The 72,089-nt window shown below is 42.9% G+C and overlaps 1 protein-coding gene across 2 annotated transcripts; it reads left to right on the top strand.

Annotated features, from left to right (window-relative positions):
- Positions 1-25,370: 25,370 nt before the first annotated feature.
- Positions 25,371-64,975, top strand: s100b (S100 calcium binding protein, beta (neural)). Of its 2 annotated transcripts, none has more exons than XM_072261475.1 (4): positions 25,371-25,537; positions 34,417-34,569; positions 48,310-48,479; positions 64,661-64,975. In XM_072261475.1, the coding sequence occupies exons 2-3, from the start codon at positions 34,432-34,434 to the stop codon at positions 48,454-48,456; spliced, it is 285 nt and encodes a 94-aa protein (XP_072117576.1). In that variant the 5' UTR covers positions 25,371-25,537; positions 34,417-34,431; the 3' UTR covers positions 48,457-48,479; positions 64,661-64,975. The 2 variants fall into 2 exon arrangements, with proteins under 2 accessions (XP_072117576.1, XP_072117577.1); XM_072261476.1 differs by having other exon boundaries at positions 34,414-34,569.
- The last annotated feature ends 7,114 nt before the right edge of the window (positions 64,976-72,089 follow it).

Below are 72,089 nucleotides of genomic sequence, written 5' to 3'. Positions count from 1 at the left end.
TGAAGGCAGTGTGGGCAGGGCCAACGAATTTAACCTGTTCTTTAACAGATTTGACATTGTGACCCCTGCCCATCCCCCACATGAGCCACCTGTTGTCGGCCCCCAACCAACACATATTCCACTCTCCCCTCCTACCCCTCCCCACTGTCCCCCACCCTGCTCTCATGACTATACCCTTCCCACTCATGAAACCACCACGGTGGGCTTCACAGCTGAACAGGTGAGAAGACAGCTGAAACGTCTCAACCCAAGCAAGGCTGCAGGACCGGATGGTGTCAGTACCAGGGTGCTCAAAGCCTGTGCCCCTCAGCTATGTGGAGTACTTCGCCATGTATTCAACATGAGCCTGAGGCTCCGGAGGGTTCCTGTACTGTGGAAGACTTCCTGCCTCGTCCCTGTGCCGAAGACGCCGCGCTCCAGCGGCCTCAATGACTATAGACCGGTGGCATTGACCTCCCACATCTTGAAGACCCTGAAGAGACTTGTTCTGGAGCTGCTCCGGCCTATGGTCAGGCCACACTTAGATCCCCTTCAGTTCGCCTACCAGCCCCGACTAGGAGTTGAGGATGCCATTGTCTACCTGCTGAACCGTGTCTACGCCCACCTGGACAAGCCAGCGAGCACTGTGAGGGTCATGTTTTTTGACTTCTCCAGTGCGTTCAACAATATCCGCCCTGCTCTGCTGGGGGAGAAGCTGACAGCGATGCAGGTGGATGCTTCCTTGGTATCATGGATTCTTGATTACCTGAATAGCAGACCACAGTATGTGTGCTTGCAACACTGTGTGTCCGACAGAGTGATCAGCAGCACTGGGGCTCCACAGGGGACTGTCTTGTCTCCCTTTCTCTTCACCATTACACCTCGAACTTCAACTACTGCCGAGAGTCTTGCCACCTTCAGAAGTTTTCGGATGACTCTGCCATAGTTGGATGCATCAGCAAGGGAGATGATGCTGGGTACAGGGCTACGGTAGGAAACTTTGTCACATGGTGTGAGCAGAATTATCTGTAGCTTAATGTGAAAAAGTCAAAGGAGCTGGGGGTAGACCTGAGGAGAGCTAAGGTACCGGTGACCTGTTTCCATCCAGGGGGTCAGTGTGGACATGGTGGAGGATTACAAATACCCGGGGATATGAATTGACAATAAACTGGACTGGTCAAAGAACACTGAGGCTGTCTACAAGAAGGGTCAGAGCCGTCTCTATTTCCTGAGGAGACTGAGGTCCTTTAACATCTGCCGGAGGATGCTGAGGATGTTCTACGAGTCTGTGGTGGCCAGTGCTATCATGTTTGCTGTTGTGTGCTGGGGTAGCAGGCTGAGGGTAGCAGACACCAACAGAATCAACAAACTCATTCGTAAGGCCAGTGATGTTGTGGGGATGGAACTGGATTCTCTGACGGTGGTGTCTGAAAAGAGGATGCTGTCCAAGTTGCATGCCATCTTGGACAATGTCTCCCATCCACTACATAATGTACTGGGTGGGCACAGGAGTACATTCAGCCAGAGACTCATTCCTCCGAGATGCAACACAGAGCGTCATAGGAAGTCATTCCTGCCTGTGGCCGTCAAAGTTTACAACTCCTCCCTTGGAGAGTCAGACACTCTGAGCCGATAGGCTGGTCCTGGACTTATTTCATAATTTACTAGCATAATTTACATAATACTATTTAATTATTTATTACTATTTTTCTATTACTATTCTATTACTATGTATTATTTCCATGACTATTACTATTTACTATTTACTAATAGTAATATTACTGTTACTATTTCTATTACTATTTATTATTTATGGTGCAACTGTAATGAAAACCAATTTCCCCCGGGATCAATAAAGTATGACTATGACTAAATGAAATAGAATGTTGGAAAGTGTATGGTCATGCACTTTGGTGGAAGAAACAAATGGGTAGACTATTACTTAGATGGGGATAGAATTCAAAATGCAGAGATGCAAATGGACTTGGGAGTCCTTGTGCAGGATACCTCCAGGTTGAGTCAGTGGTGAAGAAGCCAAATGCAATGTTGGCATTCATTTCTAGAGGTATATAAGAGCAGGGATGTGATGTTGAGGCTCGATAAGGAACTTGTGAGACCACACTTTCGTGGAGTATTGTGTCCAGTTTTGAGCTCCTTATTTTAGAAAGGATATACTGACATTGAAGAAGGTTCAGAGAAGATTCACGAATATGATTGCAGGAATGAAAGGGTTACCGTATAAGGCACATCTGGCAACTCTTGGGCTGTATTCCCTGGAGTTCAGGAGAATGAGGGGGATCTCATAGAAACATTCTGAATGTTAAAAGGCCTGGACAGATTAGATATGGCAAAGTTATTTCCCATGGTAGGGGAGTCTAGGACACGAGGGCACAACTTCAGGACTGAAGGACATCCATTTAGAACAGAGATGCATAGAAATTACTTTAGTCGGAGGGTGGAAAATCTGTGGAATTCGTTGCCACGAGTGGCTGTGGAGGCCAAGTCATTGGGTGTACTTAAGGCAGAGATAGACAGGTTCTTGATTAGCCAGGGCATTCAAAGGGTATGGGGAGAAAGCAGTGGAGTGGGGATGTCCGGAAGAATTGGATCAGCCCATGACTGAATGGCGGAGCAGACTCGATGGGCCAAATGGCCTACTTCTGCTCCTATATCTTATGGTCTTATGAATAAAGAGTCGATATTTTAGGGCGTGACCCTTCATCAGGACAGCCCGATATTGGCCCGAAATGTTAACTCATTATTCGTCTTCATAGACGTTGCCTGACTTGCTGAGTCTGTCAATCTTCCTCAATGCCTTAATCAGCAATTAATGGATTCTTTCAATGGTGAAATTGAGTCGAACATCAGCTCGTGCCCCATCTCGAATTTTTAGGGTGTCGAGGCTGCCCGAGTACACACTCGCATCCTGGTATCTTCTCGGAGACAGCAAAGCGCTGGATCACTCAAACGATCTCCAAACCATAAATCGCAAGCACGAACAGTCCCAGAAACATATTTGAGGTGAAAAACAGATGTAAAAGAAGTAAAAAAGCTATTTTTGTGAGCTATCGGGAAGATGTCGACCAAGGGAGCATTGTATGATGGCGCTATCTTAACCGGAAGGTAAATGTTACCATATACATTCATTTTCTTGCAGGCATTAACAGGAAAATAAATACAATATAGAATTTATGAAAAACTATACATAACCAGGTAAAAAAATCAGCACAGGAGAAAGTCATTCAGCTCATTGAATCAATTCTACCATCAAATTGAACCATAACTGATCCTTTTCTCAATGTTATTTCCCCATTCTCTCCACCTCTCTGTTTCTTGCATATTAAATTTTCTCCGACCTTGTTTCTTGACATTCCTCATCTTACTCAGTGCCAAACTGTGCTTATTCACTTTCTTCAAAGATGGCTGGGGATCTTTTCCTGTGTCAAGGGTGCTATGTACCGTAAGTGCGAGGAATTTTCTTTACACATTTCTTACCTGATGGTCTATAACTGTTCCTGGTTTGAATACTTTGAATCGTGAAGCATTAACATAGTTTACCACATTGCCATGAGCAACATTGCTTTATTTTTTCTCGTATTAATGTTTTCATACACATATCAGAAGACCATTTGGCCCATTGAATCCATGCCTGCTTCCAGGGCAAACCCATCAATCCCACTTCTCCACATATTTCCCTGGAACTTATGGGCATTCTCTCTCAAATGCCCATCATCTGTTTATCCAAATTGTTGCCCCATTACCTGTCCATGTCTTTGTTTCTGCACTGATGTGGAAGCCCAGCAGAGTGACGGGCAGTGTTGAGGCAGAGAGATTTACAAATGTTTCTCCACTGCCCTCCTGTGGCAGGCATTGGGAACTACAGCCATACTGCTGGCACAGACTCCAGACTTCCTCACCTCATTTCTAGTCATGATAGAGAAAGGGGAAATTTAACAGAGGCTAGATTTTTTTTTTCCGGAGGGAAGAAGGGTATAACAATTAGAGCCGAGATGCTGTGGATCATTATAGCCGTAGAACATTTCACCATCACAATCTGTCATCTCATGGCTGGACATGTGTGAGTGAGAGTGTGATTATCTATGTGTGCATGAAAACTTGTGTATGTCTTTGTGTATTTTTGTGTGCGTATCTGAATGTGTGAGAATATACAGTAGGTGTGTTTTTGTGTGAGTGTGTGTATGAGATTGTATATGTTTGTTGTGTGTGTTTCAATACTAAATCTCATAGAACACGGAGGAGTACAGCACAGGAACAGGCCATTCAGCCCATCAAGTCTGAGCTGACTATGATACCAGTCAAACTGATCTTATCTGTCTGCACATGATCCATGTCTCCCCGTTATGTGCCTGACTAAATGCCTCTTTAATAGTTCAGTAGTTCCATTTAATATCAGAGATTGTATAAAATATACAGCCTGAAATTCTTGCTCTTCGCAGACATCCTCAAAAACAGGGTACCCCAAAGAATGAGTGACAGTGAAAACATTAGAACCCCAAAGCCCCCCACTCCCCCCCCCATGCACAAGCAGCAGCAAAGTACCATCCCTCCCCCTCCCCCACTTACTACAGCAGAAACATCAAGGCCCACCACTCGCCAAGCAAGCACCAGCAAAGACCGCAAGAGAGACCCTGTTCTGCAGTACAACAAAAACTATTTGTTCACCTGACAGTTCGACATGCCACAGGCCCTCTCTCAATCCCTAATAAAGGGGCAGAAAAGTGTCACACAGCAAAAGGGGAGACTAACAAAACAAAAAAAAACTCATCGATTGGAACATTAAAGTCTGCTTTTCTCCCCCAAGTTCTCTGGCTCGAGAATCGACAGCAAACTCCCCCACCATCGAGAGAAAGAGAGAGAGCGCGATCCAGATACATAGACCACTGACAGCCGATCCACTCTTCATGATATTCCATTTTCTCCCGTGACGCTTCAGTCAGTGACACTGGCATAGAATCGGCTTGTCCACAGGGCCACAAAGCCTCAGTACCCCGAAGGCGCTCATCGTCTAGGCCGCGACTTTGGGATATCGAGAAACACCTGGTCGGTGAGCCCCAGGAGAGGGAACCGTCACCCTAAAGAACAGCAGTTTGAGTGCAGCTGCAGGGCAAGGGTACAGACAGATCCCCATCCACCTTGAAAAGGGAAAAAGAGACATTAAAGGTAGAAATTAAGTTGTTTATTAGAAATCAAAGGGTATCTGCTTCTACGAGCTTCCCTGGACATCTACCATTCTCTGTGTAAAATACTTGCCTCCTTTTAACTTTCCCTGGCTCACCTTAAATCTAGGCTTTCTAGTATTTGACAATTCCACCCTCAATAAAAGCCTTCATCAACCGTACCTATAAGTTTTGATAAACTTCCATTGGGTCATCTCTTAGCCTTGGACACTACAGGAAAACAATCCAAATTTGTCCAACTTCTCCTTATCACTAATACCCTCTAAGCCAGGCAACATCTGATGAACCTCTTCTGCAACCTCTCCAAAGCCTCAAGATCCTTCCCATAATGTGGCAACTAGAAGTGCATGAACTATTCAAAATGCAGCCTAATTAACAATCAATATGTAACCCTCTCACTGGGCTCATATACAAATTTGGCTTGTTGCCGACTCTGCTAACAGCCACATGTGACTCAGCGGTGAGAAGGCCACCTTTCATAAACAATATACGTCTAGGGTCAGTTTTATCTGTGGCACAACCAAACGGGAAATTTGGAAAGATCCGATTAACGAACATTAATTGTAGTGAATGCTGTGTAAATATTGCTCACACACAGTTGTCGGTTGCCAAAAAATGACAGATCATACACCAGCATAAAACTGTAAGAGAGTATATTTACCAATTTTTCAACTTTATCAAACAGTTAACAGGAAAAGAAAAGAAAAATAAAAAGGCCCATTACAGTTAAACTGGTCCAATGTGCACATAAACGTTGGAGCTCGTTTCTAAAGTAGTTGGGTGTATTGCTTTACTCACACGCTGAATCCACATTCTGCATAAAAAACATCAGCCACAGTTCGAACTTCCCATGAAGACCATCTCGAATGAACTGGCTAACTCAGGAGTATTGGCAATTCCTCCTTGGAACCATTCATCTGCACAAAGCATTTCTTACAACGGGGTCTCACCTTTGAATAGCATCTTCCCTTGTTCACCGCTCTGCAGCTCCTGCCAAAAGGCCTCAAACCAGTCTACTGCCCTTCCGAAATCTCATTCCACCCAGCCCCCTAGGATATTCCATGGCATCCCACTGGGCTGAAAGCTACAATGTGTACCAAGACAATCCTGATTGGTTGACACAACATTCCTAAGTTGGGCAACATGGCTCATCATCTTTAGCCAAAGCCAAAACATTCTTACTAGCAGGACACACCGCTTTCACAGAAAACTGCTAAAATAAAAATACCTCACAGCACAGCAGTAGAAATCTTATCCAGGGCATTACATATAGGACTGCAGCATGACTTACCGACCTTTATAGTCAGTGCTCCAGCTAATAAAGGTTATTGTGCCATACACCTTCTTTACTGCCCTGTCCACCTGTGTTGCCACTTTCAGGGAGCAATGGACCTGCAGCCCAACCCTCCTCCTGGACCTCCTTGCCAGTGAGCCAAGACTTCATGCTCTCAGAGTGCCGGTGGGCAGCAAAACTGCACATTAAAAAAAAATCACACACAGGAATCTTATTCCTGGTAACTGGAGGGTAGCTCATTATCCTGGACTCCAAACTACTGCCAGTCACCTGACAGATTGTACTCCTCCCCCACCACTCACCTGCTTATTCTGGATTCTGCCCCCTTCCTTTCCAGCCCCGATGAAGGGTCTCAGCTCCAAACAGCAATTGTTTATTCTCCTGCATAGATGCTGCCGGACTCCAGGTTCAGATTCGGATTTATTTATCACGTGTACATCAAAACAAACAGTGAAATGTGTCGCTTGTGTTAATAACCAACACACACACACACACACACACACACACACACACACACACAAGGATGTGCTGGGGGCAGCCCTCAAGTGTGGCCACACCAACATAGCGTGCCCACTATGGTCAGCAGAACAACCCTGAGCACAACAAACAAAGCCACAAAGCAACAACAGCAAAATAAAGCCTGTTCCTCCTCCTCACCCACCCACCCACACAATCCTCTAAGCCCAGGACAGGCCACCTTTGGCTTCCAGCAACCTCATGGATTTTAAAACGCAAACTAGGTCCTGACGAAGGGTCTCAGCCTGAAACGTCGACTGTACCTCTTCCTAGAGATGCTGCCTGGCCTGCTGCATTCACCAGCAACTTTGATGTGTGTTACCTCATGGATTTATAGACTTTGGGCCTTTGACTTCCCCGGCGCACCTGCAGAGATTCGCAGACTCGGAGCTCTGAGTTCCTCCAGCACTTTGGTGTGTGTTGCCTGAGAAGGGAGCGTATCATTTAGGCACGGACGGTCCAACCACCCCCTCTGTTGCAGCTGACACAATGTCACCTTCCAGTAGCAAATATCTCAGTAGAATTTCTCTGCCAGATTCTCCCACCATGTGTTTCAAAGCAGATCCTTTGCCCCAGACAGGTTATGTTGTATTATTTCTGTTTGGCCGTTCACGGTTCAACAACAGAAAGTCTTAAGAGATAAGCTATGGAATGAATTGTGATACTCAAAGCTCTGCTTGATTGGACTGTGACCCTTCGGTTAAAAAATCTGGGTGGCAGACGGAGCCCAGACAGAATGGATGAAAGTCCCTTCTTTCGACTGACAATAAAAGACGATTTATAGAAATGAATCAGTCAGTGGAAACAATATTAAACATTGAAGTAAAAGGAAGCAGGGAAGGAGAGAGGCAGGATTTAAGCATCAATTGTGCTTTGACGACATCTACAAATCGTGAATGGTTCCAGTTTTCTCTCAGTTCTCATTAGTCATAGATCAGTCTGCATACCAGCTCTGCGCCAGATGAGCGAGCTGGCAGTGCAGGCAATTGGCAAGGTTAGAGCCTCTCTTCGTCAGTCCGACACCTACTGCCTGGTAACCCAGCTGGACAGTACCTGCCCACACAGGAACCACAGAGAGTATTCCAGTACCCATCCAAGGAGACACAGTGAAAGCACAGGCAGAGGGTCAGGTGGCAGACATTAATCTTCCCGGATGAAGTTATTGAAGTTTAACATCAAGGTGGAGTTTGTCACATGCACAGGTGCAATGAAAAGCTTACCTGTAGCAGCATCAAAGGAACATAGCATCACGTAAGCAGCATTCACCCCAGAACATGAATGAGACATAAATTGTAATCAAATTTCACTGGACACAATTAGAGCAACAAGATAAAGTCTATTTTAGTGCAATGTGGGCAAAGTGCTCATTGTATTGCTTAAGTGCAGTGATTAAAGATAAAGTGAAGTTAACACTTTGGGACGTTATGCATAGACAGTAGAAAAAGGGTCTCGGGGACTGTTGTAGAACATACAGATGCAGGGTACATGTACAAACATACATGGTTCCTGAATGTGGCAAACAGCTAAACAGGATGGGGAAAATAGGGTATAAGATCATAGGACCATAAGACATAGAAAGAGAATTAGACCATTTGGCCCATCGGGTCTGCTCCGTCATTCCATCATAGCTGATTTATTATCCCTCTTAACCCTATTCTCCTGCCTTCTTCCTATAAACTTTGATGCCCTGACTAATCAAGAATCTATCAACGTCTGCTTTAAATACACTCCATGACTTGGCCTCCACAGCCATTCGTGAATTCCACTGATTCACTGTCCTCTGGCTAAAGAAACCCCTCCTCATCTCCGTTCTAAATGGAGGTCCCTCTAGTCTGAAGTGTGTCCTCTGGTACTAGAGTTACCCACCACAGGAAACATGTGCCCGACATCCACTCTATCCAAGTATTTGATAGATTTCAATGAAATAGAAACATAAAAAACCTACAGCACAATACAGGCTCTTCGGCCCACAAGGCTGTGCTGAACATGTCCTTACATTAGAACTACCTCGGCTTACCCATAACCCTCTATTTTTCTAAGCTCCATGTATCCATCCAGGAGTCTCTTGAAAGACCCTATCGTTTCCGCCTAAACCACTGCCGCCGCCGGCCCATTCCATGCACTCACCACTCTCTGCATAAAAAACTTACCCCTGACATCTCCTCTGTACCTACTTCCAAGCACCTTAAAAATATGCCCTCTTGTGTTAGCCATTTCAACCCCGGGAAAAAGCCTCTGACTATCCACATGATCAATGCCTCTCATTATCTTTTACACCTCTATCAGGTCACCTCTCATCCTCCGTCGGTCCAAGGAGAAAAGGTCAAGTTCACTCAAGCTATTCTCATAAAGCATGCTCCCCAATCCAGTCAACATCCTTGTAAATCTAATCTGTACCCTTTCTATGGTTTCCACAACCTTCCTGTAGTGAGGTGACCAGAAATGAGCACAGTACTCCAAGTGGGGTCTGATCAGGGTCCTATATAGCTGCAACAGTACTTCTCGGCTCTTAAACTCAATCCCACGATTGATGAAGGCCAATGCACCGTATGCCTTCTAAACCACAGAGTCAACCTGCGTAGCAGCTTTGAGTTTCCTATGGACTCGGATCCCAAGATCCCTCTGACCCTCCACACTGCCAAGGGTCTTGCCATTCTGCCATCATATTTGACCTACCAAAGTGAACCACCTCACACCTCATATCTTGGTTGAACTGCATCAGCCACTTCTCAGCCCAGTTTTGCATTCTATCATCCTATCCTATTGTAATCTCTGACAGCCCTCCACACTATCCACAACACCCCCAATCTTTGTGTTATCAGCAAATTTACTAACCTATCCCTCCACTTCCTCATCCAGGTCATTTATAAAAATCACAAAGAGTAGGGGTCCCAGAACAGATCCCTGAGGCACACCACTGGTCACCGGCCTTCATGCAGAATATGACCCATCTACAACCACTCTTTGCCTTCTGTGGGCAAGCCAGTTCTGGATCCACAAAGCAATGTCCCCTTGGATCTCATGCCTCCTTACTTTCTCAATAAACCTTGCATGGGGTACCTTATCAAATGCCTTGCTGAAATCCATATACACTACATCTACGGCTCTACCTTCATCAATGTGTTTAGTCACATCCTCAAAAATTTAATCAGGCTCATAAGGCACAACCTGTCTTTGACAAAGCCACGCTGACTATTCCTAATCATATTATGCCTCTCCAAATGTTCATAAATACTACCTCTCAGGATCTTCTCCATCAACCTACCAACCACTGAAGTAAGATTCACTGGTCTATAATTTCCTGGGCTATCCATACTCCCTTTCTTGAATAAGGGAAGAACATCCGCAACCCTCCAATCCTCCGGAACCTCTCCCGTCCTCATTGATGATGCAAAGATCATCGCCAGAGGCTCAGCAATCTCCTCCCTCGCTTCCCACAGTAGCCTGGGGTACATCCCGTCCAGTCCAAAAGCTCCAGCACATTCTCTTCCTTAATATCTACATGTTCAAGCTTTCCAGTCTGCTGCAAGTCATCCCTACAGTCGCCAAGATCCTTTACCATAGTGAATAATGAATCAAAGTATTCATTAAGTACCTCTGCCAGCTCCTCCGGTTCCATACACACTTTTACACTGTCACACTTGATTAGTCCTATTCTCTCACGCCTTATCCTCTTGCTTTTCACATACTTGTAGAATGCCTTGGGGTTTTCCTTAATCCTGTCCACCAAGGCCTTCTCATGGCCCCTTCTGGCTCTCCTAATTTTATTTTTAAGCTCCTTCCTGCTAGCCTTATAATTTTCTAGATCTCTATCATTACCTAGTTTTTTTGAACCTTTCGTAAGCTCTTCTGTTCTTCTTGACTAGATTTACAACAGCCTTTGTACACCACAGTTCTTGTACTCTACCATCCCTTCCCTGTCTCATTGGAACGTATCTATGCAGAACCCCACGCAAATATCCCCTGAACATTTGCCACATTTATTCCTTACATTTCCCTGAGAACATTTGTTTACAATTTATGCTTTCAAGTTCCTGCCTGATAGCTTCATATTTTCCTTTACTCCAATTAAATTTCCCTAACTTGTCTGTTCCCATTCCTCTCCAATGTAATGGTAAAGGAGATAGAATTGTGATCACTATCTCCAAAATGCTCTCCCACTGAGAGACCTGACACCTGACCAGGTTCATTTCACAATACCAGATCAAGTACAGCCTCTCCTCTTGTAGGCTTATCTACATATTGTGTCCTGAACACACCTAACAAACTCCACCCCTTCTAAACCTCTCACTCTAGGGAAATGCCAATCAATATTTGGGAAATTAAAATCTCCCACCACAACAACCTTGTTATTATTACTCCTTTCCAGAATCTGTCTCCCTATCTGCTCCTTGATGTCCCTGTTACTATTGGGTGGTCTATAAAAAAACACCCAGTAGAGTTATTGACCCCTTCCTGTTCCTAACTTACACTCTCAGAGACTCCGTAGACAACCCCTCCATGACTTCCTCCTTTTCTGCAGCCGTGACACTGTCTCTGATCAACAGTGCCACGCCCGCACCTCTGTTGCCTCTCTCCCTGTCCTTTCTGAAACACCTAAAGCCTGGCACTTGAAGTAGCCTTTCCTGCCCCTGAGCCATCCGAGTCTCTGTAATGGCCACAACGTCATAGCTCCAAGTGCTGATCCATGCTCTAAGCTCATCCGCTTTATTCGTAATATTCCTTGCATTAAAATAGACACATCTCAAACTATTGGTCTGAGCACGTGCTTTCTCTATCACCTGCCTATTCTCCCTCTCGCACTGTCTCCAAGCTTTCTCTATTTGTGAGCCAACCTCCCTTTCCTCTGTCACTTCAGTTCGGTTCCTACCCCCCAGCAATTCTAGTTTAAACTCTCCCCAATAGCCTCAGCAAATCTGCCTGTCAGGATATTGGTCCCCCTGTTCAAGGGCAACCCGTCCTTTTTGTACAGGTCACACCTGCCCCAGAAGTGGTCCCAATGATCCAGAAATCTGAATCCCTGCCCCCTGCTCCAACTCCTCAACCACACATTTATCATTCACCTCACTCTATTCCTATGCTCACTGAAACGTGGCACAGGCAGTAATCCCGAGATTACTACCTTTGGGGTCCTGCTTCTCAACTTCCTTCCTAACTCCCTGTAGTCTACTCATTCAATCCCCCCTCAATCTTCTAAACTCCAGTCAGTACGGGCCCAGATCCATCAGACACTCACGATACTCCAATTGTGGTCTGACTAATGCCTTATAAAGCTTCAGCATAAATCCTTGCTCTTATATTCTTATCCCCAGTTTTGAATTTTCTCCCCATTTAGAAAATGGGTTGCACTTTTATTCCTTCTGCCAAAGTGCATGAAGACACACTGCCCTACACTATAAGCTATCTGCCTCTTCTTTGCCCATACCCCCAATCTGTCTAAGTCGTCTGCAGATCCCTGATTTCACAACACTACTTGCCTCTCCAGCTATCTTTGTATTGCCCACAAACTGGGCCACAACGCCATCAATTCAGTCATGCAGAGTATTACAAATTACAATGGGAGATAGAAAAAGCATGTAAAAGGGGCAACGTTATGATAGTAATACTTTATACTTTATTGTCGCCAAACAATTGATACTAGAACATACAATTATCACAGCGAAATTTGATTCTGCGCTTCCCGCTCCCTGGATTACAAATATTAAATATTAAAAATAGTAAAAATGAGTAAATATTAAAAATTTAAATTATAAATCATAAATAGAAAATAGAAAAATGTAAAGTAAGGTAGTGCAAGAAAACTGAGAGGCAGGTCCGGATATTTGGAGGCTACGGCCCAGATCCGGGTCAGGATCCGTTCAGCAGTTGGAAAGAAGCTGTTCCCAAATCTGGCCATATGAGTCTTCAAGCTCCTGAGCCTTCTCCCGGAGGGAAGAGGGATGAAAAGTGTGCTAGCTGGGTGGATTGTGTCCTTAATTATTCTGGCAGCACTGCTCCGACAGCCTGCGGTGTAAAGTGAGTCCAAGGATGGAAGATTGGTTTGTGTGATGTGCTGCGCCATGTTCACAATCTTCTGCAGCTTCTTCCGGTCTTGGACCAGTCTTCCGGTCTTGGGGAGATTTCAATATGCGGGTATATTGGGAAAATCAGGTTGGTGCGGGATCAAGAACTATGACGGGACAGAGTATAGAGAGGAGGTGGAGTGGCTGGTGGATTAGTGTGAGAAGAACACCCTAAGCTTGAATGTGGAGAAGACAAAGGAAATCATTGTGGTCTTCAGGAAGGTGCAGACAAACCATCCCCCCCTGTGAATACATGGCTCCTCCGTAGAGAGAGTTAAGTGCACCAAGTTCCTGGGAGGTCACATCACCAATGACCTCACCTGGTCCCTTAATATCACCTCCCTGAACAAGAAGGCACAGCAGCGCCTCCATTTCCTAATAAGTTTGAGGCAAGCAAGGCTCCCACTCCCCCAACCTCCCCGTCTTAACTGCGTTTTACAGGAGCACTCTTGAGGGTGTCCTGATAAGTTGCATCTCCATCTGGTATGGGAGCAGTCAAGGATCGGACCAGAACCCTACAAAGGACAGTGAGAACAGCTGATGGGATCATAGGGGTCTCCCTACCATCCATCAGGGACATTTATCTGGAGCACTGCATATGCAGGGCTCTTAGTATTATTGAAGATCCCACCCATCCATCCAGCATCCTGTTTGACTATGAAGCAAGAGAGTCTGATGCATAAAAATAAGAACGGTCAAGATGAGAAACAGTTTCCTCCCCCAGACCATTAGGCTTCTGAACTCCCAGCCATATCATTGACGAATTGTCACTGCTTAATCTGTTCTGTACCTTACAATATTTATTATTAATGGACCTTAGTTTGTTATTTATATGTGATTCATCTGTAGTGTAGATTTCATCCTTACCTTCATAAGTTATTGTGTGTTATGTGTACTGCTGTGCTTTACCATCTGATTCGAAGAAATGTTGCAATGTTTCTATATACTGTACGTTATACAGATTATTTATATATATGTAGTTAAATAACAATAAACTTCATTTGACTTGACTTGACTTGGTCCCAAGAGAGGGAACTTGTCTCTTGGCTTTTTAGATAGCTTTTTTTTTAGAGCAGCTTGTGGCTGAGCCTGCTAAGGGAAAGACAGTTCTGGATTAGGTGTTGTGTAACAAACCAAACGTGATTAGGGAAGTTAAGGTAAAAGAACCCGTAGGAAGCAGTGATCATAATATGATAGAATTCACCCTGCAATTGAGAGGGAGAAGATAAAGTCAGATGATATACAGGTATACGGAGGAATTTAAGGTAGGGGGTAATATGGGAGGCAGGGTTCGGCACAACAATGTGGACCGAAGTGCCTGTGCTGTGCTGTACTTTTCTATGTTCTATGTTCTATATCAGTAACACAGTTGAGTAAAGGGAATTACAGAGGCACAAGAGAAAAGCTGGCTGAAGTTGAGTGGAAAGGGACACTAGCAGGGATGATGGCAGAACAACAATGGCTGGAATTTCTAGATAGGGTGGATCAGAATCAGGTTTATTATTAGTGAATATGTTGTGAAATTTGTTGGTAGCAGAACAATGCAAGACTTAACAAATACTGTAAGTCACAAAAATTCTTATCTGGAAGGAGGGAGGAGAAGATGGCGACGTGATGCAGCTCGCTGCAGCCACTCCGGTGGTGATATCTGTTATCTGTCAAGTAGAGTGCCGTGCACAATCCTGATTTGATGGAGACAGATGTAAGAGCACGGAGGAACATCTGGTGAAACTTCTGAAATGCCTGCTTCACTGCTGCTGCTACTGTGTGATCCAGAATCTCCGGAGGGGAAGGCCCTGAGTCCTCGGCTTTGTTTTTTGCTCGGCGGCCAGGGCGGGGTCGAAGTGCTCAGCAGAGGATGGTGCTCGGTGTCGGAGGGCTGGTTGGAGGCTCGAAGTTTTCGGATGGACTCAGAGTCCGCTGCGGTTGGGTGCTTCCAATGGTGCTGCATCGGCAAGTTTGCGGCGCTTGGAGGTTCGTGGCAGGGAGAGTTCCTCCCTTCTACTGTCTGTGTGAGATGATGAGGCTATCTGAACTTTGAGACTTTTGTTTTACTATGCCCATGGTCTGCTCTTTATCAAAGTACAGTATTGCTTTGCACTGTTGTAACTATATGTTATAATTATGTGGTTTCCGTCAGTTTTAGTCTTGGTTTGTCTTGTGTTTCTGTGATATCATTCTGAAGGAACATTGTATCATTTTTTAATGCATGCATTTCGAAATGACGGTAAATGAGGACTGAGTGCCCTCACAATCTAATCTAAGTTAAATAAATAAAGAGTGCAAAAGAAGAATAACAAAGTAGCTTTCATGGAGTATTCGGAAATCTGATGGCGGAGGGGAAGAAGCTGTTCTGAAAATGGTGAGTGTGTGTCTTCAAGCTCCTGTACCTCCTCCCTGATCATAGTAATGAGGAGGGCATGTCTCAGGTGATGAGGCTCCATCATGATGGATGTGGCCTTCTTGAGGCGCCCCCTTTTGAAGATGTCCTTGATGGTGAGAAGGGTTGTACAAGTGATGGAGCCAGCTGAGTCTTCAGCCCTCTGCAGCTTCTTGTAAACCTGTGCATTGGAACCTCCATACCAGGTGGTAATGTAACCAGTCAGAATGTTCTCCACGGTACATCTGTGGAAATTTGCTGAAGAAGTTGGTAACTTAAATCTCCTCAAACTCCTGATGAAGTATAATTGCTGGTGTGCCTCCTTTGTGATTGCATAAATATGGTGGGCCCAGGTTAGATCTTTCGGGATGTTGACACCCAGGAACATGAAGCTGTTCACCCTTTCCACCTCTGACCCCTTGAAGAGGACTGGGGTGTGTGTTCCTAGTTTTTCCCATTATTAAGTCCACAATCAATTACCTGATGTTGCTGACATTGAATGGAAGGTTGTTGGTGTGGCACCACTCCATTGTGGTGCCTTTGGCAAAGTCATCAATGATCTTGATGAGGGACTACTTCCATGCGACATCACTTTATGATGATTCTAGAAGATACAACGCAGGACAGTGCAGCCCTTTGGCCCACAATGTTGTGCCGACAAATGTGACCCTTCCCTCCTACACATCCCATAACCCTCCATTTTCCTTACATCGATGTGCTTACCGAACAGTCTCTTAAATGTCCCTATTGTCTAATGAAGAAGCGTTGTATAAAAATAGAGGGGTATGTGTGTGTGTGTGTTGGGGCGGGGGGTAGTGTTTGATTGATCTTAGAGTAGGTTAAAAGGTCAGCATAAAATCATGGGTCGAAGGGCCTGTATTCACTGTTCTATGTTCCATTTCTTCTGTGGCCTCCTATCGGTACTAATCCTTCGATCACCAATACCTAATAAAAAGCTGGTCATTTACCTTATTGCTGTATTTGGGGGCTGGTATACAGAAAGCAGCTGTTTCAATAGTAATGACACTTCAAAATAATATTAAGTTGACAATAAGCACTGGGACAATCTGAGGTTGTAAAATATGTTAGTTTATTTGTTAAAATTTTACTTTCGTCACCTTGCCTGACTATATTGTTTATGTACAATACCTTAAAGAAAATTAATGCATTGAACACTCATTGCAACACCAAATGCCAACTAGCTCCTCTATGTGGAAGGAAAACAGATGAGGAAGAAGTACAATAGACAGTGATTACTTGTACTCAATGTTAGTATTTGTTCTGACAGCCCTTAGCTGTCAAGTTAGTGTTAATGTTTATTTTTATCTTGCATGGCTAAGCAGCAAAACTCAGCTTTATGTGGGTGTGAGTGAGTTATTGTTTTCAGTACATCCTCCTACGGTGCCAGGCTTCTGCTCCAGGGAGAATTCTCCTCGTGATACCAAGCTCCAGAAATGAGGGCATCCTGTTAACCAAGGGACAGGCAGCAAGAGTATCAGCCCCAAAGCTGGAGCTTCGATCCAGACAGGACAATGATGACATGCAAGAATGGCACATCTTAAAATCCTTGAAGTCTTTTTGACTTAGGTTGACCTCCAGCACTTTGCAAAGGATGAGCTTGCACTGCCGGATTGGCTCAGGACTGGGCAGTAATCCATTAGTTGGAGATGTAACATTCTGAGAAGAAATTGGATCAAAGAACGCAATATTGATGAACTGGTGTGAGGAAGGTCTGTTCGCTGAGCTTGGAGTTGGATGCATTGTTGGTACAACACAATGCACCGACTGTGCTGTATCTGATCAATTCAGAGTCTGACATAGGGGAACGTTAAAGGGGAATTGTCTCCTAGATTGAATGCTTTCCACTGAGGCAGACACACTGGAAGAACGTGGGAAGTATTTTAATCAGCACAATGTCTTACAAATTACAACTTTGCCACCACTTAATCAGTATGTTCCATGTTTGTAAATAAAACATAGTAATTTCGAGAAAAACCACATTACCTTACAGGATGTGCAGTTTGCCTGCTGTGTCTATCATTGTTCATCTCAGGCATATGTTTCCAAATAGCCAGCTTGGCAAGCTGCTTTAGTTAATGTGACTTCAATTTATGGTCATTTTCAAAAGTAGGGAAGGCTGAAGAGGGAAAATAATACCAAAGGCTTAGACAAGTCCTGCTTCAATATTTGCTCTTTGTTGAGTTCAAAGACTGTGGGATCAAATTCCAATCCAGAAGCTACACAAACTCTCTAAGGACATTCCTAGTAGGGTACCAGGAAGGTTTAGTATCTTCTGTGATGTTACCTTCCAGACAGATGGTACATAGAGGTACTGACTCCTATTGTGTGTGCAGACCAATGGACAATACAACATGAAGAAAGGAATTTTCCACCATGTATAGTGATTGAATATTAATTCCACAAAAGATATAGCTAAAACACATTTTACCTAATATTGATTTCATTCTTTCTGTAGAATCTTGCTTTGTGTAAATTGGTTGCTGCATTTCCTTTATTGCCATAGTGACAACAATGATCTTCAACCCTCTCTTCACACACAAAATTCACCTCCAGAACAAGCCAGGGGAAATGTCTTCACCACATCCAGTCTGCTTCTCCAGAATCGTGTGTATGCCCCTTCCTTTAAAACGCCTCACTATCCGTCAGCACTCATGTTCTTCATCATCTGACCTGTCTCGGACTATCTCCACACAGTCCTTCGAGTTACACTTCACACCTTCCCCATCTCTCTCTCACCTCTCCCTGTCCCCCTCCACATTTTTGGTTATCAACCTGAAGCATTGACTGTTTTCCCCTTCCTGAGATACTGCTTGACCAGTGAAGTTCTTCCTGCATTTCTATTTCCTTATTTTTGTTTCATATTCCAGCAGCTGCAACTTTATTCATTTTCCTTTCAAAGGAAGATGGGTCGGTATGAAAGAGATCATTTACACAGCTGAAGGAAATGGGACTGCTGTACTCAGAAGTGAAATGCTTCCTTTTATTACATTACAATTCCTTAAATAGTTTTTTTACTCCTTAATTATTTATGCATCTTTGTACATAATGTATGTTGTAGTATCTGTAAAAGGTTTGCATTTAATCAAAATCCTTTTTGCTTCTAATTAGTAGACATAGTTACAAATAAGCTGCATTGTTGTGAAAAAGTACCTCACTCTTTGAAGCATTTTGAGATGTTCTGACACAATCATGTGATATATCTATCTAAAATTGTTAAACTCACATGGAATTGTCTTTGCACTTGGTACTCCATTTACTTCAATTAACCAAAATGTTGCCTGTCTCTATATAAAGAAGTATTTCTGTATTAGTCCTGCATGTAATTTCTGTTCATCATTATACTTAAAATTCAATCCCTTATCTAATCAAACTTCCTTATTTATTCATGCCCCAGTTCCATCTCACAGACACTCTAATACTGCTTCCGGGAGACTCAGTAGATAACGGAAAGATTGTGGAAAGCCCATTTCTTCAGATCGATTGTCGAAAATTAACCCAGAATATATTAGAAATATAGCTTAAATTTTTGAATATTCTACCTTAGAAATTAACTCTCATTACATTGAACTCTTAAGTGTGGTGCAATTGAATTTGTTTTTTAAAAAATATATGCATCATCTGAGTCATCTGAAAAGTTCAACCTGAAACTTCCATCTCTCCCACAGATTGCCACCAATAAAATCGATCACCCATGGCTGATTACAACAGGATGTGTTACTCAGGGGCATTTTCAGCCACTCTCAGATTTCCCCCGGGATCAATAAAGTATGACTATGACTATAATTAAAACCAAGCTTCAAACCTCACAATCCAAGCACTGGAGTTCATGAAATTTAGGCATTTTGGCCCAACTAGTCCACACAGTAGCACATGTATTCCACTCATGCCTCTTCTATCAAAATCCATCAGTCCCTTCTCACTTGAGAGCTGGTCCAGGCTCACTTTAAGCAGGCATATTCCGTCCTATCAACCACTCCCTCTGGCAGCTAGGCACCTTCTCACTGCACTTTGGGGAACACAGTTTCTTTTCGATTCCCAGCTAGATTTCTTGGTGACCTCTAAGCTATGGTTGCCCCATGCATCATATGTTGATTTATTATTGACACGTACCAAAGGGACAGTGAAAAAACTGTTTTGCAAGCCCTGCATACAGATCATCTCACAGCATTTGCACATCAAGTTTATGCAAGGGAAAAGCAATAACAGAACATGGAATGTAATGTTTGTGTTATTGAGGAAGTGCAATGCAAATAAGGTGCAAGTCCATGACAAGGTAGATTGTGAAGTCAATAGTCTTATAACAGTCGGACAGAAGCCTGTCCTTGAGCCTGGGAACGGTACCTCTGTATCCACCTTGCCAAAAAGTGGAGTCATAGTCCCGACCATTAATTCCCCATTTTCTCCTAATTCCTTTTGATTGTGCCACGGTTCCAACCGTTAATTCCCCATTTTCTCCTAATTCCCTTCAATGACGGTACACCTGGTTTTCATCAAGACCTGCAGCATAAGAAGCCTGGCTTTGCACCCACTAGTTGCCAGATCATTGGTTTTGTCAGTGTGGTAATTAACGTTTCCCAGCTGCTTAGGATTGTGTGTCCTAAGTTTTGCTTCAGTACCAAGATTTATCTGTGAAACAGTCTCTCCGTGTCAAGATCAGTTTTCTAAGTTCTACTCCAGTTCCAAGGTTTACCAGTGAAACCCAGACTCTCCGTGTCAAGATAAATTCTGCCTGTCTCCTGCCTTCCTGCTCTCCCTCCTGTTTGCCATTCAACGCTCACGCCCGCGTCTGCATCCTAACCAAATCTCCGTGCCTGTGTCCTGCGCTTGGGTTCACTTCATTTGTTGCAACAAGCGGTGCCCCTGTGGTGAAGTGGTTACCGTGATGCTATTGTAGCACTGGGCATTCCAGAGTTCAGAGTTCAATTCCAGCACTGTTCCATAAGGAATTTCTGTCTGTCCTCCCTGAGGTTTTCCCTGGATGCTTCAGTTTCCTCCCACAGCCCAAAGACGTACTGGGTAGATTAATTGGTCATTGTAAGTCGTCCCATGGCTAGGTTTGGGTAAAATCGCGCTTGTGGGGTTGTGGAAGGACCTACACCACACTGTATTGCTAAATAAATAAAAATCCTTGCTCAGTTTAAAGCTCTCTTCAGGTGAAGATCAAGGTGTCATTCATCATAAGTATAACTGCTCAACCATGGCACAGCCAGAGCAAGTCATTCACAAGGCTCGGGTTCATTAAATTGGGCACACTGCTGGACACAATTTCAGCATATTATTTTTCACAATATAAAAGGAAAACCTTCAAGCCTTTCAAGTCTGTGCTGCCATCAGAACAATCTCAATTCCCCACTTATTTCCCTGTACCCATTCACTTTCACATACCCAAACTTCTTTCCAATCTCCTTTAACATGCAAAATTTGGGGTAACTTACAGTAGTTACTTAACCACAAGAATCCTCTTGTCAAAAACCAGCAGCCATGGAAGACCCACATGGTTGCAGGAAGAACCTGCAAACTCCACACAGACAGCAGGCAGGGACAGGGTTAAATGAGGCTGCTGGAACAATGAGGGAGCAGTGCTTACATGCTGTGCCATTGCTTCCCCCATCTAACTGGTATTCTAACTATTTCTGCAGTTTACTAACATGATTTTTTTCTTCAGGAGTGACAACTATGACAACACTGGATGTCATAAGTAGCAAAACAGCCAGGCTGCTCCATGTCACAACGGTGCAAAGTATCTTGCTCAAGATGGTTGATGCCTGGGTCCACTTAGTCTAATTATCATATCACTATTATCTGATGTTTCGTCAAAACCCGTGAGAATGTCTTATGGTCATGATAGTTCCCAAATCTCTTAGGTGGCCTCCAGTTGAGCAACTAACCTGTTCCCTTTACTAACAATGCTGTTTGTCATCTTATTCCATGTAAGGAATCTGGAGCAGCAGCTGGATGACCTTCGACTCATAAGGGAGAATGAGGCAGTCATAGATCAGAGCTACGGGGAGGTAGTCACACCTAGGCTGTCGGAAGCAGGTCGTTGGGTGACAGTCAGAGGGGGGAAAGCGAAGGTGAGTAGACAGGTAGTGCAGAGCACCCCTGTAGTCATTCCCCTAAATAATAAGTTTACCATCCTGGATACTGTTGGCGGGGACGACCGACCAGGTGTGAGCCACGGTGGCAGGGCCTCCGGCACTGAGTCTGACCCTGTGGTGCAGAAGGGTGGGACGGAGAAGAGGAGAGCTGTCGTCATTGGAGACTCTATAGTCAGGGGAGCAGACAGGAGATTTTGTGGACATGAGAAGGACACCCACATGGTTTGTTGCCTCCCGGGTGCCAGGGTCTGGGATGTCTCTGACCGGGTGCACGACATCCTGGTACGAGAGGGAAAGCAACCAGAAATCGTGATACATGTTGGGACCAATGGCATAGGCAGGAAGAGGGATGAGGTCCTGAAGTGTGAGTTTCGGGAACTAGGCAGAAGGCTGAAGAACAGGACCTCAAGGGTGGCGTTCTCAGGATTGCTGCCAGTGCTACATGACAGTGATGGTAAGAATTGGAGGAGATGGCAGTTGAATGCGTGGCTGAGGAGTTGGTGCAGGGAGCAGGGTTTTAGATTTTTGGATCATTGGGATCTCTTCTGGGGAAGGTGAACCTGTACAGATTGGATGGGTTGCACCTGAACTCGAGGGGGAGCAATATCCTTGCAGGTAGGTTTGCTAGCATGGTTCGGGAGGGTTTAAACTAATTTGCAAGGGGGATGGGACCCAGAGCGATAGAGCAGTGAAAGAAGTGCATGGAGTAAAGCCGGATCTAACATATAGAGAGGCTTTGAGGAAAGAGAAGCAAAATAAAGGGTGTAAAGGTAGAAATGTGTGTACTTCAATACAAGAAGCATCAGGAACAAAGGTGATGAACTGAGAGCTTGGATACATACATGGAATTATGATGTAGTGGCCATTACAGAGACTTGGCTGGCACCAGATTAGGAATGGATTCTCAATATTCCTGGATTTCAGTGTTTTAAAAGGGATAGGGATGGGGGAAAAAGGGGAGGAGGGGTGGCATTACTGGTCAGGGATACTATTACAGCTACAGAAAGGGTGGGTAATGTAGCAGGATCTTCTTTTGAGTCAGAATGGGTGGAAGTCAGGAATAGGAAGGGAGCAGTTACTCTATTGGGGGTATTCTATAGGCCCTCTGGTAGCAGCAGAGATACCAAGGAACAGATTGGGAGGCAGATTTTGGAAAGGTGCAAAAATAATAGGGTTGTTATCATGGGTGACTTTAACTTCCCTAATATTGATTGGCACCTGATTAGTTCCAAGGGTTTGGACGGGACAGAGTTTGTTAAGTGTGTCCAGGACAGATTCCTGTCACAGTATGTTGGCAGGCCGACTAGGGGGAATGCCATGCTAGATCTAGTATTAGGTAACGAACTGGGTCAGGTAACAGATCTCTCAGTGGATGAGCATCTGGGGAACAGTGACCACCGCTCCCTGGCCTTTAGCATATCATGGAAAAGGATAGAATCAGAGAGGACAGGAAAATTTTTAATTGGGGAAGGGCAAATTATGAGGCTATAAGGCTAGAACTTGCGGGTGTGAATTGGGATGAAATTTTTGCAGGGAAATGTACTAAGGACAAGTGGTCGACATCTAGGGACTTCTGCAGCATGTTAGCGATAATTTTGTCCCGGTGAGGAAGATAAAGAATGGTAGGGTGAAGGAACGATGGGTGACAGGTGAGGTGGAAAATCTAGTCAGGTGGAAGAAGGCAGCATACATGAGGTTTAGGAAGCAAGGATCAGATGGGTCTATTGAGGAATATAGGGTAGCAAGAAAGGAGCTTAAGAAGGGGCTGAGAAGAGCAAGAATGGGGCATGAGAAGGCCTTGGTGAGTAGGGTAAAGGAAAACCCAAGGCATTCTTCAATTATGTGAAGAACAAAAGGATGACAGGAGTGAAAGTAGGACCGATTAGAGATAAAGGTGGGAAGATGTGCCTGGAGGCTGTGGAAGTGAGCGAGGTCCTCAATGAATACTTCTCCGGTATTCACCAATGAGACGGAACTTGATGACGGTGAGGACAATATGAGTGAGGCTGATGTTCTGGAGCATGTTGATATCAAGGGAGAGGAGGTGTTGGAGTTGTTAAAGTACATTAGGAAGGATAAATCCCCAGGCCCTGACAGAATATTCCCCAGGCTGCTCCACGAGGCGAGGGAAGAGATTGCTGAGCCTCTGGCTATGATCTTTATGTCCTCGTTGTCTACGGGAATGGTACCAGAGGATTGGAGGGAGGCAAATGTTGTCCCTTTGTTCAAAAAAGGTAGTAGGGATAGTCCGGGTAATTATAGACCAGTGAGCCTTACGTCTGTGGTGGGAAAGCTGTTGGAAAAGATTCTTAGAGATAGGATCTATGGGCATTTAGAGAATCATGGTCTGATCCGGGACAGTCAGCATGGCTTTGTGAAGGACAGATCGTGTCCGACAAGCCTGATAGAGTTCTTTGAGGAGGTGACCAGGCATATAGATGAGGGTAGTCCAGTGGATGTGATCTATATGGATCTTAGTAAAGCACTTGACAAGGTTCCACACGGTAGGCTTATTCAGAAAGTCAGAAGGCATGGGATCCAGGGAAGTTTGGCCAGGTGGATTCAGAATTGGCTTGCCTGCAGAAGACAGAGGGTCATGGTGGAGGGAGTACATTCAGATTGGAGGGATTGGAGGGTTGTGACTGGTGGTGTCCCACAAGGATCAGTTCTGGGTCCTCTACTTTTCATGATGTTTATTAATGACCTGGATGTTGGGGTAGAGGGGTGGGTTGGCAAGTTTGCAGACGACACAAAGGTTGGTGGTGTTGTAGTTAGTCTGGAGGTTTGTCGAAGATTGCAGAGAGACATTGATAGGATGCAGAGGTGGGCTGAGAAGTGGCAGATAGAGTTCAACCCGGAGAAGTGTGAAGTGGTACACTTTGGAAAGACGAACTCCAAGTACAAAGTAAATGGCAGGATACTTGGTAGTGTGGAGGAGCAGAGGGATCTGGGGGTACATGTCCATAGATTCCTGAAAGTTGCCTCACAGGTAGATAGGGTAGTTAAGAAAGCTTATGGTGTGTTAACTTTCATAAGTTGAGGATAGAGTTTAAGAGTCGCGAGGTAATGATGCAGCTCTATAAAATTCTGGTTAGGCCACACTTGGAGTACTGTGTCCATTTGTGGTTGCCTCAATATAGGAAGGATGTGGAAGCATTGGAAAGGGTACAGAGGAGATTTACCAGGATGCTGCCTGGTTTAGAGAGTATGCATTATGATCAGAGATTAAGGGAGATGGGGCTTTACTCTTTGGAGAGAAGGAGGATGAGAGGAGACATGATAGACGTGTACAAGATATTAAGAGGAATAGATAGAATGGATAGCCAGCGCCTCTTCCCCAGGACACCACTGCTCAATACAAGAGGACATGGCTTTAAGGTAAGGGGTGGGAAGTTCAAGGAGGATGTTAGAGGAAGGTTTTTTACTCAGAGAGTGGTTGGTGCCTGGAATGCACTGCCTGAGTCAGTGGTGGAGGCAGATACACTGGTGAAATTTAAGAGACTAATAGACAGGTATATGGAGGAATTTAAGGTGGGGAGTTATATGGGAGGCAGGGTTTGAGGGTTGGCACAACATTGTGGGCTGAAGGGCCTGTACTATGCTGTACTATTCTATCTTCTATGTTCTATTACCAAACAGTGTTAAACATACTGCCCTTAGGTTATATTTGAAATCATGATGAAGTCTGATCTCATTCATATTAATATCTGCTACACTATCCCTTCTGACTCTGGCTGCTACTCTCTAACACCAGCTAACTCTGTACTGGAACCTTTAAAAGGAAATTGCTGCATCATTTAACTTCATTAAGTTGCGACTGGTGTAACTGAGCTGAGGGATGTGTTGAGTCTCCACCACCGATTGGTCAGATTTGTCCGCATCGAAACTGCAGCAACGGTTTTCATCTCCCAGAGAGGATAAAAGCAACGCTGTTAAGCGGCAAAACTCACAGTCAACTCTTGCTGAAAGTTAACTGGAACCTCACCAAGGTAAGGTGGTGGTGTGGAGTGAAACTGAGATGTACCAGTATAATATGTGTCAGATTAAGACTGAAGGCTGTTAAATATCATTGCTGACTGAGGAATAGTTTTAAGATTATATTCAACAATGGAAAGAGTGAAATGAATAACTCAGAAGGTATTTTTAGATTTGATCTTATTTTATTATTTTTAAGTTACTCAGCCTGATAAAGTGGAGGAGTTAGATATACACTTAAAAAGAAATAAATCATTTAGAGTTCTTTGGGGAAAGAGCAACAGGATGGAGTAAATGAGTTATTTTTTTCACTCTCTATTGAATAACTTCATTCTGTGCTGTCTCTGTTTAAGATGCGATGAGAAAACTTCTGCGCCTGCAATGTGTCGGATTTCTTTAGATTCCATTATCTTGCCATTTCAATTCTCTTGCTGCGGACAAAATTCAAAAGCAGAAGTGTTTTCACAGTGGCAACACTGCTTCCCTTTCAGTAATAGTCCTGCTGAAGTTCAGATGGGAGCGGAGAAAATTTCTGACACTGCATCAGTGATCCTCCCGAAGCTCGAGTTTTGAAAATCCATTCATTTAAACAAAAACAGATAGATAAAAATAATAATCAGCAATGGAGAAAATAAACTATGAACTTAAAGGTCAGGATATGCACAGTTGGTCAGTTATTTAACAGAAAGATAAGTATAATACATTAGCAGAGTTATTTAGTTATATGCTAAACTTCTTAAGCTGTTTTTGTTTTCCTCTGAGTGGCTTGAGTGGGGTAGGATGGGTGGGCAGGGATTGAATGGCACAATTCAACACAACCTCTAACAGGGTTTGGAGCTAATCCATTCTAGAAAGCAAAACAGCGTTTTGCATTGTGCAGGTTCCAGCGCTCCGCTGAGTCTGTCAGTATGAACATATTAGTCTGTGAGAGGGAAACACTCCCTCCAAGTACTAAGTCCAGGAGTTGTGATGTGGGAAACTTAAAAATTATTTTAACTTCAGCCTTGAAAAAGTAATTGGACTTATTCTCCAGAAGAAAGTGTTTGCAGACTTATAGGGAAAGAACAGGAGGGTGTTAATATGCAAATAGATCCTGCAGGAAGCCAGCACAGAAATAATGGGCTGAATTGCCTCCTTCTTTATAAACTTATTTTGTTATGCCAATGTTTGACTAGCAACATTATAGAGCATATTGAAGCACTAATTTGATGGATGTAAGGTTTCTGCCTTTTGCCAAACTAATCAAAGTTCTACAGAAAATGGAAGGCCTTGTATCTGAAATTCAGATTTTTGTTTTCATTGGCTGACATGGGAGGGGATTTAATTTACATTGAATCATTCTTCTCTTCAAATAAAAGGGAAGACTAACTAATTTGACTGAAATGGTTTAGTGACACTGGTCATGTACTTTCTACTCATTTGTGTTGCTTCCCCGAGGTCTTGGGAGTTGTAGTTTGTGTACATCTTGACTGATGTAAATCCTGGCTTCTGGCCTCTTCCCCCTTCCTTTCCAGTGCTGAAGAAGGACCTCAGCCCAAAACACCCACTCTTCGTTCCTCTCAATAGATGCTGCCTGACCTGCTGAGTTCCTCCACCATTTTGTGTGGGTTATTCTGGATTTCTGCAGAATCTCTTATGTTTAGCAAGTAAAACCCATACTCTCCCCCGCCTACATGCACAGCATGAGAGACTTAATTGCTTTGCCTAAGGTGATGCTCCTGTGCAGGACCAAGGGAGTGTATTTCAGATGAGGCAAAATTTAAGCTTTCTTTACCCTGTCAGCTAGATGTAAATGTTCCTCTGACATGCATTAAAGAGCTCTGCCAACTCCCTCGACCAACACTATAAACTGATTATTTTGTTTTAAAAGAGATCTTCTGTGATCATTTGACAAATGTATCTCCTAAATTATAAGATAACACTCATTGGTGCATTGCATGTTAGAATATCCTGAGGATACATATAAATAATAATCCAATTTTTCTATGAAGTTATATGACACTTTTGACATCTCCAATTCATGTACCTGTTGCTGTTTAACATCACAAAGCAAGTACACTTGGATTTGATATTCTCTTCCACTCAGTGAGCCTCTCTGGCAGCAGTCGGGACTCACCAGCTCGGAGCTGTTGCAGGAGCCAGAAGGAAAGGAGGAGACAGTTTGAATCAGATTGCTTTATTAAACAAAGTGTGACCCATCAGAAAGTGTCCGTGACATAACAATGTAATAAAACAAAGTTTTTCTTCAGCAATTTTCAGTTTTTAGCCGGTTTGTGTATGAACATTTATAGAGATATAGTGACTCAACGTGTCAGTCATTAAATTACATTTAAAGAGGCTTTAGTGTGACAGAATTTGTGAAGGGATTACAGGTTGCTGTGGTGTTTGAGTTATTTAAAACTCAATAAATTTCCTTGTTTCCTTCCAGACAGCTAAGACAAAATCAGCAACACAACAAAAGAGTTCACTGCTGAAACTATTAAGTTATTCTAACAAATGCTGCCCAATACTAAGTAGACAATCAAACAATCCCTTGTACTGTAGCCATGGCAACAGTAGAGAAGCCCATTTTCTTTCTCATTCTGCAAGTCCACATTAAATCCACTTGACATTTATTCCTACTTTCCAAACCTCTGGAAATTTACCAGCTATTACTATTTGTAAATATTTCTGAGGCCAAAGTTATACACTTGGCTGTTCATACAACGCAGAAGTCACAGTACAATTACAGGCAAAGGCACTTACTTAATCCAACTTGTTTGTTATGTCCTGGGGCAAGAAATACATAGCCCAATCACGTCTTCAGAGGTTACAGAGATTTTGCTATATTCTGCTCATAAATGTCTCTTCACACAAAGAGAAGTTTCTTCTGCTAACCGTAAACTAATTTCCTACTGGTCTGTGGTCCTCTATTTAATATTGCTCTGGTTAGCTGCTGCATTTTCTACATTATTAAAATGACTACATTCCCAATTACTTCACCAATTGTAAGACACTATATTGCAAAATATTGTAAAGGTTGTTATGTAAATGCATGTCTTTTTTGATACAATACATCCACTAGAAATTATTTTTACTGTCCTTAACCATCTTTATCATCTTAAAAGCTCCTACATGCTTAGTAACCTATTGGACACCTTCTCCCCAACCCAAATTCCTCTAAACCATGCTCAAATCAAGAACAATGATGATGAAAAGAAGACTATGAAGAGCAGTCTTGTTTTTAAAGTCCCCTTTTATGTCTTATCATTCAGAATCCATTGCAGGATTCAAATTCTGGCCAGGCCAGAAAGTTGGAAAGTAAGATCTGTATTTTCATGGGGGGTTTATATATTTATGGACATGCACTAAGCTTCAGAGGAATTCAATAATTTCCTAGTTAATAATTGAACTACTTATCTAATAGGCAATAAATACCTCAGCAATGTACAGCAATGGGAGTCCTGTGGGCAGATAATATGAGGATGATTCATAGCTACTTTCTTGAACCACTGCAATCTGTTTAATGAAGGCAGTCTTACAGATCCAGGATTTAGACTGGGTAGCAACGAGGGAATGGCATATACCGCATTTCCATAATATAAAACTTAAAGACAAGCCAAAACTGGCCATGTTCCCATGTGGTGATGTTTGTGTCCATCTAGCTGGTAGAGGCCATGGGTATAGGAGATGCTGAAGGAAGGGGCGGCAGACCTTCAGAATCTTTTGACCTACAGAGTTGTGGAGACCAAATCACTGTTAGAATTTATTGTGAAATAGATACTTGGGGGAATGTAAGCAAGGAGGAACTAACACAGAGGAGGAAAACGAGGCTTGAGAAAGAGCAGCCATGATCATATTGAGCTGCAGGGCAAGCTTGATGGACTGAGTGGCCTACTCCAGCTCCTATCACCTTGTGTTCTTGTAAAACGGGGTCTTCAACATAAATGGCAAACTGTGATTCAGATTGTCCTAAATAATTTGAACAATTTTTGAGGATTTTCATTCATTGGTTCCTTTATTTATTCACTATGCCATTGGATGTTCCCCAAATATTACTTCACCTCTGATACTTGTGACGTAGACAAACATTGATTCGATCAGTAGTGGTACTAGATTATTTACACCTCAGTCAATTCTCAATCATCTTTCCTGAGGTGTAACCCTTGACCAGTCCCCTCACTACTATCACTACAGGCAACAAACTACCTTTTTCTTTTTCGGTCTACCAGGGATATTTTGGGTGCTCACAACATGCTAAGAATAATAAATTCAAGTGATGTGGTCATGATGCAATGTAGTTCCTCCCTAAACAAAAACAAAATTATCATGGGTTCAGTCCATCTTTCTGCATTTACACCCAGTCCTGGCTCAACCTGTCACGAGCAAATGTTGGAAACAAATGCAGGAGAATTTTGCAGTAAATCTCTGCCTTCCATGTACCCTCACAGCAATGTAAGCAGATGGAATGCTGTGAGGAGCACTTATTACAAGGACAACCAGATACAAGTTCAGCTACCCATAAAAGATGCTTTTTTACTCTGCACACATCAGTTTTATACCAGATTCTTTGGTCATCTCTATATCTGCATGCATAACATTCTTACCAGGTTTACAACTGGAGTTAACTGTAACAGGAGTTGTCACCAGGCTGGGTTTAAACCCAGTAGTAGTGAGGTGCCTGGTTATGGTGGATTTCCATATCTTGAAGCAGTGGTCTCCCAAGACAGACTTAGACTAGGTGGACCCAAGTGCAGAGGAGATCAGAGACAAGGGTGAGGTTGAAAAAAAAATCTTTACTTGAGGACTGGTTTGTGGAGGACACAAGCTAGGCAAACCCAAGACTGAGCAAAGACAAACAAACCAGAGGGAACTTAAATAGACAAACAAGTCAGGGCACAGGTGCACTGATAACTAAAAACAAGACACACATGAAAAAAATAATCAGGGGAGGAGGAGTGTCAAAATTTGGAGGACTCTGATGCCCCCAGGTGGTCAAACTGGGGCATGCAATTAACATTTCAATCTCCTTTAAGAGAGGGAATAAGAGTACCTCTATTGCAAGGGTGCCCACTTTTTATGCCATAAACCAAATCTGTGGACCCCAGGTTGGAAGTTCCTGCTCTATTGGTTTGGAGCTAACCTGCTGATCTAGTGTCAATGAGCTTCAGTAAAGAATAGTTGGAGGACTCTCAGTGACCATAACATAGACCACTTCAATCCAAGTAGCCTTACACTTGTGACTGTTTTCAACAGCTACCCCACAAAAAAAGTTAAAACATTGAATGACTTGGAGTTTTCCAAGGGAATCAAAACTTTCACTTACCACAGGCAGACTGGTAAAGTAATTTCTCCTGCCCAATGATTCAGTTTGATGATAGCTGGACTTTACATTCTGTATCCTTCTATAACATCTGACCTGCTCTTGGAGCCATTGTATGGACTCCTCTTCACGGCTATATTTCAAATAAACTCCTACAGCTCCTGTCCCCAGGCCCATCAGCATCCATTGCACTCTTCCCTGTTGCCATGTCCTGTGATCCTTGCAAAGATAAAACAACAGACTCTTTAAGTGGGATTGTCTGCCTGCCTCTGATGGAAAATGATAATGGCCGCAGGGATTGGGTGACATCTGGGGTGGGGTTCACCAATGTGGAAGTATTTGCTGGAGGATTCCACCTTTCCCTCGGGGTTAATTGGTGCCTGTTCATAATCACCAGTCTGGTTTCAGATGTTGCTACATTGCTCTAATGCTTCACGGTTCTTGTGCTCCCCTTACACCTGAATGAGTGCCAATTCAGTGTGTTTAAAGGTGATTGGCATGGGGATGTCAAAACAAGTGCCAACTTGCTATCAAACCAACAGAATCCTGATGCAGGGTCAAACCCCAAAACATTGACCATCCCCCTGTCTCCATCAATGCTGCCAGAGCCATTTTTCTCCAGCCATTTGGCTTCCGCTCCAGATCTCAGCACTTGCAGTCTCTCACATCTTGACAGCCAACCCTACCATTAGGCTCCTGAACCAGTGTGGATAACTGTGCTCACCTCAACTCTGAACTAATTCCATCGCCTACAGACTCATTTTTAAGGACTTCACAACTCATGTTCTCAGTATTATTTTCTTTTTGTTTGCAGAATTTGCCTTTTTATGAACATTGACTGCTTGTCAGACTTTCTTATGTGTAGTTTTCATAATTCTATCGCATTTCTTTATTTTCCTGTTTATGCCTGTAAGAAAATGAAACTCAGGACAGTATACGTCGACACTGGCTTTGACTTCGACTTTGTTTCAATAGGCTGCTGTGGCCAAAAGCAGACAAAAGCAAAATCAGGGTATGATCCAACTTTCTGAGTGACATTCTCTTGGGGACTCATTGCCATTTCCTTCTGAGATTTTCATGAATATTGGACATTCTTAGATCATAAGCCTAAAAGTTCATTCTCATATGGAAGGTTCAGATGTGGTATTTTGTAAAGGCAGGCTTCTATACTCTGTGTATGCACTAGCAAGCAGGAAGGTAAGGTTTCTATTATACAAGTGCGATGTAGTTATGTTGGCTTTAGATTAGTTAGAGTCCCAGCATTTACCTCAGGAGTATTATCAACTGAAACTTATCCCAAACTTTATAAAGAAAACCTGGAACTTTCAGCAGGCTGGATATCATCAGAATGTTGACTTCCGTTCTCTCTCCACAAATGCTACATGACCCGATGAGTTTTTCCAGACTTCTCTGATGTTACCTTGGACATCTGACCGAAAGTGTAGTCAAAGAAGTAGTTTTTAAGCAGCACCCTAAAGGGAGACAACTTCGGCTGATAGGGCAGGGATTTGTAGTCACAGAGGAGCACAGGGCACAAACAGACATAGAAACATAGAAACATAGAAAATAGGTGCAGGAGTAGGCCATTCAGCCCTTCGACCCTGCACCGCCATTTATTATGATCATGGCTGATCATCCAACTCAGAACCCCGCCCCAGCCTTCCCTCCATACCCCCTGATCCCCGTAGCCACAAGGACCATATCTAACTCCCTCTTAAATATAGCCAGTGTACTGGCCTCAACTGCTTCCTGTGGCAGAGAATTCCACAGATTCACCACTCTCTGAGTGAAGAAGTTTTTCCTAATCTCGGTCCTAAAAGGCTTCCCCTTTATCCTCAAACTGTGACCCCTTGTTCTGGACTTCCCCAACATTGGGAACAATCTTCCTGCATCTAGCCAGTGCAATCCCTTTAGGATTTTATACGTTTCAATCAGATCCCCCCTCAATCTTCTAAATTCCAACGAGTACAAGCCCAGTTCATCCAGTCTTTCTTCATATGAAAGTCCTGCCATCCCAGGAATCAATCTGGTGAACCTTCTTTGTACTCCCTCTATGGCAAGGATGTCTTTCCTCAGATTAGGGGACCAAAACTGCACACAATACTCCAGGTGTGGTCTCACCAAGGCCTTGTACAACTGCAGTAGTACCTCCCTGCTCCTGTACTCAAATCCTCTCGCTATAAATGCCAGCATACCATTTGCCTTTTTCACCGCCTGCTGTACCTGCATGCCCACTTTCAATGACTGGTGTATAATGACACCCAGGTCTCGTTGCACCTCCCCTTTTCCTAATCGGCCACCATTCAGATAATAATCTGTTTTCCTATTTTTGCTACCAAAGTGGATAACTTCACATTTATCCACATTAAATTGCATCTGCCATGAATTTTCCCACTCACCCAACCTATCCAAGTCACTCTGCATCCTCTTAGCATCCTCCTCACAGCTAACACTGCCACCCAGCTTCGTGTCATCTGCAAACCTGGAGATGCTGCATTTAATTCCCTCATCCAAGTCATTAATATATATTGTAAACAACTGGGGTCCCAGTACTGAGCCTTGCGGTACCCCACTAGTCACCGCCTGCCATTCTGAAAAGGTCCCGTTTATTCCCACTCTTTGCTTCCTGTCTGCTAACCAATTCTCCATCCACATCAATACCTTACCCCCAATACCATGTGCTTTAAGTTTGCACACTAATCTCCTGTGTGGGACCTTGTCAAAAGCCTTTTGAAAATCTAAATATACCACATCCACTGGTTCCCCCCTATCCACTCTACTAGTTACATCCTCAAAAAATTCAGTGAGATTCGTCAGACATGATTTTCCCTTCACAAATCCATGTTGACTTTGTCCGATGATTTCACCGCTTTCCAAATGTGCTGTTATCACATCTTTGATAACTGACTCCAGCAGTTTCCCCACCACCGACGTTAGGCTAACCGGTCTATAATTCCCCGGTTTCTCTCTCCCTCCTTTTTTAAAAAGTGGGGTTACATTAGCCACCCTTGAATCCTCAGGAACTAGTCCAGAATCTAACGAGTTTTGAAAAATTATCACTAATGCATCCACTATTTCTTGGGCTACTTCCTTAAGCACTCTAGGATGCAGACCATCTGGCCCTGGGGATTTATCTGCCTTCAATCCCTTCAATTTACCTAACACCACTTCCCTACTAACAAGTACTTCGCTCAGTTCCTCCATCTCACTGGACCCTCTGTCCCCTACTATTTCTGGAAGATTATTTATGTCCTCCTTAGTGAAGACAGAACCAAAGTAATTATTCAATTGGTCTGCCATGTCCTTGCTCCCCATAATCAATTCACCTGTTTCTGTCAGTCTTCAGCCCACCATGTCCATGCCAACCCCTTTTGCCCATCAACAGTAATCCTATTTGCCTACATTAGGATCTTATTTAAATGCACAGCTGATAATGGGGCAGAAATTAAAACCAGTGGGACCTCAAGTAGAGAGCACAGGGACCACAGAAGGATGTAGGTTTGGAGGGTGTTATAGAGATGAGACCAATGGAGATTTGAAAGAAACGGTATTAATATTAATTTACCCATTCTCTTCTTTTCACTCAAGCAGATTTTCAACCACAAAATGTCTGATCTGGAGAATGCCCTGGTGACAATTATTGAAACTTTTCACAAGTATAGTGGCAAAGATGGAGATAAACTGAAGCTGAAGAAGGCGGATCTGAAGAACCTCATTAACAATGAGCTCAGCAACTTCATTGGGGTGAGTCGAACACAAAATCCTTTATATCGAGCAGGCTTTTGTGGTGGTGGTGCTAGCAAGCTCTTCAGGGGCTGGTAATGTCTCTCAAATACTGGCAATCAGGGCGTAATTTAAAAGCAGAAGTTGTTTCTTAACATCTGATGACCTTACATGGAGATGTAACTTCACACTGTGAGACACGTAAATGTAAAGAGTGTCTAATAGTGTTGAACACAATAATATACTGAGGTGGGATTTGTTACTGTCCTTGCCTTGCGTTATTCAGCATCAGGAGGGCAGAATCCCTTATCACTTTGCTGGATCCCGTGAATCAACACTCAAGACTAGAAGGATCTTGCCCTCTTATTTATTCTCCCTCACACCTGTGTATTCTCATCTTACCTGAAAGCAACTTCCTTGAGACAGGGACAGGGAAGGCCAACGTGTTAAAAGAGAATATGTTAAGTGCTATCATGTGTGCAGCAGCTGAGAGATAATGGAGGGGAGGAAAGTCAAGGCCCAGTGGTTGAAGTCAGGAAACTGGAGTATGGAGGCCTGGCCTGGAACTGGAGGACTGTTCATATGTGTGGGTCAGTGGTGGATGGGTGGGAAGGAGGGAGGGAGGAAGGGAGCTATTTCTTTTGCCGTTGTTGTTTTGTTCTTTGTTCTGCTCTGTCCGGTTGTGCTTGGTGTAGTTCTGCTGAGCGTTGTGGGCATGCTATGTTAGTGCCAGGTGTGCTGGTTGTGAACGCAAATTACACATTTCACTGTATACTTCGAAGTACATGGGATAAGTAAATCTGAATCCGAATCGGAAAGCGGCAAGGAGTACAACATGAGTCTGAAAAAGGGTAGAATTGCATGGAGAGTCCTCCAAGTCACTGAAATTGTTTCAACAAATCAGCCATATAGTATTTAGTAAAATCTGACAATCAGCTCTCTGATTTGAAATCCCAGTGGCTCTGCATTAGGTTCATTGCAGCTCTGTTTACCACACTCCCTTCAAACTTGATGGAAATGAAGTAACGATATGTTGGTTATTGATATGAATAACATTCAACAGTCCAGAGAAATGGTCAATCCACCACTACCGATATCCTTGGCGTGCTGGATTATACTGTACTGCCTATTTTTGCCTCTGCCTTGCCAATCTTCTGCTAAAATCGCTCTGAGAATCCTGCGAAGTTTTAACATGATAGATCCAGAGAGGATATGGGGTAATCAGGGTCACTGCTTATAAATAATAATAAAAAGGAATTAAAACTAGGTGACATTTATTTACTCATCATCATAAGTCCTTGGTACTCTCTTCCTCAAAGGGTCGTAGCAACATTCTTTGAAGCATTTTTAGTGCAAAGTGACAAGCAAGGGCATGAGGAGTTATTGTGATCGGGTAGTCTTCGGGTACGCTGTGATCTCATTAGTTCAAACTTGGACGCTCAAAGTCATTTTATTATCACCACATACAACACTGAGATTCGTATTCTTGCATGCATACACAATAATCCTATAACCAGGATAGAATTAATGAAAGGCAGTGCCCAACAGGGAGGACAACCAGAGTGCAAAAGACAACAAACTCTGCAAATACGAAGCAAAAAATACTAATAAGTAAATAAATAAGCAATAAATAACGGGAACCTGAGATGAAGAGTCCTTGAAAGTGAGTCAGTGGGTTGTGGAGATAGTTCAGTGATGCGGCAAGTGAAGTTAAGTGAAGTTATTCCCTTTCTTTCAAGAGTCTGATGGTTGAGGAGTAGTAGTTGCTCCTTAAACTGATGGTCTGAGTCCATAGGCTCCTCTATCTTCTTCCTGATGGCAGCAGTGAGAGGTCAGCATGACCTGGGTGGTGGGGGTCCCTGATGACAGTACGGCTTTCCCACGGCAATGCTTTGCAAATACATACTCCCCCCGTAGCGAGAGTTAAGTGCACCAAGTTCTTGGAAGTTCATATCACAGATGACCTCACCTGGTCTCTTAATATCACCTCCCTGAACAAGAAGGCACAGCAGTGCCTCCACTTCCTATGGAGATTGAGTCAGGCTCTGCACCCCCCCCCCCCCCGCCGCACCTTAACTGAATTTTACAGGAGCACCATTGAGAGCATGTTGACAAGCTGCATCTCCATCTGGTATGGGAGCAGTTGAGCATCAGACTGAATGTCCTACAAAGGATGGAGTGTGAGAATGGTTGAGAATATCACTGGGGACATTTATCAGGAATGCTGCATACACAGAGTCCTTAGCATTATCAAGGATCCCACCCACCCATCCATCCAAAGAGCACCCTCTTTGACTTTCTACCATCAGGCAGGAGACTCCAATGCAAAAAACAAGAACACCTAGGATTGATAACAGATTCTTCCCTCAGGTCATTAGGTTTCTGAACTCCCTGCTGCATTGCATTTAAAGTGTCACTAGTTAATCTATTCTGGGCCTGACAATATGTAATTTATATACTGTACTTTGTTTATTTGTGTAATTCATCTGTACATTTTATCCTTACTTTCCATAGTTATTCTGTGTTATGTGTATTACTGTGCTTTACAGCATGGCTCGGAGAAACATTGTCTCATTTGACGGTATACATGTATATAGTTAAATTACAATAGACTTGACTTGTGTAGATGTGCTCTAAGATGGGGAGGGCTTTACCCATGATGGACAGGCCGTATCCGCTACTTTTTGTAGAATTTTCCTTTCAAGGTCATTGGTGTTTCCATACTAGGCTGTGATGCAGCCAGTCAATATACTCTCCACCACACATCTATAGAAGTTTGTCAAAGTTTGTCATATCATACTGAAACTTCACAAACTTCCAAAAAACTAGATCCACTCCCATGCTATCTTTGTAATTGCACTTAAGTGCTGCACCCAGGCCAGGCCCTCTGAAATGAGAACACTGAGGAAATTAAAGTTGCGTACCCGCTCTGTTTTGTATCTAATATTTCAGTAATATTTGAGTAATCTTGTAAATATATTGTATGGTTAAGCATTCTTGTTTGTTTCAATAATTCATTACGGGTTATATGTATAAATACATGAATTGCACATGGCATCACATGACCGCATGATTCACATGTGCATGCCACATCCCCTGCAATGAAGCCAACTGAAAGCGAATTAAGAAAAGTACTGGATGATGCCAAAATGGTTTCCATGCTGTACGCAATTTCACCATGGCCCAACAGAGGGCAAGCAGGTTGGTGCCAGCCTCTGCCTCTGGTTGGAAAGCATATTGGACCAAGGAAGGGCCATGCTGCTCACAGAAAGCATGAAACTGAGCAAAATAATGGTTCAACTACAAACGTTCCTGTTGGCAAAATATCCGAGAAAGCTTCTGATATGGTAATCAGGTCATTACTTGCAAAATGTGTTTTAAGCTGGTAGAGAGGTCAAGGAGCTTCAGGAAAGTTGCAAGCATTCGGCTTTTGTGAGTATAAAGAACCAGAATCTACTCTGTGTGCATTAAGGTTACTGCATGAATTTCAAGTGGGAGACAAAAAGCTGCTTGTAAAAGTAGATTTAAAGATCAAAGCTCAGCTGGATGAATGGAAGTTTATAATGAAAGGAGTTAATGGAGATACAAAAACTGGGGATTCATCAGATGATGTTGTGGATGGGGCAACCCAAAGGAGAGATTAGATTGTAAAAGGAGCAATAGAGGGATTAATAAAAGATAATCCTGTGAGTTAAATGCATCTTCCCAAGATCAAGATGCACAAACTAGAAGAAGAAAAAGGAAGAGGAAGGAAAGTGTCCAGAGCTGTCAGAACCACTTCCTGTAATCTCAGAGTCTTCTCCTACAGTCGCCACAGAGGAGGCCCCAGAACCTGAGATTGTTTTCACAGCCACAAGTCCCTCCTGCCAAGCAGAGTACCACCCCCACCGCCCCCCCGTCACAAAGGACATTATCACACAAGAGTAAGAAATCTTCCACAACAATTAAATTTTTAAGCCTAAATGGAACAATTTAAAATTTATGATGCGTGGATGTCTGTGTATAGTAGTTGTATTTTATAACATACCGTGTATATAGTTGAGATGCATCCTCCATTGAGTTGGAGTTTGTAGCTTAGCAGGGAGGAGTGTTGTGTATTTAATATTTCAGTAGCATTTGAGTAATCTTATAAATATATTGTTTGATTAAGCATTCCTGTTCACTTCAATAATTCATTATGGCTTACATGTATAAATATGTGATATCGCATACATTATCATGCCACCACATGCTACATACGAGCCCCACTTAAAGTAAACACAAAGTTAGGTCCACAATCCCATACTCCCATGTCTTCTGTTGAATTAGTTTATTGCCTTAAAGTTACAAAACATAATGCTCTCCACCTTTGACCCTCAGATAAAGACTGGCCCTTGAACGCGTTTTCTCTTCCTGAAGTTAATAATCAGCTGCTTGGTTTTGCTGACATTGAGTAAGAGGTTAAATGGTTAACGTAACTAAATGGTAATTTAAAAAGCAGACACAAGGATATCTGCAGATGCTGGAAATTCAAGCAACACACACAAAAAATGCTGGTGAACGCAGCAGGCCAGGCAGCATTTTTTTGTTGTGTGTTACTTAAAAGGCAGTAAATGGTTAAGATTCAAGATTCGAGTTTATTTGTCACATGTACATTGAAGTGTGTTGTTTGTGTTAACAACCAACACACCCAGGGGTGAGCTGGGGTCAGCCCACAAGTTTTGCCACACATTCCAGCACCAACAAAGCGTGCCTACAATGCTCAGCAGAACTACAAAAAACACAACAAAACAGAACAGAACATGCAACAAAACAACAACAGCAAAATAAGCCCTGTTCCCATCCAACGCAGATCTATAGATTATCTGGATTCTTCAGCCCCCAGCGGACTGGAACTTGGACTCGGACTTGGAGATGGTGGACCTTCAAATCTGAGCTCACTAGTGCAGGTTGGAGGGGCTGAATGGCCTCCTGCTCCTCATTCATGAGTTTCTCTGTGCCTGTTCACAGAAATCAGTGATAAATGCTTGTTGGTTTGAATAGTCCTCAACTTTTCAGAGAGGGAAAGAAGAAGGGAAGGAGAGAGGATAAGAGAGAGTAAAAAGGGGTGGAGGGGAGAGGAGGAAAGAAACAAAATAAATCATAAGAGAAGTGATGGTCTGAGGAAAGAGACCCAGAGGCTATTAAGAAGTATCATTAATACACTCCTGGAGCTTCCTGTACTCCTTTTCATTTTTCTGTCAGCCCTTTATTAATTAATGAAATCTTGGTGCTTTTCCCAGAATCACTCAACAAAGAGAAATGAAAATTGCTCTGGCCTCTGCTGTGAGTGGAACTGCAAAGATGCACTCTATTCTCTGTACCCAGTGAAATGGTGAAAACCATGCTCATAGAATCCATTTATTATTTCTCAAAGAAAAACCACCAAGGAAAGTTTCATAACTGTATTTAAGATGTGCCCACTGGCCAAATCAAAGGAGTTCTTCAGCTGTGGATAAGTGACTAATGGGGGGGATGGTTGGAGGGTGGTTTGTAGATTGTGACTGCTACAAAGGCAGGTATTGTGTTGGTGAAGAACCTGCCGCAATCATGAGCCACAACACTGATTGTTCAGGCATGCTGTCCAACACTGGCTGCCTTCAGTGAACAAAACAATGTTGCGATCCTGTTTTGCCTTCATTTTTTCTTTCCTCACTGGGTGTCATGCATTGCTCGTGTGACCATTCTTGCAACAGCATTGTCCGGATGTGCCAAAGTCAAAGTTCAAAGTAAAATTTATTAACAAACATGCCGACGTTACCATATACTACCTGAGATTCATTTTCATGCATGCATTTACAGGAAAATAAAGAATTACAATACGATTTATGAAAAACTCTGCGTAAGCAAAGACTGACAAAGAACAAAAAAAACAAACAAGCAAGCAGCCAAATCAATCACTGAAGGCTGGAGTGAATTAACTGCACATGCTCCCGGCTTAATGCAGGCAGACATCGAGCAGAGTAATGGGAATCTAAAGCAGGAATCCCACCAGCTTTCCACAGCCTAAATCAGAAGCAAAGTCCTTTACACATAAGACCATATGATAAAGGAGCAGAACTAGGCCATTTGACCCATCGAGTCTGCTCTACCATTCCATCATGGCTGATTTATTTTTCCTCTCAGCCTCACTCTCTTGCCTTCACCCTTAACCTTTGACATGCTTACTAACAACCTATTAACTTCCGTTTTAAATATACCGAATGATTTGGCCTCCATGGCTGTCTGTGGCAATAAATTCCACAGACACACCACCACCTAGGTAAAGAAATTCCTCTTCATCTTTGTTCTGAAGGGTCGTCCTTCTATTCTGAGGCTTTGGTCCTAGATCTCCCCCACTATAGGAAACATCCTCTCCACATCCACTCCATCTAGGCCTTTCAATATTTGATAGGTTTTAATGAGATCTAAACTTCTAATTCTTCTAAATTGCAGCATATCCCAAGCCAGAGTATCCAATAGCTATCAGCTAAACCAACGAAGTTGTAAAATTGAAATGAACTGTTATTCTATGTGTCTTAGACACTTGTCAAATAAATGCTGAAAAAAAAATTAAATGTTTTGCTAATAACATCAGCATCATCAACACTAATTTGTCTTTCTATTGTCAGTCCTGCATTGGCAAGCAACTCACAGTCTCCACCCAGCTCGCAGGAGTCATGTGCCACACAATGCAGTTCATTGACTTTAGTTTGGCATTCAATACTGTGACCCCCAAACTTCGCCAGCTTGGTACCAGCTCATCTCTCTGCAATTGGACCTTGGGCTTTCTGACTAACAGACCCCAATCAGTTAAGTTAGACAACCTCTCCTCCTCCACTCTCACCCTGAACACCGGCGTGCCTCAAGGCTGTGTGCTGAGCCCTCTCCTGTACTCCCTTTTCACCTAAGACTGCATTCTTGTACATGGTCTTAACTCCATAATCAAATTCGCAGACGACACCACGGTGGTTGGCCTGATCAGAGGGGATGATGAGACGGCCTACACTGCAGGGACGAGGTCCAGCACCTGGCCATGTGGTGTGCCGACAGCAACCTGGCCCTTAACACCCAGAAGACCAAGGAGATCATTGTGGACTTCAAGCATGCTAGGAGCCACACTCAGATCCCCATCTACATCAACGGAGCTGTAGTGGAGTGTGTATCAAGCTTCAAATTCCTTGGTGTCCACATTTCCGAGGATCTCACCTGGTCCCTGAACTCCTCCATCCTGATCAAAAAGGTGCAACAGCGCCTTTATTTCCTGCGGAAATAAAGCTCACCTCTGTCCCAGGATACTGACGGACTTTTACCGCTGTACCATTGAGAGCATACTCATCAACTCCATTTCAGTGTGGAATGGCAATTGTTCCGTATCGGACCGCAAAGCACTCCAGCGTGTGGTGAAAATTGTCCAGCTGATTATCGGCACCCAATTGCTCACCATTGAGAACATCTACCATAAACGCTGCCTGGGCAGGGTGAAAAGCATTATCAAGGATGCATCTCACCCTAACCATGGACTTTTTACTCTCCTCCCATCCGGTAGGCACTACAGGAGCCTCCGCTCCCACACCAGCAGGCACAGGAACAGCTTCTTCCCTGAGGCTGTGACCCTGCTGACCCTCACATCACAGCGCTAAGCAGTATTGCATCCATAATTGTACTGTCTCAGTACTTTTATATTTGTGTGCTGTAGCACTTACTTTTTATTCACAGTTATTTTGTAAATAACACTATTCTTTGCATTTCTGGTTAGATGCCAACTGCATTTCATTGGCTTTGTATCTGTACTCAGCACAATGACAATGAAGTTTAATCTAATCTAATTTCCAACTCATCACCTGCAGCCTATTTAAATCCAACTTCCATCCACGGTCCGTGTTCACCCACCACACTAGCCAGCCTCAACCTATTGCTCCTAGCCTTCAGTTACCTTGCTGCCTATGGTGCTTAGAATCTGTTTTCTCTCATTTTGTGGTCCCTCATGGTTCGTTATTTTGTAGTTGATTATTAAAGTTATTGCTCACTACTCCGCTGCTCTGGTTTTGGGTCAAGCCTCCGCAACTTTCCTGACAGGATAGGTGAACCAACGATTGACACATACATACAATCCATCTGCTTGCCATTCCCTTCCAGCTCTCCGTCTTGATACAGCAAACCTGTGCGAGTCAATTTCCTCCCTTTGAGCCTCAGTTGCCACCATCCTTTGGGATCACACCTACCTTCCACATGTTCTGCCTCAAACCCATTGTCCATGGACCATTCAACTCACATGAGCCTACACCTGCAGAACTTTGGATGGTGGAATATGGTCCAGTGTACGCAGTTCACTGGCTGGTGGTCTCACATCTTTGTGGAGGGGGTGTGCAGTACCTGGTCAACTAGGAAGGGTACAGCTCAGTTCAGTTTCATATGGGATCCACGGCTTATCGAGGTGGTCTACCAGACCCATGCTGATCATCCTGGGCTATTGGGTGTCAGATGGAGGAGGAGTTTTCCTGTCAGGCCAGCACTGGCAGGCATCTTCCAATCTCCACTCAGCTAACAGGAGTCGCCTGCAACTCATTTCCAACTGATCACCTGCAGCCTATTTAAATCCAGCTCCCAACCACAGGTCTTTGTCACTCACTGAACTAGCCATCCTCAACCAGTTGTCCATAGCCTTCAGTTACCTTGTTGCTTGTGGTGTTTAGTGTCTCTTCTCTCTCATTTTGTGGCCCCTCATCCCTCGTGGCTTGTTATTTTCACATTCTGTTATTACAGATATTCACTGAATTGTCTCTGCTGCCCTGCTTTTGGGCCAAGCCTTCTCTACATTTCCTGCCTTTCACATAATGAAAGTCCAGGAGTTTCAACCAATGGTCATGGACTTGCCAAACCAGAAGGAGATTCTCATGCAGATTCAGTTTGAAAAACATTTAAACAAATATTCTTATGAAAAAGCTGAGATATTTATCCAGAGAATTCCAGAGTTTAAGGTCCTGTCAGCTTAAGGAAAACAGAACTAAAGGAGTGTAGGGCAACAGGGAATGGGGAGAGTCCCTGGAATAGAGAGGCAAAATCACAGAGATCTGATCCTTGGTGTTGGGAAACACAAAACAACCATTGATCACAGAGTGTGGGGATTGATGAAAAGAGATTTGATGCTCAGTCTCAGCCAGGGCATGACATTTATTTTGGTGTGTGTTGTACGGTCAGGTCTTGTATTTCTTCTCAAAGCATGTTGGATGTGGAATTCCAAGGTTGTTTTCCCTAATGTTCCTGAATTTAATCCAGAGAGTGTGAGGTAACACATTTGGAGAGGTGCCACAAAGCAAAGGGAAGAAAAACAAGTGGAAGGATAGGGTCAGAGGAGAAAGAATGCTGGTGTAGGCTGGTACAGGCTGGTAGAGACAGATATAGGCTGGTAATAGATTGGTATAGAATGGTACAGGCTGGTACAATCTGGTATAGCGTGGTATAGGCTGGTGCAGACAGGTATGGGCTGATACAGACTGGTTTAGGCTTATACAGACTGGTATAGGCTGGTAGAGGCTGGTATAGGGTGCTACAAACTGGTACAGATTGGTAAGGCTGGTATAGGATGGTACAGGCTGGTGAAGATAGCTATAAATTGGTACAGACTAGTATAGACTGATACAAGCTGGTATAGGCTGGTACAAGCTGATACAGACTGGTGTAGGGTGGTACACTGGTACAGACTGTTATAAGTTGGTACAGACTAGTACAGGCTGGTATAGAGTGGTATAGGCTGGTAGTGACTGGTACAGGCTAGTAGAGACTACTACAGGCTGGTATAAGCTGAAATAGGCTCATATAGGCTGGCACAGGCCTTTACAGACTGGTACATCAATGGTACATTGCCTCTATTCAAATCAGCAAGAATTATGCTGGGCAGCCTGCAAGTGTCGCCACACTTCCAGTACCAGTGTAGCATGCTCACAACTCCCTAACCCTAACCATATGTCTTTTTTTGTTTTGGAATGTGGGAGGAAACCTGAGCACCTGGGGGAAACCCATGCACTGACAGGGTGAGTGTACAAACTCCTTACCGATAGCAGCACATACAAACCCTCATGTTACAGCTGGCACTGTAAAGCATTGCACTAACTGCAAAGCTATCGTTCTTGAATGCTTAAAGATGACAAGACACTCCAGTAAGATGGCTAACATGAGGGAATGCAAGTTGCTATTGTTTATTGGCCTAGGCATGGACTATAAAGACATGAGATGATGTTGGATCGTATACAACAATACCTACACCACAGCTGAGTGCAGCTTATTGTTCTAGTCATGTGAGTGTCTTGAGAGACTTATTAGGATGTAGTCAGGACTAAAAGTTGTAGCTATAAGGACAGATTGGATAAGTTGGGATTCTTAGAAACAGAGATTTAAAGCAGATAAAATAATAAAGGATCTACTGCGAGTAAAATAAGAAGGACTTGTAGGAGGATAGGCTGAGCGAGCTAGGGCTTGTCCCTTTTGAGTGAAGGAAGACGAGAAGGAAGTGACAAAGGTGTACCAGGTGAAAGGAGGCATAGATCAACTGGACATCCAGAGGCTTTTTCCCCAAGGCAAAATGGCTAATAATTTTAAGGTGATTGGAGGAAAGCATAGAGAGGATGTCAGAGGTGGTTTTTTTACACAGTGTGATGGGTGTGTGAAACACCTTGCCGAGGGTATTGTAGAGGCAAATACATTAGCGACATTTAAGAAATTCTTGGATAAACACATAAATGATAGAAAAATAGCGGAATAAGCAGGAAGGAAGATTTAGATTGATCTTAGACTAGGTTAAAAGGTTGGTACAACATCATGGGCCAGAGGGCCTGTACGGTGTTGTACTGTTCTATGTTCTACGTTGAATCATCGAACTTACAAATTGACATGAATGTCAGGTTTTGGTTGAAAATATGGCCTAGTATTTTGATCTGTCTGCAGCGCCTGACACCTGAGATAGTATATGTTAAAGAAACATAGTGGGAAAGCTTTCAGTTTCAAACAGTGAATGGCGGTGCTGGTTTGAAGGGCTGAATGGTCTACTCCTGCACCTATTGTCTATCGTCTAATATGGCTTCCAAAATACTTCAGTCTGAATGTTGTTTCCTTAGCCTCCACATTGGGCAAATCCTTGCAATAACTAAGCTTATCTGATCATTGCTATTAAATGCCATATCTTCGCGACCAACATTACTTTTTGCTGATTGTCATTTGGCCATCACTCTTGACAGTAATCATATCATCAGATCCCCACCTCCTCTTTCAGCATCATCCAGGACCCTAAAAAGACTTTACAAACAATGAAGTGATGTCAGTTATGTGTTGTCCAGACAAGCCTACAATATCTTTCAACCATATAGTCTGTTTTTTTTTACACAGCTGGCTGAAGCAAAGCAAGAACTTTCAAAGTTGTTAAAATGTGATTTTTTTTACAAGGAAATCTTTATGAATTTTGTTTCATAAAAACAACAAAAACATGGAGGTAAGTCTGCAGTGTGATGAAATGTCTCATTCTATTGCATTGTGTTTCTGAACAGTTCTCTTTAAATTAACATGTGATTACTTTTTAAAAGCTTGAAGGTAATGTTAAAGTGAAAGCACAGTGCGTGTGCGTGCGTGTGTGCGTGTGTGTGTGTCTGTCTGTGTGTTTATGTCAATCTGCTTCTAGTTCTGTATGTGTGTGTCTCTGTACATGGTTATGTGTGACCAAAATTGTCAGTGACCTTCAGCTCTACACTGATAAAGTATGACTATGACTATGCCAATAGGGACTCAGTTGTAATTCTCCTGAATCTAAGTGCAGACATCCCACCTCTCCCGGAAGTTCCGGGAGTCTCCCGCATATTAATAGTGGCTCCCTGATGCCTGCAAATTACATACAATGTCCCAGAAACCAATTTTTTTGAGAGACAGAGCGAGCGAGAGAGAGAGAGAGAGAGAGAGAGAGAGAGCGCGAGAGAGAGAGCGCGCAAGTGAGAGCGAGAGAGTGAGTGAGAGAAAGAGAGAGCGCGAGAGAGAGAGAGATCAAGTGAGAGCGAGAGAGAGAGAGCAGGAGAAAGAGAGCGCATGGGAAAGTGAGAGCGAGCGCGAGAGCGACCACGAGATAGAGAGCGCGCGCCATGGCAGAGTGTTCCAGAGTGGGGTACGTCACCCCACACTACATAAAGTGTACCCCTGCCTAATAGGGGTCAAAAATAATGACAGTGTTGCTCGCTACACTATTTGCAACAGTGACTTTTCTATTGCCCATGGTGGGTTAAGACTGTAAAAGACATGTTGAGGTGAGTCTACTCTATTGCAGACATTCCACCTCGCCCGGAAGTCTCCCGCAAATTGATGGTGCTACCTCCCTGAAATGAGTTTTTGCAGGGTGGGATGCCTGTAAGTGCTGCCTTTGACACAATTGACCACAACATTCTCCTAACTCACCTTGAGAACTGGGTTGGCCTCTCTGGTAGTGCCCATAATTTTTTTTCCATATCTCTTAGAAAATTTGTTGTCTGAGACCATTTTTTAAAAGAAACAATGTACTTTTTGGTGTTGCTCAGGGAAGCTGTCTTGGATCCCTACTCTTCTCCTTATACATGCTCCTCTTAGGAGACATCATTAGAGAGCATAAACCTGGTTCCCACAGTTAAGCATGTGATACATAGTTGCACGTTTTGGTTGAGCCTGATGATGACAACAGCTTATCTTCTCTGACTTCTGGTATTGTTGCAATAAACAAATGGATGAACAATAATTTCCTAAAACTAAATGAGGATAAAACTGAAATATTTTTAGTTGTCCCAAAGTAAAAAGAAATAAATTTTTGATAAACTTGGGAATTTTGGCTTCCCATGTAAAATCTGAAGTGACAAGCGTAATTTTCGACTCAGACTTGAATTTTAAATCTCACATAAAGGAAGGGACCAGAGCAGCATCTCCACACTTAAGAAATGTTGCAAAGGTATGTCTGTTTCTGTCACAAAATGATCCTGAAAAACTAATTCAGGCCTTTATATTGAATAGACTAGATTACTGCAATGCACATTTTCAGAATCAAAATCAGGTTTATTATCACCGGATTGTGTTGTGAAATTTGTTAATTTAGCCTAATTTGTTTACTGGCTTTCCAAAGCAATCAAATGACAGACAAACTTCAACTCATTCAGAATGCCTCTGCTAGACTTGTAATCAAAACCAGGATGAGGGAACATATCACTCCCTTACTAGCTTCTCTGTATTGGCTTGCTGTATCTTTTATCATTGATTTTAAAGTTCACTTGGTTGTTTTTAAAGCTGTCAGTGGTCTGGGACCAAAGTACATCGCAGAACCATTTTTGCTTTATAATCCTACTCGAGCTCTCAGGTCTCCTCCCAGCTGTCTCTTAAACTTAAACAATCCTCCTCAAAAGATAATTGGCAGGTCAGCTTTCTTGATCTACGCTCCTAAATTGTGGAACTTAATATATAATACTATAAGGGATGCAGACTCAGTTAACACTTTTAAACAGCAGCTCAAAACCAATTTATTAACCTTGTTTTAAACTAACACCTTTTTGTCTCTCACTTGCATGTTTGCACTTTATCCCAGTGTAAAGCATTTGAACTACATCATTTGTATGAAAAGTACCTGTGTGTCTGTATGTCTGTACATGTATATTGTATATACTGAACGTGTGTGTGTGTGTGTGTGCGCGTGCGCGCACGTATACAGGTATATACATATTGGCTTTAGAAACTTGCAGTATTTTGTTTAACATAACACATTCTTTGTAGGACTTCAAAGACCAGGAGACCCTGGACAAGCTGATGGAAAGCCTAGACACTGATGGTGATGCAGAATGTGACTTCCAGGAGTTTGTTGCATTCATTAGTATGGTAACTGCAGCGTGTCACGAGTTCTTCGTGCAGAAGGATGAGTAGGCAGACCATATGGTCAAAACAATGTAAGTCACCCACTTCTTCATTGTTTCCACTGATAATGACTTGTGAGATTCCAATGGAGCAATAAAGCATTTGGTTTGGAGAGTCAGCAAAAAGCAATCATGAATGAATGTCATCTGTTGAAGTGATCAGCTCCAGCCTGATGGCAGGTCTGTAGAATGTCATGTGCTCCTGGCTTAGCTGACTATGTTTCAGAGCAACACACACAAAATGCCAGGGAGGGTGCATCTATGGAGAGGAATAAATAGTCAACGTTTTGGGCCAAGTCCCTTCATCAGGACAGGAAGGGAAGAGGAAAGAAGGGAAGAAAAGAAAGTTGGGGGAGGAGGAGGAGGAGTACAAGCTGGCAGGTAATAAGTAAAACCCAATGAAGGAGAAGGTAGGTGGATGGAGGATGGCTGTTAGCTTTCAGCTACCCCAGTGTGCTTGCAAATACAGATGCAAGTACAAGACAAATGTGAAGCACAGCACAGGTCCTCCCTACGTTCTGATTCCCATTATGGCAGATATCACATTTCAGATTCAGATTTATTGATCACAAGTACATCAAAGCATAAAGCATGTCATTTATGTTAACAACCAACATACCCAAGGATGTACTGGGGCAGCCACAAGTGTCACCACAACACAGTACGCCCATAGTGCTCAACACAGAACACAACAAAATACAGCATAGCAAGCAACAAAGCAGCAGCATGTTTTAGCTTACAGCAGCGGCAAATTCCTCCAGCTGGTCTCCAAAATCCATGGGCTGTTCTTGGGTCATGCTTAGGTAAACTGGGGGATGTGTATAAGGACATTTAAAGATCTTTGCATTGCTTCTAACTAATCTGACCTGTGAATTTGATGGAGCAATGAAAAGGGAACAACATTCATCTAACTTCCACTTGTACTTAAGGTTATTGTACTCTGGATGAATAAAGGAAATTTAATTAGTAGTGTAACTCTGTGCTGCTGTAGAAGTGGGGTGTACGCATATCACAGGGAGAAAGAAATATCTTGCAGTTACACCTATGACATTTCAAAAACACAAGATATTTTGCAGATACTAAAAATCCAGAGAAACACATACAAAATGCAGGAGGAACTCAGCAGGACAGGCAACATCCATGATGTTTCAAATGCTTCAGGTGTTTGAGGCCCAGCACAGCCCAGCAAGCCCCCAGGATTCATCCTTTAAGATATCTAATGCCTTTCTCATCGCAATTTGTTCTAGAATTTCACTACTGCCACCCTGAACTCTCAAACTACAACGTCCTTCTCCACAGTGAATTTTAGACCTCACCATTGGCTCCATGTACCACCTTAATGTTCCATAGCAACAACTCAAAATAAGCAACAGCAGTTTTTAGCTGTCCATCAGCCACCCAGAGGTTCTTCTAGTCATCTACAGCCAAAATCCTATTGGGGACAACACAGTTACATAATGGTTAGCGCAAGCACTTTACAGAGCCAGCCGGTGATCTACAACTGGGGTTCAGTTCCCACCGTCCATGCTGACCATCAAGTTGCTTTCTGTGCTAATCCCATTCTTCAGTATTTTAGTCCAGTTTAAGTGCTCATCGAAATAGATCTCAAATGTCCTGAGAGCCTCTGGCTCCACCATCTACTCAGGCAGTGCATTACAGATTCCAACAACCCTCAGAGTGGTAAAATTCTTTCTTAACTTCTCCCTGAATCTCATAGCCATGACCTTAAGCTAGACTGACTAGTTCTATTAATTTATGCTGTTGGGAAAAAAAGTCTCAACATCTATGCTATCCATGCCCCACATAATGTTGTACATGTGTATCTAGCACCCCCTCCCGCCCCAGCCTCCCCACCTCCAAGGTTGTTGGAACTGGAGATGCTATTTCCATAAAGTTCTATGGAAGTGAAGAATGAGGTGAAAATCTTATGGTTACCACCCTTTTTAATAGTTCATCACAGTACAGTTAGAAGGGGTCAGCAAGAAATCTAACGAGAAGTAAGGAAAGTAACAAAAGACTGGAGCTCGTGTTCTCCCCTTGTACTGCAAGCTAGTTTAGGTTGGACAGATAAGGAGCATCCTCGAACAGGAATTGACTGTGAACAAGAAGGACATTCTTGCTTTACGTCGCCATGACACTTCAGGCTGACAGACAAATTTAAAAATCTAATCAATAATTTATACAAACATACATTGAAGCGAGGATAAAAAAGTGAAAGTAAAAGAAAAAAATTCAAGTTAAATAGCAGCAGAGACCCTAACTTAACACAGACTATTTGGTCTCGGCTCATAGCTGAAATGCTCAATGCCAGGTGATAAGGTACACACTGTCTGCTGCCTGAGAGAGTGCTGGAGGCAGAGACTCTCAACAAATACCTGGACAACCGCCTGCATTACCATGCATTGAAAACCATGCATCAAATGCTGGTAAGTTGTTAAATTGGTACAATTACTGTCACAGGTACCTAGGTGCAATGAAAAAACATTGTTCTGCGTGTTTTCCAAACAGATCAATCCATTATAGTGGTGCACTGAGATAAAACAATAATGGAATAAGGTGTTGGTGCAGGTGTTGGGTCTGAAGATGTGATCAGCAGTGCAAGCAGACTATAGAGTGCAAAATTGGGAGGTCAAGATTCTATTTTATCATACTAGAGGACCTTCCAATAGTCTTATGAAAGCTGTTCTTGAGCCTGGTAGTATGTGCATTCAGATTTTTATATCTTCTGCCAACTGAGGCGTGAGAAGAGAGAATGTACGTGTGGAAAAAGGATGTACAGGTGGTTGTGGGGTCTTAAATTATGTTAGCTGTTTTAAAAGGGGTTAGTCTAGAGATTGGTACAGTCATAGTGGGCCGAAGGGCCTGTTTCTGTGCTCATGAATCCATGACCCTATAAAGTCCTGGTGAATTTCCACTGCACTAACTCCACACTTTCTACAGCGTGGTGCTGTAGTATTCTCTACCTTGTCAAATGAAAGAAAACTTCCTGTACACTTTCAGAACCAATTTATCAATCTGTCCCATACTCTTTCTATGATTCTTTGCCTTGTACACCAAGACCTTTCTGTTCCTTGGGGGATTCCAGGGTCCTATTGTTCATTGTGTGTATCCTAATCGTATTGGACTTCCCAATATGTGCATTGCTGAACAACTAGCTGATGTGTTCATTGATATCACTGCAACAGTCTGAGGCACCAACCTGTTTCAAGAGGGCTTCATTTATATTTGTGCCTAAGAAGAATGTGGCAACCTGCCTCAGTGACTATCGTCCAGTAGCACCTACATTGACAGTGATGAAGTGTTTTCAAATGTTATAGTCATAGTCATAGTCATAGTCATACTTTATTGATCCTGGGGGAAATTGGTTAAATTGTTGGTGATTAAATATATCAATGCCTGCCTCAGAAGTGACGATCTGCTCAAATTTGTCAACTGGCACAACACAGCCACAGCAGATGCCATTTCATTGGCTCTTCACTCAGCTGTGAAATATTTGGACAGCTAAGATGCATGCATCAGGACACTGCTATCAATGACAGTTTGGCATTCAATACTGTTGTCCTCTCAAATCTAATCAGTAAGCTTCAGGACCTTGGGCTCAATACCTCCTTGTACAATTTGATTTTTGCTTTACTCACCTGCAGACCCCAGTTAGTTTGGATTCACAATAAAATCTTCACGACAATCTCCATCAGCAAAGGTCACTTCATATTTATGACTGTGTGGCTAAGCACAGCTTCAATGCCATATTCCGGTTAGCTGATGACACCACTGTCGTAGGTTGAATCAAAGGTGGTGAGGAATAGGCATGTAGGAGAGAGATTGAAAATCTGACTCAATGGTTCCATAACAACAACCTCTTACTCAATGTCAACAACACCAAGGAGCTGATTATTGACTTCAGGAGGAGAAAAACAGAGGTCCTCATTGGAGGATCACAGGAGGAGAAGGTCAGCAACTGTAAATTTCTCAGTGTTATCATTTCAAAGGATCTGTCCTGGGCCCAGCATATGATGAAAGCATGGCAGCAGCTCTACTTCCTTAATAGTTTGCGAAGAATTGGCATGATAGCTAAAATTTGACAAACTTCGAGATGTGTTGTGGAGAGTGCAGTGACTGGTTGCACCACAGCCTGGTACAGAAACACCAATACTCTTGAATGGAAAATCCTACAAAACGTAGTGGATACTGCCCAGGCTATCACAGGCAAAGCCCTCCCCACCATTGAGTACATCTATACAGAGCACTGTCACAGGAAAGCAGCATCTGTTACCAAGGACGGCCATCACCCAGGCCATGCTTTCTTCTCACTACTGCAATCAGGAAAAGGGAAAGGAGTCTCAGAACCCACACCGCTAGTTTCAGGAACAGCTATACCCCTCAACCATCAGGCTCTTGAACTAATGGGAAAAACTTCACTCAACTTCATTCGCCCACATCACTGAACTGTTCCCAAAACCTATGGACTCACTTTCAAGGACCTTTCATGTCACTCGTTTAATATTAATTGCTTATTTATTTAATATTATTATTTCTTACTTTTTCTTGAGTATTTGTACAGTTTGTTGACCTTTGCACATTGGTTGTTTGTCCATGCTGTAGGGTATGGTCTTTCATTGACTCTATTATGTTATTACTTACTGAGTATGTCCACAAGTAAACACATCTCGGGGTATTATAGTGACATATGTGTACTTTGATAGTAAATTTACTTCGAAATTTGAATTTTTAAAATGATCACCTCATATTTTTCATGATTAAATTCAATCTTGCCAGCGCTGTTCCCATTTGATCAACTCATCAGTGTGAGTCCACAGCTGAAGATGACCCTCCTTACTATCAATAACGTCCAATTTCTGTGTCACCGGTAAATTTACGATTATCTATCCTCAATTTTCATCCTGCTCATTAATATATTCAGCAAGCAGCAAAGGTCCTAGATCCGTTCTCTCTGGGACACAACTGTGCACCAATCCATTCTTTGCCTTCCCAATAAAGGTCTTAAGGCTCATAATTACTCCCTCTGACACCCCCCATCAATTACCAAGCTAAAGAATAGGTCCAGCACCATTTATATTCCATTAGACCATAAGGTATATTCCAGTAGACTATCTACGTACTGGCACAAAAAGTTCTCCTGCATGCACTTCAAAAATCCACCTACCCCTTTAAGCCTGTTGCATTGTGATGATCCCAGTTAACATTGGGGAAGGCAAAATCTCTTACTGCTATTCCCTCATTCTCTGTAATTTGCTTAGCTACCTACTGCTCGATTTCCCCCAGTTGGAGGTGTGTACCACCCCTGCAAAGTTCAAAGTTCAAAGTAAATTCATTATCAAAGTAGATATATGTCACCATATACCACCCTGAGATTCATTTTCTTGTGGGCATTCGCAATGAATCCATAATAGAATAATAACTATAGAGAATCAATGAAAGACCACACCAACTTGGGCATTCAAACTGTGCAAAAGATAACAAGCTCTGCAAATACAAAAATAAATAATAATAATAATTAATAAGTAAGCAATAAATATCAAGAACCTGAGATAAAGAGTCCTTGAAAGTGAGTGCATAGGTTGTGGGAACATTTCAATGATGGGGCAAGTGAAACTGAGTGAAGTTTCTAGGGTTTCAAAGGTATATTTAATGTCAGAGAAATATATACAATATACATCCTGAAATACTTTTTCTTCACAACCATCCATGAAAACAGAGAAGTGCCCCCAAAGAATGAATGACAGTTAAATGTTAGAACCTCAAAATACCCTCCAGCTCCCCTCCATCCTGTGTGTAAGTGGCAGCGAGCAATGATCCCCACTCCCCCCACCAGCAAAAAAAAGCATTGGAACCCACCGCTGAGTACTCAAGCATGCAGCAAAGCAACAGCAAAGACAGACTTGCAGTGCTCCAAAGACTACTCGTTCACCCAATATTCGATGTACCACAGGCTCTCCCTCTCCCTAATAAGGGAGAAAGAGGTATCTTCGTTTCACAGCGAGAGGGGAGACATAACAAACAACTCATTGGTTTACGATGTTAGAAGTCTGTTGCGTCGCTTTTTCTGAGCTCTGTGCCCCAAGATCTCAAGTCTCTGGGCACACTTTACTTTACTTACTTTATACTTTATTGTCGCCAAACAATTGATATAGAACGTACAATTATCACAGCGATATTTGATTTTGCACTTCCCGCTCCCTGGATTACAAATCGATAGTAAATATTAAAAATTTAAATTATAAATCATAAATAGAAAATAGAAATATGGAAAGTAAGATAGTACAAAAAAACCGAGAGGCAGGTCTGGATATTTGGAGGGTACGGCCCAGATCCAGGTCAGGATCCGTTCAGCAGTCTTATCACAGTTGGAAAGAAGCTGTTCCCAAATCTGGCCATACGAGTCTTCAAGCTCCCAGAGGGAAGAGGGACGAAAAATGTGTTGGCTGGGTGGGTCGTGTCCTTGCTTATCCTGGCAGCACTGCTCCGACAGCGTGCGGTGTAAATTGAGTCCAAGGACGGAAGATTGGTTTGTGTGATGTGCTGGGCCATGTTCACGATCTTCTGCAGCTTCTTTCGGTCTTGGACAGGACAACTTCCATACCAGGTTGTGATACACCCTAGAAGAATGCTTTCTACGGTGCATCTATAAAAATTAGTGAGGGTTTTAGGGGACAGGCCAAATTTCTTTAGCTTTCTCAGGAAGTGAAGGTGCTGGTGGGCCTTCTTGGCAGTGGACTCTGCTTGGTTGGACCAAGTCAGGTCATTTGTGATATTGACCCCGACGAACTTAAAGCTTTTGACCTGGTCCACTTGTGCACCACCGATGTAAACTGGGTCGTGTGGTCCACTACTCCTTCTGAAGTCGACAACCAATTCATTCATCTTGCTGACATTGAGGGATAGGTTATTGTCTTCGCACCATGCCACCAGATTCTTAATTTCCTCTCTGTACTCAAACTCATTACCTGAGATACGGCCTACAATTGTTGTGTCATCAGCAAACTTATATATTGAGTTTGATGGAAACTTGGCTACACAATCATGGGTGTACAGTGAGTACAGCAGGGGGCTGAGTACACAGCCTTGTGGGGCACCGGTGCTCAGAGTGATTGTAGAGGAGAGCTTGTCCCCTATTTTTACAGCCAGGGATCTTCCGACTCCCACAACACCAATCTGCTGCTGGGGCACCGACCTTCTATCCTCCCATCTCCAGAGCCACGTGATCTTGGACCTCCAAAGGCAAGCTAAGCCCTTAGGCCGTATCCTTGGCATGTTGAATAATGGCCAGTCATGAAACCCCGAGAGCAGGTCCTATTCCAGCAAAGAACTGAAGTCAGCATGTAACTCCTGGTCAAAAGAACCCTGAAAGGGAAAAATAGTGATATTAAAGATGGAAATAGCGCTATTTCTGAAGATGCAGACAAAGGAGTCGCCATTTAGCGCCACCATGACTAAGCTCCACCCTCCTCTAGTTAATCCCTTTTCTTTAAGAACCTGATACTAGAGGGGTAATAACTGTTTCTAAACCCAGTGGTGTAAGTCCTGAGGCTCCTGTACCTTCTTCCTTATGGCAGCTGCAAGTCGAGAGCCTGATGATGGGAGCTGCTCTCCAGTGACAGTGTTCTGTGTAGATGTGCTCAATGGTGGGGAGGGTCTTGCCCATGATGGATTGGACCCTATCCACTAGCTTTTGTAGGATTTTTCATTCAAGGGCATTGGCATTTCCATACCAGGCTGTGATGCAACCAATTAGTATACTCTCCGCTACACATCTACAGAAGTTTGTCAAAGTTTTAGTTGTCATGCCAAATGTCTTCAGAAACCACTAAGGAAGTAGAGGTGCTGCCATACTTTCTTTGTAATTGCATTTACATGCTGGGCCCAGGACATGTCCTCCCAAATAATAACCTCAAGAAATTTAAATTTGCTAACCTTCTTCACCTCTGATCCTTTGATGAGGACTGGCTCAACTCCTTCCTATCTAATAAAGAGGAAGGTGACTGAAATCAGCAGTGGAATCATTAAGTTCTCGCACAGCACTAAATAAAAGTCATGATTATCCTAATTAGGACCATGCACTTTTTAACTAAAGGTGACACGTACCCAAAATTATGATTACAGAACATTGTCCAAAAGATAGTTAATATATAATACACCTAGCAACCTCTACTTGCAAATGGAACGTACAACTCCTCTGTTCCCATATTGAAACAGTCTCAATGGTTGAGAAGCGGCTGGAAAGCTTGATGTCGGCTGCATCACATTCAGTTACCATTGGCAACTCTCCGTCGTGTTGCGCAAGATCCCATTTTCAATGTTTTTATTTATTTGCAGCATCTCCCCTGTTGAATTTCTAACTTTTTTGTCTTATAATTGGGGGAGTTGGAAAGGTCTGAGGAGAGCATTTTAAACGATTGGCGAAACAGCCGAGCTCTGTGTATGAAGGTTGGCAGCGCGTGTTTGGCTCAAGCCATAAGACCAAGTTGGTTCCCTCGCAGCTCTAATCGCGGGCAACGTGCTCACAGTCTGCCCTGAGCTCTATATTTAGAGCCCTTCACAAACAGCAAAAATGAGAACGTTTAATCCTATCATTCAGCACTAACTTCACATCTGGAAGGCAGAAGTGAAAGCTTAAGAGTGGCAGCACACAGCGTCGCATTAACCCGCTGTCACACCAATCAGTGGTCTATTTATACATCCACATTCACAGAGACGTGTCCTTATGCCACATATTTCTCATTTAGGATAACGCAGGCTTGAAATCAATCAGCCCTCAGACTCCGGGGATATTCCTGCAGCTGGTGCATCAAATAAATTGCTTCTCTCCAGCTTGTCCCATGACCCTGCAAATTGTTACCGAGCAAGATGCAGGGCACGTAGAGGATGTAAGCTCCACAACCCATTCCAGGGCAACTTAAGCTAACGTGTTGGTGGGAGAAGCAATTTGCTTGAAAGACCTCTTCAGGTGGGCAAAGGTTGAAAGAAAGACTGCCAAGGGAACAAAGCTGGGCTCCTCTCCAGTTACAGCCGCTGCAATTTCTCTGGTCGTCAGTACATTCAGCTCTCATCCCCCTGGCAATGACTCCCATCCTGGCAACATCTTTGGCTCCACCTAGTGATGCTTTTACCATAGAACCATAGAACCGTAGAACACTACAGAACAGAAAACAGGCCATTCGGCCCTTCTAGTCTGCACCGAAACTTTATTCCGCTAGTCCCATTGACCTGCACCCAGTCCATGACGCTCCAGACCTCTCCCATCCATGTATCTATCTAATTTATTCTTAAAACTTAAGAGTGAGCCCACATTTACCACGTCAGATGGCAGATCATTCCACACTCCCACCACTCTCCGAGTGAAGAAGTTCCCCTTAATGTTCCCCCTAAACCTTTCCCCTTTCACCCTAGAGCCATGTCCTTTCGTATTTATCTCTCCTAATCTAAGTGGAAAGAGCCTACTCGCATTTAATCTGTCTGTACCCCTCATAATTTTGTAAATCTCTATCAAATCCCCCCTCATTCTTCTATGCTCCAAGGAATAAAGTCCTAATCTGTTCAATCTTTCCCCGTAACTCAGCTCCTGAAGACCCAGCAACATCCTAGTAAATCTTCTCTGCACTCTTTCAATCTTACTGATATCCTTCCTATAGTTAGGTGACCAGAACTGCACATAACACTCCAAATTTGACCTCACCAATGTCTTATACAACCTCACCATAACATTCCAACTCCTATACTCAATACTTTGATTTATGAATGCCAGGATGCCGAAAACCTTCTTTAGAAACCCTGTCTACCTGTGACGTCACTTTCAGGGAATTATGTATCTGAACTCCCAGATCCCTTTGTTCCTCCACACTCCTCAGTGCCCTACCATTTACTGTGTATGTCCTACCTTGATTTGTCCTTCCAAAATGCAACACTTCACACATGTCTGCATTACATTCCATCTGCCATTTTCTGGCCCATTTTTTCAGTTGGTCCAGATCCTTCTTCAAGCTTTGAAAGCCTTCCTCGCTGTCCACAACACCTCCAGTCTTAGTGTCATCAGCAAACTTGCTGACCCAATTTACCACATTATCATCTAGATCATTGATATAGACAACAAACAACAATAGTCCAAGCACAGATTCCTGAGGAACACCACTAGTCACAGGCCTCCAGTCTGATAAGCAATCATCCACTACCACTCTCTGTCTTCTCCCACACAGCCAATTTCAAATCCAGTTTACAACCTCTCCATGGATACCTAGTGTCTGAACCTTCTGAACTAACCTCCCATGTGGGACCTTGTCAAAGGCCTTACTAAAGTCCATGTAGACAACATCCACAGTCTTTCCTTCATCTACTTTCTTGGTAACCTCCCTGAAAAACTCTACAAGATTCATTAAACACGATCTACCATGCACAAAGCCATGCTGACTATCCTTAATCTGCCGTTGGCTGTCCAAATACTTATATATCCGATCTCTCAGAACACCTTCCAATAATTTACCTTTTACTGATGTCAGGCTCACTGGCCTGTAATTACCTGGTTTACTTTTGGTGCCTTTTTTAAACAACGGAACAACATGAGCTACCCTCCAATCCTCCAGCACCGCACCCGTGGCTAAGGACTTTTTAAATATTTCTGCCTGGGCCCCTGAAATTTCTACACTAGTCTCTCTCAAGGTCCAAGGAAATATCATGTCAGGCCCAGAAGATTTATCTTTCTTTATTCGCTGTAGTGCAGCAAGCAACTCCTCCTCTTTAATCGCTATATGTTCCATGACACTACTGCTTGTTTCCCTTCCTCCCATATATGCTATGCCAGTTTCTTAAGTAAATATTGATGCAAAAAAACTGTTTAAGATCTCCCACCTCTTGTGAGGCTCCACACATAGATGGCCACTCTGATCTTCTAGGGGGCCAATTTTGTCCCTTACTATCCTTTTACTCTTAATATACCTGTAGAAACCCTTCGGGTTTACCTTCACATTACCTGCCAAAGCAACCTTGTGTCTCCTTTTTGCCTTCCTGATTTCCTTCTTTAGTATTTTCTTACATTTTCTATACTCTTCAAGTACCTCATTTGTTCTTTGTTGCCTATACCTGCTATACACCTCTCTCTTTTTCTTAACCCGATTGCCAATATCCCTTGAAAACCAAGGTTCCCGAAGCCTGTTAACTTTGCCTTTAATCTTGGCAGGAACATGCAAACTCTGCACTCTCAAAATTTCGCCTTTGAAGGTCTTCCACTTACTGATCACATCCTTGCTAGAAAACAACTTACCACAATCCACTCTTCCTAGATCCTTTCTCATTTCCACAAAATTGGCCCTTCTCCAATTTAGAACCTCAACTCGAGGACCAGACCTATCCATATCCATAATTAACTTGAAACTAATAACATTATGGTCACTGGATCCAAAATATTCACATACACATACTTCTGTCACCTGACCTGTCTGGTTCCCCAATAGGAGATCAGTTATTGCATCCTCTCTCGTAGGTACCTCTATATATTGATTTAGAAAACTATCCTGAACACATTTGACAAACTCCAAGCCATCTAGCCCTTTCACAGTTTGGGAGTCCCAGTTAATATGTGGAAAGTTAAAATCCCCTACTATTACAACTTTCTGTTTCTTACATTGGTCTGCTATCTCTCTACAGATTTGTTCCTCCAATTCTCTCCATTGGGCGGTCTACAATACAACCCTATTAGTGTGGTCACACCTTTCCCGTTCCTCAGCTCCACCCATATGACCTCTGTAGACAAGCCCTCTGAGCTGTCCTGTCTACGCACAGCTGTGATATTCTCCCTGACTAGTAATGCCACCCCTCCCTCTTTCATCCCTCCCCCTCTATCACATCTGAAACAACAGAACTCCGGAACATTAAGTTGCCAGTCCTGCCCCTCCTGCAACTAAGTCTCACTAATAGCAATAATGTCGTAATCTCATGTGCCAGTTCACACCCTAAACTCATCTGCCTTATCTACAATACTCCTTGCATTGAAATAGATGCACCAGAGAACATTTCTATCATGTACAAACCTTTGATTTCTGTCTATACATGCAGTCCTCACATGACCTTTATCCTCCTCCACCTCACTATCTGCTCTAACGCTCTGGTTCCCCTCCCCCTGCAAATCTAGTTTAAACCGCCCCCCTCCCCGGAGCAGCACTAGCAAATCTACCTGAAAGGATGTTAGTCCCCCTCCAGTTCAGGTGCCAACCGTCCCGTCGGAACGGGTCCCACCTTCCCTGGAACAAAGCCCATTGTCTAGAAACATGAAGCCCTCCCTCCTGCACCTTCTCCTTAGCCACATATTTAGCTGCATTATCTTCCTATTTCTGGCCTCACTAGCACATGGCATGGGAAGCAATCCTGAGATTGCAACCCTGGAGGTCCTGTCCTTCAACTTTGCACCTAACTCCCTAAACTCTCTTTGCAGGACCTCTTCCTCCTTCCTATCCATGTCATTGGTCCCTACATAGACCACGATATCTGGCTGCTCACCCTCCCTCCTGAGAATACCAAGAACTCGATCTGAGATATCGCGGACCCTGGCATCCGGGAGGCAACAGACCATCCGGGATTCTCCAACTCTTCCACAGAACCTCTTATCTGTTCCACTAACTATCGAATCCCCTATCACTACTGTTCTCCTCTTTTCCCTCCTTCCTTTCTGAGCTGAGGGTCCAGTCTTGGTGCCAGAGAAGCAACCACTACAACTTGTCCCTGGTAGGTCATCCCCACCAACAGTATCCAAAACAGTATACTTATTGTTGATGGGAACAGCCACAGGGGTGCTCTGTTCTTTCTGTCTATTCCCCTTCCCTCTCCTGACAGTCACCCAGCTACCTGCCTCCTAACTTTTAGGGGTGACTGTCTCCCTGAAACTCCTGTCTATTTCTGCCTCTGCCTAACAAATGATCCGAAGTTCATCCAGCTCCAGTTCCAGTTCCCTAACTCGGTTTGTCAGGAACTGCAGCTGGATGCATCTTTTACAGGTTTAGTCATCAGGGACAATTGTGCTATCCCTGACTTCCCACATACTGCATACGGAGCACTCGACTGCCCTCACTACTGCCTCCATTACCTACTCCTAAATTAATTAAATTAATTAAAGGAACTTACCCGGCCTCACCTCACTGGGAGCAAGCTCGTCCTCAGCCTCTGCTCTCCGAAGCCTCTCGAGCCAAAGCCTCAAAGCTCCACTCCTACCCTGAGCCACTCACACACTGGCCGCTCCTCTTCAGTTACCTCTCCTTTTATTTGTCCCTGCCAATTATCTCAAGTACTCACTCCCTCTAATCAACCAATCAACACTCTGTTTAACCCTTCAGTGGCCCTCCGCGCTCCTTTTAAAGCACACTCACCTCAGCTCCTCAGCTGCTTCCCGGCACTCAGCGCTCTCCCGAGTCCCTCGCTCCTCCTCCTGCTGCGACGGTCCAGCGATCGTACCATACTCACTGCTATGTACTCACAGCAGACCACTCCTAAAACTCACTCCCTGCACTTAATAGGCTGATGTTAGGCAGAAACAGTTCCTGGGAATACGCTGATCTTTTCAGGATTCAACATTCAAGATTCTTCAGTACACAAGTGTAAAGGAGAGCAAAATGATTGATACCCTGGATCTGAAGCAGGATTAAAAATGCAATACGCATAACGAACAATATAAGTATAAATATAAAAGCAATCCTATAAAACACAATGTACAAATAACTGTTGAGTACGCCCACACATATAGTACATAAAATTAGCTTCTATACATAGACGGATGGTTTGTACATAAAGTGATGCTGGGTGCAGGAGTATCTGAACATAAGGTGACTCTGACAGGAGATGGTAAAGCGAAGGAGGAGCTCTTCTCGGTAGCTGCAGGACATATGAAAACAGTAGGACAGTGACTGTGTCAGTGTAGGTATGAGGTGTGGAGTGTAAGCAGATAGTGTCAGTGCCGGGCGGGGGGGATGAGGGGTGCAGAGGGGCTGTGGAGAGGAGTGGCCGATGCAGACACAGTGGTGGTGCAGATAGAGCAGAGTGATAGTCAACAGAACATTGACTTACAGAGTGGGGGGAGTGTACACCAAATGCAAAATGATATCACCCCCAACATTGTCAGACAAATTCTACAGCTCATAAGTCCTGCTAAACAAAGGCAAACTTTCCTCATTCTCAATCCTGAACATCCTCTTACACCATTTGCCTCCACAATTGCTGCCAGACCTGTTGAGTTTTGAAACAAATCAGAATGCTCTCCATCATACACCTATAGAGATTTGCAAGTCTTTGGTGACATGCAAAATCTCCTCATGCCTTCTTCATGATTGCATCCGTGTGTGTGTGTGTGTGTCACTCCTTTTGTTGTTTCCCTGTTAACGCTGGGCCCGGAATGTTGGTCTGCTCCAGCATTTACAGGCCAACAAGAGGGGATACGCATACTAAAGGTTGGAGGAACTCAGAAGGTCAGGCAGCATCCATGGAGTGGAACAAATGCTCAAATTTCAGGTCGAGAACCTGTATCAGGTTAGGGGAGAGAAGATCGGGGGGGTGGCTGGAGGAAGGGTGTAGTACTGGCCAAAGGAAACCTGACTCTGTGATGCCATTGTGAAACTGAATGCTCAAACAGGGGACATAGCCTCATAAGACAGAAACAGATTTCAAAGGCCCAGTGGTTAAATTACTGCAGGATGGTACTATTGCTTTGGTAACATGCATCAACTCCTTCCAAAATTTAATCTGGAATAAAAAGCTAATCTGAAATGCATAAAACCAATAGATTATCATAAAAATCCATCTGGTTCCTTATTTTGTTCATTGAAAAGAAAACTTTTAGCTGAAAGTTTGCTGAAAGTCCATCAGCTGATACCTGTCGACAGCTGATTCTTAACACCTCTCTGATATACAGTAATCTCGCAGGCCGTTCTGTTATATTTTAATTGGGGTTGAAAAATAAGTTATGGGCTTGCCAGTGGGGGGAGAAAAGCAGAGGCAGGAAAGAAACTGAGCTTGAAAAATAACACATTCAACAGCAGTTATGATGTCCAACAGGAATCAGAAATCAGATGACATTTTGTAAAAGTCACCCTCTCCAAAGCCTCAGAATCAAAATCAGAATCAGGTTTATTATTGCTGGCATGTGATGTGAAATCTGTTAACTTAGCAGCAGCAGTTCAATGCAATGCATAATATGGCAGAGAGAAAGAAAAAAACAATAATAAATAAAATAAAATAAAATATAATAATAAACAAACAAGTAAATCAATTACGTATATTGAATAGATTATTTAAAAATGTGCAAAAACAGAAATACTGTGTATAAAAAAAGTGAGGGTGTGTCCAAAGCTTCAAAGTCCATTTAGGAATCGGATGGCAGAGGGGAAGAAGCTGTTCCTGAATCGCTGAGTGTGTGCCTTCAGGCTTCTGTACCTCCTACCTGATAGTAATGATGAGGAAAGGGCATGCCCTGGGTGCTGGAGGTCCTCAATAATGGACGCTGCCTTTCTGAGGCACCACTCCCTAAAGATTCCTGGGTACTTTGTAGCCTAGTGCCCAAGATGGAGCTGACTAGATTTGCAACCTTCTGCAGCTTCTTTCGGTCCTGTGCAGTAGCCCCCCCATACCAGACAGTGATGCAGCCTGTCAGAATGCTCTCCACGGTACAACTATAGAAGTTTTTGAGTGTATTTGTTGCCATGCCAAATCGCTTCAAACTCCTAATGAAGTATAACCACTGTCTCGCCTTCTTTAGACTACATCAATATGTTGGGACCAGGTTAGATCCTCAGAGATCTTGACACCCAGGAACTTCTATCATTCTATAACCTGGTGACCAAATTCAAACTCTGGATGTGGCCTAACCAGAGCTTTATAAAGCTGCAACATAATTTCTTGACTCTTGGTTTCAGTGCCTCGGTCAACAAAGGCAAGCATGCCTCATGCCATCAGTACCACCCTATCAACTGTAATGGCCATTTTCAGGGAGCTATGGACTTGGATCCCGAGATCTCTCTGTATATCACATATGTACATATAGACACATACACAAAACACACACACACTTACTTTACTAGTTTCAGTTAAAGAGAAGCAAGGTCCTTTATGTTGACATTGTCGTGCCTTTTAGAAAACAAACCTGTGAGCAAAGTTCTCATCCGTCAACTAGATGAGTTTAACTTGGTCAGTTAAATTGGTGAAGTTAATTTGTTTTGTTTTCACAGGGCACTGTGTCGTGAGACGCTGTTGGCGTAGATGCTGTGGAAGTAACAAGCAGCTCCAGGCAGGCAGGTTGCTTGCAAACTAATCTTCACCACCTTGTAGCTGGGAAAAAGCCCCTTGTCCTGCATAATGCATAGGGCTTCAATAACAGATGCTGAGGGCAACAATAACCCTACAAGAAATGTGTCAACTGATGAATATTATTAAATAATTAGATTTGTTTAACTTGGTAAAGGATTATCAGTCTCTCCTTGAACAGCTGAATGGGTATATAAGGGCACCTGTTGATAATAATTGATAAATAAAATCTCACATGTTGGTCAATTACACAACTGTGTTTGGACTGTTTAATTTGAGCCTTCTCTTCTCAAGTCATTGCTTTCATTTTGTAAAGTCAAAGTCAAATGTACTATTGTATGCGCAAGTACATGGATGTGCAGGTGCAATGGAATTCTTACTTGCAGCACAGACACGTTGCATCATATAAGACCATGAGATATGGGAGCAGCATTCAGCCATTCAGCCGATTGAGTCTGTTCCTCCATTCTATCATGGTGGATATTGTCTACATGGACTTCAGTAAGGCCTTTGACAAGGTCCCGCATGGGAGGTTAGTTAGGAAAATTCAGTCGCTAGGTATACATGGAGAGGTGGTAAATTGGATTAGACATTGGCTCGATGGAAGAAGCCAGAGAGTGGTGGTAGAGAATTGCTTCTCTGAGTGGAGGCCTGTGACTAGTGGTGTGCCACAGGGATCAGTGCTGGGTCCATTGTTATTTGTCATCTATATCAATGATCTGGATGATAATGTGGTAAATTGGATCAGCAAGTTTGCTGATGATACGAAGATTGGAGGTGTAGTAGACAGTGAGGAAGGTTTTCAGAGCCTGCAGAGGGACTTGGATCAGCTGGAAAAATGGGCTGAAAAATGGCAGATGGAGTTTAATACTGACAAGTGTGAGATATTGCACGTTGGAAGGACAAACCAATGTAGAACATACAGGGTTAATGGTAAGGCACTGAGGAGTGCAGTGGAACAGAGGGATCTGGGAATACAGATACAAAATTCCCTAAAAGTGTCGTCACAGGTAGATAGGGTCATAAAGAGAGCTTTTGGTACATTGGCCTTTATTAATCAAAGTATTGAGTATAAGAGCTGGAATGTTATGATGAGGTTGTATAAGGCATTGGTGAGGCCGAATCTGGAGTATTGTGTTCAGTTTTGGTCACCAAATTACAGGAAGGATATAAATAAGGTTGAAAGAGTGCAGAGAAGGTTTACAAGGATGTTGCCGGGACTTGAGAAACTCAGTTACAGAGAAAGGTTGAATAGGTTAGGACTTTATTCCCTGGAGCGTAGAAGAATGAGGGGAGATTTGATAGAGGTATATAAAATTATGATGGGTATAGATAGAGTGAATGCAAGCAGACTTTTTCCACTGAGGCAAGGGGAGAAAAAAACCAGAGGACATGGGTTAAGGGTGAGGGGGGAAAAGTTTAAAGGGAACATTAGGGGGAGCTTCTTCACACAGAGAGTGGTGGGAGTATGGAATGAGCTGCCAGATGAAGTGGTAAATGCGGGTTCTTTTTTAACATTTAAGAATAAATTGGACAGATACATGGATGGGAGGTGTATGGAGGGATATGGTCCGTGTGCAGTTCAGTGGGACTAGGCAGAAAATGGTTCGGCACAGCCAAGAAGGGCCAAAGGGCCTGTTACTGTGCTGTAGTTTCTATGGATCTATGGTTCTATGGTTGATTTATTATCCCTCTCAACCCTATTCTTCTGCCCTCTTTCTCCCCATAACCTTTGACACCCTTACTAATCAAGAATCTATCAACCTCCACTTTAAATATACCAATGACTTGGCTTCCAAGCAGTCCACAGATTTACCACTCCCTGCCCAATGAAGTTCCTCATCTCTTTTCTAAGGGGGCCTCCTGGTATTTTGAGGCTGTGCCCTCTGGAATTAGATTCCCCCACTTTAGGAAATGTCCTTTCCATGTCCACTCTATGTTGGCCTATCAGTCTCTCCCACCTTGTCCTGCTATTTCCCGGCAATCCTTCCTCTTCCCGCAGCCCTGATGTAGGATCTCAACCCAGGACATCAGTTTACACCTTTTGACTCCACAGAAGCTGCTGACGTATTGAGTTCTTGCAGCATTCTGTTTCATTAGAAGAGGACCGTGTGACCATCCGAAAGATCAGACCATTGAACAAAAGGGAATAGCTACACTCATTGAAGGATTCTGTTATATTGTTATTTCATGCTCATTATTTATTGCTATTTATTTAAATCTGCATTTGGCAGCTTGTTCACAGTTAACGGTTCCTGATGTTTACAGTTTACAGTCACCGTTCTATAGATTCACTAAGAATGCCCACGGAAAAAGAATTTCAGGGTTGTATGTGGTGGCATGCATGTACTCTGATAATAAAGTTTACTTTGAACTTTGAGTTGGGGACTGAGAGGAATAATTTACAATGGTAATGTCACTTCCAAGGTGCGATGACAACAAAGTACACAGACCGATTACTTTCTCTGGACTAAAAACCGAGACCAGAGCTAGACAATGAAATCTAACAGCATTGACTTTTGCCTATTTAGGAGTTTCAATCACATGATTAACTCCAGCGGTCGACAGTAAACACCTCAGGAGATTAACTCATTCACTCAGGAGATAGTGATTGCAAACTTTGGTGCAATCAGTTCCTTTCTCCAATTCTTCTGAAGTTATGTCCGGAGCGTGACAGCATTCAGCTGAATCTGCCTCCTCTCATGTTTCAACAGATTTTGTCGTGGTTGGTTTGTTCCAGTAACTGAATAGGGTCTAATGTTGATTGAAATCTATTACAAAATGGCAGGGAAAATATATTAAGCCCATTCTGGATGTGTAAATATAACCTCATATTGGTATAGATGTGAAGGGGCAAGTGTGAAAGATCTTACCGAAAGAAGCATCTTTGTCACAACGACCATCGGAACATTGCGTCAGGAGCGAGTGGAAAATTGCAAGAGCCGATCAATGGAGGGTGCAGGAAGGAAGAAACAGCCAGCAGCTGAACACAGTCCTTTTCAGAGTAGATGCCTTCCCCAGGAATTATTATCAAGATAAAGAATACAAGTGAGTTTGTTTATCTTTAAGTTGAACAAAAAACGAATCTATTAAACCAGGCCACCGAGATTATTTATTAGTTGCCGATGTTCCTATTGTATTTAACCATTGGTCCACAATGCAATTTTACAAATTGCACCAGGTAGCGACAGCTTATCAAAAACTTGTTAAATTGTTAGTGTTAAACTCCTTTATTCACTGGATTTATTGTTCTCTGAAATATTCCATTGTTTTACCCTTCCTTCAAGATACTTTGCCAGGTAATTCTTACTAGCAAATACTACAGACATATGACATATATCCAGTACAATGATTATGGCATATCCCAATAAATTTGTCATAAACAGTATATTCCAAGTCTGCAAAACACACAAAAACTTTAAAATATACATGACTGAAAACCCTCAAAGGCAGAAACTATTGATTCGTATATCTGAATAAATCCAATCTTATTTTATTAAAATGGAACCAGATGTTTATTAGAATTTTGGCCTGTGTTTCAGTGAAATATGAAATCTAATAGGTTCATACATGCCATAAAATAACATTGAGACATGATCTTATTAATTCTACTACTATCCCATGAAGGAGGATAATTGAAATATGTCAAAGAAGAGTTTTTGAGAGTAAGCAAAGTGGCAATATTTTTACGGAATCTGGAGAAAAAAACTAGGCAATCACATACAGTTTTCGAGACCTTTTCCAGTGCTTTGAAATGTGCTCCTTTCCATGTTGGACTTCTGTCTATCTTCATCACATTACATTCAAGTATTGCAATTAACCTTAATTCTGAAATAGTGAAAAATTGTTCATAAGTGAAGTGGTAATTGTTCCTATTATCTGTTAATAAGAATAATAGTTCAAGATCTGAAATTGTCAAAATGGAATCAAAAGATCAAAGTTCAAAGTAAATTTATTTTTAAAGTATGTATATATATATATATATATATATGTGTGTGTGTGTGTCAGCATATACAATTCGAAGATTCATTTTCTTGTGGGCTATCACAGTAAATAGAATTGATGAAAGACCACACCCAACAGGGCAGACACCAACCAATGTGCAAAAAATACTGTGCAAGGACAAAAAGAAAGAGAGAGAAAAGAAATATAATAATAATAATAAATAAATAAGCAATACGTATTGAGAACATGAGATGAAGAGTCCTTAACAGTGAATCCATAGGTTGTGGGTAAGTGAAGTTGAGTGAAGTTATCCCCTCTGTTTCAGGAACCTGATGGTTGAGGGGTAATAACAGTTCCTGAAACTGGTGGTGCAGGTCCTGAGACTTCTGTACGTTCTTCCCGATGGCAGCAGCAAGAAGAGAGCATGACCTGGATGGTGGGGGTCCTTGATGCGGGATGCTGCTTTCCTGCTATAGCGCTCCATGTGATGTGCTCAGTGGTGGGGCTGGCTTCACTTGAGATTGACTGGTTATATCCATTACTTTCTGGTACAACGGCATTCCACACTAGGCCGTTATACATTATATGAACCTACTACATGGTGTTAATGAAAAACTTACTGATAAAACTGAGAGGAAAGAAACATACCCATGGTTACAAACAATGAGCAAGCAGATTGAAGAGTATCATCCATGTGCACTGTTCAAAATTAATTCAGTTGGAATAGGCTATGAGTTTACAAAATATATATGATATTTTCCAGCATGGTTAACAGTAATGGGTTGAGATTGTTAATGCTAATGTAATTATCATAATTGATAACATGCACGTACCTGTGGCAATCAATCGACAACACAGAATATAGAGTGCTATTTCCAAGCAATACAAATCACAAGGTGACCTGAGCCAATTGCTTTGAAACCAGTGGAAACTGTGATTTAAATCAATCTGACCCTGTTCACCATTAGTTTTTTAAAAACCCACCAGTGATATGTGTCTCAGGGGAGCCTTTCTACAGTGAATTCTACATGCTTTCTGTAAGCGACACTAAGAAACGTACAGCATGGAAAAAGCCCTTCAGCCCACCGAATCCGCGTAGGCCAGAATTAGACAAATGCTCTTTGAATATAATCCCCATGAGCATTTTTGTTCTGAGATTTCAAACTTTTGCTTCATGTAAAATCATGACATGGAAAAATATACATTGCAAGAGAGTTTAGTGAGTGGCCACAAGCTATTTTTTTTTATTATTCCCCGTAAAACCCTCCTTGTGGAAAATTCATGCAGCTTATATAGCAGTGGGTCTCTAGAGAGGGTTGTGTTGGAGGCATTGGTTTAAGCAGGAACCGACCCTCAAGTGATTTCTATTGAATTTATTCACCCTTACAAGCAGTGATCAGTTTTGATGTTTTTGAACATGTCCTGATGAAAGCTCTTGGCCCAAAACGTCAACCGTTTACTCTTTTCTGTAGATGCTGCCTGACCTGCCAAGTTCCTCCAGCATTTTGTGCGTGTTGCTTGGATTTCCAGCATCTGCAGACTTTCTTGTGTTTGAAACAAAAACTGCTCTCTACTTGACCAGTAGAGGGGAAACTGATCATGGCATTTATATGACAGGCTCCTCATTGGGTGCACATTAATGGATATATTTGCTCAGTATTGAGTCAGAATAAACGTGGTACAACCATTAAAGAATTCTAACGTTCTTGGCCAAATATTCATGGAACGCAATGGGTCACATCGAGACAGAGAAGATTATTGGATTGCAATCAACACGTCATAACTCTAAGTCATTGACACACAGGTGAGATCAGGACAAGGGAGATCAATGTGTCATAGAGAGATGTGAGATACATGAGATCACTGAGAATAGCCATCAATGCAGGGAAAACATAGACAACGCAGATATTTCAGAAACCATTGAGGTACAAACACTTATTACCACATTCTTGTGCAAGCATATTATAGGGAGGTCCTAGACATCTTGCTTGCCATCAGGCCACTCATAATTAGTCATGGCACAGATTGAGTGGGCAGCTAGAGAGTCTTTCCCAGAACATAAATGGCTAATATGAGGGGGCATAATTCTAAGGTGATTAGAAGAAATTATGGGGCAGGGAGTTGTCAGAGGTTCATGTTTTTACACCAAGAGTGTAGAACACCATGCAGGGATGGTGGTAGAGGTGGATATATGAGGGGCATTTAAGAAATTCTTAGATGAGCCACATGGCATGATAGAAAATGGAGGGCTATGTAGGAGGGGAGGCTTAGATTAATCTTAGAATAGTTTGAAAGTTCAGCACAACATTGTGAGCTGAAGGGCTTGTCCTGTTCTATGTTCTATGATATGATCACACTTAGTCACGGTCGATCACCTGCCGCATATTATCACCGCAACTAAAAACTATGAAACTCATATATTTGATTTTTGAAGATGTTCTCCTACCAGATCCCTTACAAACATATGCTTGTACTGAATAAAAGCCCTTGACATTGAACAGTCCAATGACTACACTACCTCATTAGGATCAAATATTCAGAATCATCAGCCAAGTTCAGCAAGATTCCTCAGAAATACTGCTCCTACACTTCAAATCCAATATTCAGAGTGATATTGCAATTGGTCTCCATGTCCATCACTGTACCTTTGACTAATGTGTAGTGTTTCACTGCCAAGATTTTTTCTTCACAGTTCTAATGTACCAAAGCGTGAGGTGCTCTGTAGAAATTTCTGGTTCCCTGTTACTGGGGAATGAAACTGTCTGCTAGAGAGTTCAGGATGTTTTTCTAGACATTCTGAACTTGTTCTGGAGGAACTGTACTAAATGAGGCAGTTATCTCATAAAAATAATGCCAACTGCAAACATACATTACATCACCTGCTGGCATGTTACTTCTCTGGAGACCCCATTTAGAAAATTAGCCCAAAATCCTGTATGTGCAGCTCCAACCCTTGATTGGGGAACCAGAAATTACACTGAAATTAAAAAAAAACAGAAACAGTAGAAAACACACAGCAGGTGAGGTGAAAAGGGAAACTGAATTCGTGTTTCAAGTGACTAGATGAATGTCCATTGAGTGTTTCCAGCATTTTCTATCTTTATGTTTCCAAGTATACACTTCTTAAACTTTTTATTACTCTGGGATTTTTCAATGCTAGCAAACACTTTCTCATGTCCTCACATAAGCATTCCCTTTCCACTGATCTTCAGGGCACTAACTGCTGGATGCTCCTCCATTTTAACTAAATTGTTCAGATATAGTTCTCTCTCAGGAATGAGCTCTGACCTCACTGCTTGATGAACAAAATGAATGGTAAGAAAACAGTTCTACCCTATAGCATTTGGAAAAGGTGTCTTTCATCTCTAGTTTTCTCTGGGAAACATTGTGAAAATGTGTCATGTGATC

Source organism: Mobula birostris, chromosome 6, assembly GCF_030028105.1.
Source record: "Mobula birostris isolate sMobBir1 chromosome 6, sMobBir1.hap1, whole genome shotgun sequence".
NCBI classification, from domain to species: Eukaryota; Metazoa; Chordata; class Chondrichthyes; order Myliobatiformes; family Myliobatidae; genus Mobula; species Mobula birostris.
The sequence above is the reverse complement of the archived record's forward strand: the minus strand, read 5'-3'. Positions and strand labels throughout refer to the sequence as shown.

What these genes read in the sequence shown, in the direction of transcription:
- s100b (XM_072261475.1), top strand. Translation starts at nt 34,432, where the DNA reads ATGTCTGATCTGGAGAATGCCCTGGTGACAATTATTGAAACTTTTCAC. An exon ending in AGCTCAGCAACTTCATTGGG is followed by an intron (nt 34,570 to 48,309) that starts GTGAGTCGAACA and finishes CATTCTTTGTAG; the next exon opens with GACTTCAAAGACCAGGAGAC.